Source organism: Glycine soja, chromosome 18 (assembly GCF_004193775.1).
Source record: "Glycine soja cultivar W05 chromosome 18, ASM419377v2, whole genome shotgun sequence".
NCBI classification, from domain to species: domain Eukaryota; kingdom Viridiplantae; phylum Streptophyta; class Magnoliopsida; order Fabales; family Fabaceae; genus Glycine; species Glycine soja.
The window spans coordinates 26,527,355-26,599,443 of record NC_041019.1 but is presented as its reverse complement, the minus strand read 5'-3'; positions in this window follow the sequence as shown (position 1 = coordinate 26,599,443).

Below are 72,089 nucleotides of genomic sequence, written 5' to 3'. Positions count from 1 at the left end.
AACATTAGCCCACCTCGGCAGGAAAATATTATACACGAATATTGATTGAAAAAAATGACAGTCGACGTTGGCCAGGAAAGATGACCGATCCCTGAGGTCTAATGAAGAAGCTTCGTCGGATGACGTCGATCGAACATTTCCTAATCGACATCACGCAAATCTCATTCAGGGATTGAATAGAAAACTCAATAACCGACATCGGTCATGAAATAGCCCCGACAGATTTTTTTTTTGAAAACGCTCGCTAGCCTATGATGGTTTTTTTTTTTTTACGACAGAGGAAGTTTTCTTGTTTTGGTGTTGCATAAAAAATTTACAATGTAGGCCGGCTAGGTTTTTTCGTGCGAGCTCAGCCGGCATTTTGTTTCGGCCGAAACTGGCAAGTTCCCATTTATTCTGCCAGGAAAACATTAGCCCACATCGGCAGAAAAATATTATTCACCGATATTGATCGAAAAAAATGACAGTTGACGTCGGTCAGGAAAGATGACCGATGATATGAACCCTCATGGCACAAGGGCTGACTTAGGATCGTCTAGGATTAAACCTTGATGGAAAATGCGAAAATTGATTAAGGAAATGATGGAAAATAAGGTGGTTAATTTGTGGGTCTTAATAAGGTGGTTCTTGGCATAAAATGAATGAATGGGATGGTAAAACGTAGGTTAAGTGGTGGCTGGACAGAAATATAGAAATGGCAATAACTGAAGCTACAGGGATCCAAATGAGGTGATTCCAAAACGAGGTGAAAGGTCTCGTTTTGAAATTCAATTTAGCCTCAAGAATCACTTAATTTGAGTGCGTAAAATGGGAGTTATGGCCACTAGATAATTCTGGGCAGAGGTGGATTTTCTGGAATTGTGGTTTGAAAGAACAAGGGTGAAGATGAAAGGAAGGAAAGACTCACTCTTTCCAGCGAGGGCAACACACAAAGGTTGTGAAAGTCCTTTGATACAGCCAGGGTGTTCTTGAATCACTCAAGAATTTAGGAGAATCACTCTCACTAAGATAAAAGAGATAAACTCTAATTTTCTGAATAAAACTCAACTTGTGTTTATTGATAAAATGGTTCAGCTTATATAGAAGCTTTACAGCAGATTTTAGTAATGACCCACTAACCTAGAATTAAAATAACTTAATGCCATTAACCTAGGGAATTAAAAAAAACTTAATGGCTGAGTGTAACTGAAATTGTGGCAACCAAAAGTCCCCAACAGCCAACAAGTCAGCCACCATTTGGTCTCCCAAAAGGCTGATGCCTAGGTTGCCAATTGGGCCCTTATTACAACTTGAACTAAACCTAACTAAAGCCCTTTTAGTTGATTAACCCAAAACATATTTTTGGTCAGCCAACTTTACAAGGATTGGGCCATTATTTAGACAAACTAAACACTCTAAAATTGAGACAAGGTGGTGTCATTTAGTCCTCCTCCATTTGGGCCATGATACAACTCACAACCTTGGACTTTTCTCCTTGAAACTTGGGCTTGTATTCAAATAGTATGGACAGCACTTGTTGAAGAGCTTCCTTGGCTTTCCTTGCTCTAGCCCTTGCCATAGGTCCTCCAAGTCCTTCAAGTGGATCCTTGCCCTTGCTCTTGGTCATGTCCTCATCATTCTCTCCCTCTTGAGAAGGATTTGTCCTCAAATCGGATTCTCCATCTGCATCAAAAAGAGATAAATCAGAGACATTGAAGGTGGAACTAATATTATACTCACCGGGCAGCTCAACTTTGTAAGCATTGTCATTGATTCTTTCAAGCACTTGAAATGGTCCATCTCCCCTTGGTTGAAGCTTTGATTTCCTTTGTTCCGGAAACCTTTCTTTTCTCATGTGCACCCAAACCCAATCTCCGGGTTCGAAGACAACCTTCTTTCTCCCTTTGTTGGCTTGTTTAGCATAGCTTTTATTTTTCCTCTCAATTTGATCTTTGACTCTCTCATGAAGCTTCTTCACATAGTCCGCCTTTGCTTGACCTTCTTTATGCTTAAAAACAGAAACATTAGGCATAGGCAAAAGATCAAGAGGAGTTAGTGGGTTAAAACCATAAACAACTTCAAAAGGAGAACAATTAGTGGTGCTATGAACAGCTCTATTGTAAGCAAATTCAACATGGGGTAAACAAGCTTCCCAAGTTTTTAAGTTCTTCCTCAAAACTGTCCTAAGCAAAGTTCCCAAAGTCCTATTAACAACTTCCGTTTGCCCATCGGTTTGTGGGTGACAAGTGGTTGAAAATAACAATTTAGTGCCCAACTTGCTCCACAAAGTCCTCCAAAAATGGCTTAGGAACTTAGAGTCCCTATCACTAACAATGCTCCTTGGCAAACCATGGAGTCTCACAATCTCCTTGAAAAACAAATCAGCCACATGGGAAGCATCATCAATTTTTTTACATGGAATAAAATGAGCCATTTTAGAAAACCTATCAACAACCACAAAAATGGAATCTCTACCATTACTTGTTTTTGGCAGCCCCAAAACAAAATCCATGGATAAATCAATCCAAGGATACTCCAGAATTGGCAATGGAGTATACAATCCATGAGGCTTTACCTTAGACTTTGCCTTTTTACATACAATGCAATGTTCACAAAATTTCTGCACATCCTTTTTCATATGAGGCCAATAAAAATGTTCTTGTAATGTTTCTAGAGTCTTTTGGACCCCAAAATGCCCCATTAAACCTCCTTCATGTGCTTCACAAACAAGCAAATTTCTAGTAGAACATTTAGGCACACACAATTTGTTTTCTTTGAAAAGAAAGCCTTCATGTCTAAAGAAACCATTTTCTGAAAATTTTTCACAATTTTTAAAAATTTCTCCAAAAGTTTCATCATTTTCATACATGCTTTTCAAACATTCAAGACCAATCAATTTTGTTTCAAGCATAGAAAGTAATGCATGACGCCGAGAAAGAGCATCGGCTACAATATTACCTTTTCCCTTTTTATGTTTGATAACATAAGGGAATTGCTCTAGGAATTCCACCCACTTCGCATGCCTTTTGTTAAGCTTGCCTTGCCCCTTGATATATTTGAGGGACTCATGGTCACTATGAATGACAAATTCCTTGGGATAAAGGTAGTGTTGCCATGTTTTCAAAGCCCGTACTAAGGCATACAACTCCTTATCATAAGTTGAATAGTTAAGGGTGGGACCACTTAACTTTTCACTAAAATAAGCAATTGGATGGCCTTCTTGCATCAACACAGCCCCAATCCCAACATTTGAAGCATCACACTCAATTTCAAAAGATTTTTGAAAGTTTGGCAACGCAAGTATGGGGGCATTAGTTAGCTTTTGCTTAAGAACATTGAAAGCTTCTTCTTGTTTCTCTCCCCATTTGAAACCAACATTTTTCTTGAGCACTTCATTGAGAGGTGCTGCCAATGTGCTAAAATCCTTCACAAATCGTCTATAAAAACTTGCTAAGCCATGAAAACTCCTCACCTCGGTCACGGACTTAGGTGTAGGCCATTCTTGAATAGCCCTAACCTTCTCCTCATCAACTTGCACTCCTTGAACTCACAACAAAACCAAGAAACACAACATGGTTAGTACAAAAGATGCATTTTTCAAGATTGGCATACAATTGTTCTTCTCTAAGCACAGTCAAGACAGATTTTAAATGATCAATATGCAAATCAAGTGAAGTGCTATAGATAAGAATATCATCGAAGTACACCACAACGAACTTTCCTATGAACTCTCTCAAGATATGGTTCATTAGTCTCATGAAAGTGCTAGGAGCGTTAGTTAGGCCAAAAGGCATAACCAACAATTCATACAAACCATATTTTGTTTTAAAAGCAGTTTTCCATTCATCCCCTTCTCTAATCCTAATTTGATTGTATCCACTTTTTAAATCGATTTTAGAGAAGTAACATGCACCATGCAATTCATCAAGCAAATCATCAAGCCTAGGTATAGGATGCCTATATTTAATGGTGATGTTATTAAGGGCTCTACAATCGGAACACATGCGCCATGTCCCATCCTTTTTAGGGACCAAAATCACTGGGACAGCACAAGGACTCATACTATCTCTTACCCAACCTTTGCTAATGAGTTCATCCACTTGTCTTTGAATCTCTTTGGTTTCTTGTGGATTACTTCTATAGGCTGGCCTATTGGGCAAAGAAGCTCCCGAAATGAGATCGATTTGATGCTCAATTCCCCTCAAAGGTGGTAGTCCACTTGGCACATTTGGTGGAAACATGTCTTGAAAATCCTGCAAAAGAGTTTTAACACTAGAAGGCACTTCAAAATCATCAAAAGTGTTAGTGGTCAAAATCTGATTTTTGCAAAACAAGATATATAGTGACTGTTTAGCACGAAACAACCTTTTGACCTCACTTTTTGTGGCTAAATAGCTCTCCCTCACTTTAAGTGTTTCACTCTTCTTTTGTTCACTCTTTTTCCTCTCAAGTGTTTCCCTCTTTTTCTCACTCTCAAGTGTTTTGCTCACTTTTTCTTTTTCTCTTTTCTCTTGAAGAAGTTTTTCTCTCATTTTCTTTTGATCCTCACACACTTCTTGTGGACTCAATGGCTTGAGCACAATCTTTTTGTCTTGGTGCATGAAAGAGATCTTGTTGGTGTAACCGTCATGATTGGCTCTTTTTATCAAATTGCCATGGTCTCCCCAAAAGTAAGTGACTGGCCTCCATAGGAACAACATCACAAAGTACCTTATCATTGTATTTCCCAATGGAAACGTCCACTTCCACTTGCTGCCTCACTTGCACCTCCCCATCCTTACTAAGCCATTGAAGTTTGTATGGCCTAGGATGTGGTTTAGTAGCTAAATTTAGCTTTGACACTAATCTAGCACTAGCCACATTGGTGCAACTACCTCCATCAATGATCACCATGCACACCTTGCCATTGATTAAACATCTAGTGTGAAAGATGTTTTCTCTTTGGCTCTCCTCCTCATGCTTCAATTGACCACCAAGTAACCGCCTAATCATCAACAAATCTCCCTCCGGAGTCTCCTCTTCCTCTACGTACTCACTCTCCTCTTCCTCTTCAACATCAGATTCACTTATATATTCTCCATCTCTAAGAACCATGGACCTTTTGTTAGGGCACTCATAAGCATAGTGTCCTAGGCCTTGGCACTTGAAACACTTCACATCTCTACTCCTTTTAGAGGGTTCCTCTTGGGACTTTGAGCGAGTTTTTGATGGGATAGGTGTGGAACTACTAGAAGTAGCAGCCCCATCTTTCTTACCTTTATCTTTCCAACTAGAAGAACCAAAGTTGGTAAAACTCCTCTTAGCCACTCCTTTCCTTTTTAATTGTTGCTCTACTTGGATTGCTTTGTGAAGCAAATCATCCATTTCAACAAACTCCTGCAGCTCAACAATATCACGGATATCATTAGTCAAACCATTAAGAAATCGAGCCATAGTTACCTCCTCATCTTCTTCAATATTTGCTTGAATCATGAGCACATCCATTTCCTTGAAATACTCATCAACCCCCTTGTTGCCTTGGGTTAGTTTTTGGAGCTTGAATTTCAAGTCCCTTGAGTAACTAGCCGGCACATATCGCTTCCTCATGATCTTTTTCATCTCCGTCCATGTATCAACCATTGGCTCTTCATTTCTTGCTCTCTCCTTTTGTAGCTTGTTCCACCACACAAGGGCATAGTCGGAAAATTCCGTGGCGGCAAGCTTCACCTTTTTGTCCTCCTCATAGTTGTTGCATGAGAATACATGCTCTATTTTCATCTCCCACTCCAAGTAGGCCTCCGGATCATTCTTTCCTTTAAATGGAGGAATGTTGAGTTTAATACCATCAATTCGGTTTTGTCTAGGAACACCATCATTCCCTCTTCTCCTCCTTTCTTCTTCATTATGATCTCTATTCTCCATTTGATCCAACCTCTCATGGAGTGCATCATCTCGTTGTTTCATTAACCTCTCCAAATGTTGCATCAAAGCTTTCATTTGGAATTGCGAAAGCCCCACTCCATCATTAGGATTAGTACCAGACATCTCAAACAAACAAATCAAACGTAACAAGACAATTATAGTTGCTGTTTGAATACCTCACCCACTCAAGTGTATCACACAATTATGGCTTTTCTCTAATGAAACACTCTTGCCTTTTACCACTCTAATCCCCCTTGAGTTCTTAGGCAATTCAAGAGATTATGGCCACAACAAAGAACAATTCACCAATATGTGTAAGGTAAGGCTAGAGAGACAAGGAAAAGGTTAACCAAGAAAAAGGCTAACAATGTTTTTAGGCACAAATGAAGGAAATAGAATTCAGAATTTAGGAATTCAAGTAACAATCCTTCATGCAACCAATATATTACCTTAAAGAGATTTTTTTTTAAAGTTCTTCAAGCATGAACCATTCAGCCCAATTTTTTTTTTTTTAATTTTGCTTATACGAAATTCTGCTTCTTCTTTTTTTTTTTTTTACAACAAAGAGATCAAAAGGCTTAACTTTTGCAATGGTTCAGCCTAAAAATATGAATAAGAAGGTAATATAAATGGCAAAGAGAATAAAGAAGGATGTTACCCAATATTTCCAGCAAAGGAAGTGTTGATCCTAGAACCGGAGCTCTGATACCAAATGATATGAACCCTCATGGCACAAGGGCTGACTTAGGATCGTCTAGGATTAAACCTTGATGGAAAATGCGGAAATTGATTAAGGAAAGGATGGAAAATAAGGTGGTTAATTTCGTGGGTCTTAATAAGGTGGTTCTTGGCATAAAATGAATGAATGGGATGGTAATAACTGAAGCTACAGGGATCCAAATGAGGTGATTCCAAAACGAGGTGAAAGGTCTCGTTTTGAAATTCAATTTAGCCTCAAGAATCACTTAATTTGAGTGCGTAAAATGGGAGTTATGGCCACTAGATAATTCTGGGCAGAGGTGGATTTTCTAGAATTATGGTTTGAAAGAACAAGGGTGAAGATGAAAGGAAGGAAAGACTCACTCTTTCCAGCGAGGGCAACACACAAAGGTTGTGAAAGTCCTTTGATACAGCCAGGGTGTTCTTGAATCACTCAAGAATTTAGGAGAATCACTCTCACTAAGATAAAAGAGATAAACTCTAATTTTCTGAATAAAACTCAACTTGTGTTTATTGATAAAATGGTTCAGCTTATATAGAAGCTTTACAGCATATTTTAGTAATGACCCACTAACCTAGAATTAAAATAACTTAATGCCATTAACCTAGGGAATTAAAAAAAACTTAATGGCTGAGTGTAACTGAAATTGTGGCAACCAAAAGTCACCCCCAACAGCCAACAAGCCAGCCACCATTTGGTCTCCCAAAATGCTGATGCCTAGGTTGCCAATTGGGCCCTTATTACAACTTGAACTAAACCTAACTAAAGCCCTTTTAGTTGATTAACCCAAAACATATTTTTGGTCAGCCAACTTTACAAGGATTGGGCCATTATTTAGACAAACTAAACACTCTAAAATTGAGACAAGGTGGTGTCATTTAGTCCTCCTCCATTGGGGCCATGATTCAACTCACAACCTTGGACTTTTCTCCTTGAAACTTGGGCTTGTATTCAAATAGTATGGACAGCACTTGTTGAAGAGCTTCCTTGGCTTTCCTTGCTCTAGCCCTTGTCATAGGTCCTCCAAGTCCTTCAAGTGGATCCTTGCCCTTGCTCTTGGTCATCTCCTCATCAACCGATCCCTGAGGTCTAATGAAGAAGCTTCGCCGGATGATGCCGATCGATCATTTCCCAATCGACATCATCCACTAATTATTCAGGGATTGAATAGAATAAACAATGGCCGGTGTCGGTCGCTATATGGCCCCGACTGATATCCTTCAGCCGACATTGCGCAATTTCTTTTAGAAAAGCTGGCCGCTAATGTTTTTTTACGGTAGAGGAAGTTTTTTGTTTTTGGGTTCCCTAAAAAATTTACGATGTAGGTCGGCTAGGTTTCTCCCTGCGAGCTCAACCCAGGTTGTGTTTCGGACGACACTGGCATGTTCTCATTTATTAGGCCAAGAAAACGTTAGCCCACCCCAGCACAAAAAAAACATCATCAACGGAAATTGATAAAAAAAAATGATAGGTGACGTCGGCGTGGAGAGATGACCGATCGAGGTCTAAAAAGGAAGCATCACCGGATGACGCCAATCGAACATTTCCTAATCGACATCATGCAAATCTCATTCAGGGATTGAATAGAAAACTCAACAGCTGACATCGGTCGTGAAATAGCCACGACTGATTTTTTTTTAAAACGCTCGCTGGCCTGTGATGGTTTTTTTTACGGCAGAGGAAGTTTTCTTGTTTTTGGTGTGGCTTAAAAAATTTACAATGTAGGCTGGGTAGGTTTTTTCGTGCGAGCTCAACCGACGTTATGTTTCGGCGGAAACTTGCATGTTCCCATTTATTTGGCCAGGAAAACGTTAGCCCACCTCGGCAGAAAAATATTATTCACCGATATTGATCGAAAAAAATGACAGTCGACGTCGGTCAGGAAAGATGATCGATCCCTGAGGTCTAATGAAGAAGCTTCGCCGGATGATGCCGATCGAACATTTCCCAATCGACATCAACCAATATTTATTCAGGGATTGAATAGAATAAATAATGGCCGGTGTCGGTCGCTATATGGCCCCGACTGATATCCTTCAGCCGACATTGAGCAATTTCATTTAGAAAAGCAGGCCGATAATGTTTTTTTACGGTAGAGGAAGTTTTTTGTTTTGCTGTTGCCTACAAAATTTACAATGTAGGTCGGCTAGGTTTTTCCGTGCGAGCTCAACCGAGGTTGTGTTTCGGCCGACACTGGCATGTTCTCATTTAGTCGGCCAAGAAAACGTTAGCCCACCCCGGCACAAAAAAAAACATCATATCGAAAAAAATGATAGCTGACGTCTGCGTGGAGAGATGACCGATCGAGGTCTAAAAAGGAAGCATCACCGGATGACGCCGATCGAACATTTCCTAATTGACATCATGCAAATCTTAGGGATTGAATAGAAAACTCAACAGCCGACATCGGTCGTGAAATAGCCACGACTGATTTTTTTTTAAAACGCTCGCTGGCCTGTGATGGTTTTTTTTTTACGGCAGAGGAAGTTTTCTTGTTTTTGGTGTGGCTTAAAAAATTTACAATGTAGGCCGGCTAGGCTTTAACGTGCGAACTCAACCGACGTTTTGTTTCAGACGAAACTAGCATGTTCCCACTTATTCGACCAGGAAAACATTAGCCCACCTCGGCAGGAAAATATTATTCACCAATATTGATCGAAAAAAATGACAGTCGACGTCGGCCAAGAAAGATGACCGATCCCTGAGGTCTAATGAAGAAGCTTCGCCGGATGATGCCGATCGAACATTTCCCAATCGACATCATCCAATATTTATTCAGGGATTGAATAGAATAAACAATGGCCGGTGTCGGTTGCTATATGGCCCCGACTGATATCCTTCGGCCGACATTGCGCAATTTCTTTTAGAAAAGCTGGCCGATAATGTTTTTTTACGGTAGAGGAAGTTTTTTGTTTTGATGTTGCCTACAAAATTTACAATGTAGGTCGGCTAGGTTTTTCCGTGCGAGCTCAACCGAGGTTGTGTTTCGGCCGACACTGGCATGTTCTCATTTAGTTGGCCAAGAAAACATTAGCCCACCCCGGCACAAAAAAAATTATCATTCACGGAAATTGATCGAAAAAAATGATAGCTGACGTCGGCGTGGAGAGATGACCGATCGAGGTCTAAAAAGGAAGCATCACCGGATGACGCCGATCGAACATTTCCTAATCGACATCATGCAAATCTCATTCAGGGATTGAATAGAAAACTCAATAGCCGACATCGGTCGTGAAATAGCCCCGACAGATTTTTTTATTAAACGCTCGCTGGCCGATGATGGTTTTTTTTTACGGCACTGGAAGTTTTCTTGTTTTGGTGTTGCATAAAAACTTTACAATGTAGGCCGGCTAGGTTTTTTCTTGTGAGCTCAACCGACGTTTTGTTTCGGCCGAAACTGGTATGTTCCCATTTATTTGACCAGGAAAACATTAGCCCACCTCGGCAGGAAAATATTATACACCAATATTGATTGAAAAAAATGACAGTCGACGTCGGCCAGGAAAGAGGACTGATCCCTGAGGTCTAATGAAGAAGCTTCGCCGGATGACGTCGATCGAACATTTCCTAATCGACATCATGCAAATCTCATTCAGGGATTGAATAGAAAACTCAATAACCGACATCGGTCATGAAATAGCCCCGACAGATTTTTTTTTGAAAACGCTCGCTGGCCGATGATGGTTTTTTTTTTACGACAGAGGAAGTTTTCTTGTTTTGGTGTTGCATAAAAAATTTACAATGTAGGCCGGCTAGGTTTTTTCGTGCGAGCTCAGCCGGCGTTTTGTTTCGGCCGAAACTGGCAAGTTCCCATTTATTCTGCCAGGAAAACATTAGCCCACATCGGCAGAAAAATACTATTCACCGATATTGATCGAAAAAAATGACAGTCGACGTCGGTCAGGAAAGATGACCGATCCCTGAGGTCTAATGAAGAAGCTTCGCCGGATGATGCCGATCGATCATTTCCCAATCGACATCATCCACTAATTATTCAGGGATTGAATAGAATAAACAATGGCCGGTGTCGGTCGCTATATGGCCCCGACTGATATCCTTCAGCCGACATTGCGCAATTTCTTTTAGAAAAGCTGGCCGATAATGTTTTTTTACGGTAGAGGAAGTTTTTTGTTTTTGGATTCCCTAAAAAATTTACGATGTAGGTCGGCTAGGTTTTTCCCTGCGAGCTCAACCCAGGTTGTGTTTCGGACGACACTGGCATGTTCTCATTTATTAGGCCAAGAAAACGTTAGCCCACTCCGGCACAAAAAAACATCATCAACGGAAATTGATAAAAAAAAATGATAGGTGACGTCGGCGTGGAGAGATGACCGATCGAGGTCTAAAAAGGAAGCATCACCGGATGACGCCGATCGAACATTTCCTAATCGACATCATGCAAATCTCATTCAGGGATTGAATAGAAAACTCAACAGCCGACATCGATCGTGAAATAGCCACGACTGATTTTTTTTTTAAAACGCTCGCTGGCCTGTGATGGTTTTTTTTACGGCAGAGGAAGTTTTCTTGTTTTTGGTATGGCTTAAAAAATTTACAATGTAGGCCGGCTAGGTTTTTTCGTGCGAGCTCAACCGACGTTATGTTTCGGTGGAACCTTGCATGTTCCCATTTATTTGGCCAGTAAAACGTTAGCCCACCTTGGCAGAAAAATATTATTCACCGATATTGATCGAAAAAAATGACAGTCGACGTCGGCCAGGAAGGATTACCGATCCCTGAGGTCTAATGAAGAAGCTTCGTCGGATGATGCCGATCGAACAAGTGGAGAAGGACGAAGGCCCAAGTGGAGAAGGACAAAGCCCCCGAGTGGAGAAGGATGAAGGCCCAAGTGGAGAAGGATGAAGGCCCAGAGGCAGAGACACTATCAAGACTATTAATTGTTGCTGAAGGCCCAAGTTAAATAAGTTTTTAGTTATAATTTATTTTTATTGTAATTTTGGCCCAAATTGTTTAGAAGGCCCATGTCTATTTTTATCTTTTCGTTCAACTACACTATAAGTATTGGTTTTTGTTTTGAATAAAAAAAACTTTTGGCATTTGATAAAATTTGGTGAGAGTTTCTCTCTGGGTTCCTTGTTGAACCAATTATCAGACTTATCAAGGTAATCCTTGTGGCGTCTACCCAGACTTATCTTCCTTCATCGGAAGTGGCGTCTGCCCTGACTTATCTTCCTTCACTGGAAGTGGTGTCAACCAAAAACTCTACAGCCTGTATCAAGTGATCCGCGCCCCGTAAGGTTCACATCACCAATCGACATCATCCAATATTTATTCAGGGATTGAATAGAATAAACAATGGCCGGTTTCGGTCGCTATATGGCCCCGACTGATATCCTTCAGCCGACATTGCGCAATTTCATTTAGAAAAGCAGGCCGATAATGTTTTTTTACGGTAGAGGAAGCTTTTTGTTTTGCTGTTGCCTACAAAATTTACAATGTAGGTCGGCTAGGTTTTTCTGTGCGAGCTCAACCGATGTTGTGTTTCGGCCGACACTGGCATGTTCTCATTTAGTCGGCCAAGAAAACGTTAGCCCACCCCGGCACAAAAAAAACATCATTCACAGAAATTGATCGAAAAAAATGATAGCTGACGTCGGCGTGGAGAGATGACCGATCGAGGTCTAAAAAGGAAGCATCACTGGATGACGCCGATCGAACATTTCCTAATCAACATCATGCAAATCTCATTCAGGGATTGAATAGAAAACTCAACAGCCGACATCGGTCGTGAAATAGCCACGACTGAATTTTTTTTTAAAACGCTCGCTGGCCTGTGATGGTTTATTTTACAGCAGAGGAAGTTTTCTTGTTTTGGGTGTGGCTTAAAAAATTTACAATGTAGGCCGGCTAGGTTTTTTCGTGCGAGCTCTATCGACGTTATGTTTCGGCCGAAACTGGCATGTTTCCATTTATTTGGCCAGGAAAACGTTAGCCCACCTCGGCAGAAAAATATTATTCACCGATATTTATCGAAAAAAATGACAGTCGACGTCGGCCAGGAAAGATGACGGATCCCTGAGGTGATGAGGACATGACCAAGAGCAAGGGCAAGGATCCACTTGAAGGACTTGGAGGACCTATGACAAGGGCTAGAGCAAGGAAAGCCAAGGAAGCTCTTCAACAAGTGCTGTCCATACTATTTGAATACAAGCCCAAGTTTCAAGGAGAAAAGTCCATGGTTGTGAGTTGTATCATGGCCCAAATGGAGGAGGACTAAATGACACCACTTTGTTTCAATTTTAGAGTGTTTAGTTTGTCTAAATAATGGCCCAATCCTTGTAAAGTTGGCTGACCAAAAATATGTTTTGGGTTAATCAACTAAAAGGGCTTTAGTTAGGTTTAGTTCAAGTTGTAATAAGGGCCCAATTGGCAACCTAGGCATCAGCCTTTTGGGAGACCAAATGGTGGCTGACTTGTTGGCTGTTGGGGGTGACTTTTGGTTGCCACAATTTCAGTTACACTCAGCCATTAAGTTTTTTTTTAATTCCCTAGGTTAATGGCATTAAGTTATTTTAATTCTAGGTTAGTGGGTCATTACTAAAATCTGCTGTAAAGCTTCTATATAAGCTGAACCATTTTATCAATAAACACAAGTTGAGTTTTATTCAGAAAATTAGAGTTTATCTCTTTTATCTTAGTGAGATTGATTCTCGTAAATTCTTGAGTGATTCAAGAACACCTTGGCTGTATCAAAGGACTTTCACAATCTTTGTGTGTTGCCCTCGCTGGAAAGAGTGATTCTTTCATTCCTTTCATCTTCACCTGATGAGGACATGACCAAGAGCAAGGGCAAGGATCCACTTGAAGGACTTGGAGGGCCTACGACAAGGGCTAGAGCAAGGAAAGCCGAAGAAGCTCTTCAACAAGTGCTGTCCATACTATTTGAATACAAGCCCAAGTTTCAAGGAGAAAAGTCCAAGGTTGTGAGTTGTATCATGGCCCAAATGGAGGAGGACTAAATGGCACCACTTTTTCTCAATTTTAGAGTGTTTAGTTTGTCTAAATAATGGCCCAATCCTTGTAAAGTTGGCTGACCAAAAATATGTTTTGGGTTAATCAACTAAAAGGGCTTTAGTAGGTTTAATTCAAGTTGTAATAAGGGCCCAATTGGCAACCTAGGCATCAGCCTTTTGGGAGACCAAATGGTGGCTGACTTGTTGGCTGTTGGGGGTGACTTTTGGTTGCCACAATTTCAGTTACACTCAGCCATTAAGTATTTTTTTTCCCTAGATTAATGGCATTAAGTTATTTTAATTCTAGGTTAGTGGGTCATTAATAAAATCTGCTGTAAAGCTTCTATATAAGCTGAACCATTTTATCAATAAAGACAAGTTGAGTTTTATTCAGAAAATTAGAGTTTATCTCTTTTATCTTAGTGAGAGTGATTCTCCTAAATTCTTGAGTGATTCAAGAACACCCTGGCTGAATCAAAGGACTTTCACAACCTTTGTGTGTTGCCCTCGCTGGAAAGAGTGATTCTTTCCTTCCTTTCATCTTCACCCTTGTTCTTTCAAACCACAATTCCAGAAAATCCACCTCTGCCCAGAATTATCTCGTGGCCATAACTCCCATTTTACGCACTCAAATTAAGTGATTCTTGAGCCTAAATTGACTTTCAAAACGATACCTTTCACCTCGTTTTGGAATCACCTCATTTGGAGCCCTGTAGCTTCAGTTATTGCCATTTCTATATTTCTGTCCAGCCACCACTTAACCTACATTTTACCATCCCATTCATCCATTTTATGCCAAGAACCTCCTTATTAAGACCAACGAAATTAACCACCTTATTTTCCATCCTTTCCTTAATCAATTTCCACATTTTCCATCAAGGTTTAATCCTAGACGATCCTAAGTCAGCCCTTGTGCCATGAGGGTTCATATCATTTGGTATCAGAGCTCCGGTTCTAGGATCAACACTTCCTTTGCTAGAAAATATTGGGTAACATCCTCCTTTATTCTCTTTGCCATTTATATTACCTTCTTATTCATATATTTTTTTTTTAGGCTGAACCATTGCAAAAGTTAAGCCTTTTGATCTCTTTGTTATAAAAAATAAAAAAAAAAGAAGCAGAATTTCGTATAAGAAAAATTAAAAAAAGAAAAAAAAAATTTGGCTGAATGGTTCATGCTTGAAGAACTTTAAAAAAAATCTCTTTAAGGTAATATATTGGTTGCATGAAGGATTGTTACTTGAATTCCTAAATTCTGAATTTTATTTCCTTCATTTGTGCCTAAAAACATTGTTAGCCTTTTTCTTGGTTAACCTTTTCCTTGTCTCTCTAGCCTTACCTTACACATATTGGTGAATTGTTCTTTGTTGTGGCCATAATCTCTTGAATTGCCTAAGAACTCAAGGGGAATTAGAGTGGTAAAAGGCAAGAGTGTTTCATTAGAGAAAAGCCATAATTGTGTGATACACTTGAGTGGGTGAGGTATTCAAACAGCAACTATAATTGTCTTGTTACGTTTGATTTGTTTGTTTGAGATGTCAGGTACTAATCCTAATGATGGAGTGGGGCTTTCGCAATTCCAAATGCAAGCTTTGATGCAACATTTGGAGAGGTTAATGAAACAACGAGATGATGCGCTCCATGAGAGGTTGGATCAAATGGAGAATAGAGATCATAATGAAGAAGAAAGGAGGAGAAGAGGGAATGATGGTGTTCCTAGACAAAACCGAATTGATGGTATTAAACTCAACATTCCTCCATTTAAAGGAAAGAATGATCCGGAGGCCTACTTGGAGTGGGAGATGAAAATAGAGCATGTTTTCTCATGCAACAACTATGAGGAGGACCAGAAGGTGAAGCTTGCCGCCACGGAGTTTTCCGACTATGCTCTTGTGTGGTGGAAGTGATTATGCAAGTTGAAGTGGACGTTTCCATTGGGAAATACAATGATAAGGTACTTTGTGATGTTGTTCCTATGGAGGCCAGTCACTTACTTTTGGGGAGACCATGGCAATTTGATAAAAGAGCCAATCATGACGGTTACACCAACAAGATCTCTTTCATTACTTTTGGTGTTGCATAAAAAATGTACAATGTAGGTCGGCTAGGTTTTTTTGTGCGAGCTCAACCGACATTTTGTTTCGGCCGAAACTGGCATGTTCCCATTTATTTGGCCAGGAAAACATTAGCCCACCTCGGCAAAAAAATATTTGCTATCCGACTTCATGCATATTTCATTCAGGGAATGAACTGAAAACTCAATAGCCGACATCGGTCGTGAAATAGCCACGACTGATACATTCAGCCGACATTGCGCAATTTTTTTTAAAAAACGCTCGCTGGCAGATAATGTTTTTTATACGGCAGTGGAAGTTTTCGTGTTTTGGTGTTGCATAAAAAATGAACAATGTAGGTCGGCTAGGTTTTTTTGTGCGAGCTCAACCGACGTTTTGTTTCGGCTGAAACTGGTATGCTCCCATTTATTCGGCCAGGAAAACATTAGCCCACCTCGGCAAAAAAATATTTGCTAACCGACTTCATGCATATTTCATTCAGGGATTGAATAGAAAACTCAATATCTGACAAAGGTCGTGAAATAGCCCCGACTGATATTTTTCAGCCGACATTGCGCAATTTTTTTTAAAAACGCTCTCTGGCAGACAATGTTTTTTTACAGCCGAGGAAGTTTTCTTATTTTGGTGTTGCATAAAAAATTTACAATGTAGGTCGGCTAGGTTTTTTTGTGCGAGCTCAACCGACGTTTGGTTACGGCCGAAACTGGCATATTCCCAATTATTCGGCCAGGAAAACATTAGCCCTACTCGGCAAAAAAATATTATTCACCGATATTGATAAAAAAAAATGACAGTCAACGTCGGCCAGGAAAGATGAACGATCGGGGTCTAAAAAAGATGCATCATCGGACGAAGCTGATCAAACATTTCCTAACCGACATCATGCAAATTTCGTTCACGGAATGAATTGAAAACTCAATAGCCGACATCGGTCGTGAAATAGCCGCGACTGATATTTTTCAGCCGACATTGCACAATTTTTATTTGAAAACGCTCGCTGACAGATAATGTTTTTTTTACGGCAGTGGAAGTTATCATGTTTTGGTGTTGCATAAAAAATGTACAATGTAGGTCGACTAGGTTTTTTTGTACGGCAGAGGAAGTTTTCTTCTTTTGGTGTTGCATAAAAAATGTACAATGTAGGTCGGCTAGGTTTTTTTGTGCGAGCTCAACCGACGTTTGGTAAGGGCCGAAACTGGCATGTTCCCATTTATTCGGCCAGGAAAACATTAGCCCTACTCGGCAAAAAAATATTATTCACCGATATTGATAAAAAAAAAATGGCAGTCGACGTCGGCCAGGAAAGATGAACGATCGGGGTCTAAAGAAGATGCATCATCAGACGAAGCTGATAAAACATTTCCTAACCGACATCATGCAAATTTCGTTCACGGAATGAATTGAAAGCTCAATAGCCGACATCGGTCGTGAAATAGCCGTGACTGAAATTTTTCAGCCGACATTCCACAATTTTTATTTGAAAACGCTCGCTGACAGATAATGTTTTTTTTACGGCAATGGAAGTTATCATGTTTTGGTGTTGCATAAAAATTGAACAATGTAGGTCGGCTAGGTTTTTTTGTGCGAGCTCAGCCGACGTTTGGTTACCGCAGAAACTGGCATGTTATCAATTATTCGGCCAGGAAAACATTAGCCCTACTCGGCAAAAAAATATTATTCACCGATATTGATAAAAAAAAATGGCAGTCGACGTCGGCCAGGAAAGATGAACGATCGGGGTCTAAAAAAGATGCATCATCGGACGAAGCTGATAAAGCATTTCCTAACCGACATCATGCAAATTTCGTTCACGGAATGAATAGAAAACTCAATAGCCGACATCGGTCGTGAAATAGCCGTGACTGAAATTTTTCAGCCGACATTCCACAATTTTTATTTGAAAACGCTCGCTGACAGATAATGTTTTTTTTACGGCAATGGAAGTTATCATGTTTTGGTGTTGCATAAAAATTGAACAATGTAGGTCGGCTAGGTTTTTTTGTGCGAGCTCAGCCGACGTTTGGTTACCGCAGAAACTGGCATGTTATCAATTATTCGGCCAGGAAAACATTAGCCCTACTCGGCAAAAAAATATTATTCACCGATATTGATAAAAAAAAATGGCAGTCGACGTCGGCCAGGAAAGATGAACGATCGGGGTCTAAAAAAGATGCATCATCGGACGAAGCTGATAAAGCATTTCCTAACCGACATCATGCAAATTTCGTTCACGGAATGAATAGAAAACTCAATAGCCGACATCGGTCGTGAAATAGCCGCGACTGATATTTTTCAGCCGACATTGCACAATTTTTTTTGAAAACGCTCGCAAACAGCTAATGTTTTTTTTACGGCAGTGGAAGTTATCATGTTTTGGTGATGCATAAAAAATGTACAATGTAGGTCGGCTAGGTTTTTTTGTGCGAGCTCAACCGACATTTTGTTTCGGTCGAAACTGGCATGTTCCCATTTATTCGGCCAGGAAAACATTAGCCCACCTCGGCAAAAAAAATATTTGCTATCTGACTTCATGCGTATTTCATTCAGGGAATGAATTGAAAACTCAATAGCCGACATCGGTTGTGAAATAGCCCCGACTGATATTTTTCAGCCAACACTGCGCAATTTTTTTTAAATACGCTCGCTGGCAGATAATGTTTTTTATACGGCAGTGGAAGTTTTCGTGTTTTGGTGTTGCATAAAAAATGAACAATGTAGGTCGGCTAGGTTTTTTTGTGCGAGCTCAGCCGACGTTTGGTTACGGCAGAAACTGGCATGTTCCCAATTATTCGGCCGGGAAAACATTAGCCCTACTCGGCAAAAAAATATTATTCACCGATATTGATAAAAAAAAAAATGGCAGTCGACGTCGGCCAGGAAAGATGAACGATCGGGGTGTAAAAAAGATGCATCATCGGACGATGCTGATAAAACATTTCCTAACCGACATCATGCAAATTTCGTTCACGGAATGAACTGAAAACTCAATAGCCGACATCGGTCGTGAAATAGCCCCGACTGATATTTTTCTGCCGACATTGCGCAATTTTTTTTTAAATACGCTCGCTGGCAGCTAATGTTTTTTCTACGGCAGTGGAAGTTTTCGTGTTTTGGTTTTTCATAAAAAAATGTACAATGTAGGTCGGCTAGGTTTTTTTGTGCGAGCTCAACCGACGTTTTGTTTCGGCCGAAACTGGTATGTTCCCATTTATTCGGCCAGGAAAACATTAGCCCACCTCGGCAAAAAAATATTTGCTAACCGACTTCATGCATATTTCATTCAGGGATTGAATAGAAAACTCAATAGCTGACAACGGTGGTGAAATAGAACCGACTGATATTTTTCAGCAGACATTGCGCAATTTTTTTTTAAAAACGCTCGCTGGCAGACAATGTTTTTTTACGGCCGAGGAACTTTTCTTGTTTTGGTGTTGCATAAAAAATTTACAATGTAGGTCGGCTAGGTTTTTTTGTGCGAGCTCAGCCGACGTTTGGTTACGGCAGAAACTGGCATGTTCCCAATTATTCGGCCAGGAAAACATTAGCCCTACTCGGCAAAAAAATATTATTCACCGATATTGATAAAAAAAAATGGCAGTCGACGTCGGCCAGGAAAGATGAACGATCGGGGTCTAAAAAAGATGCATCATCGGACGAAGCTGATCGAACATTTCCTAACCGACATCATGCAAATTTCGTTCACGGAATGAATTGAAAACTCAATAGCCGACATCGGTCGTGAAATAGCCGCGACTGATATTTTTCAGCCGACATTGCACAGTTTTTATTTGAAAACGCTCGCTGACAGATAATGTTTTTTTTACGGCAGTGGAAGTTATCATGTTTTGGTGTTGCATAAAAAATGTACAATGTAGGTCGGCTAGGTTTTTTTGTGCGAGCTCAATCGACATTTTGTTTCGGCCGAAACTACCACGTTCCCATTCATTCGGCCAGGAAAACATTAGCCCACCTCGGCAAAAAAATATTTGCTATCGGACTTCATGCATATTTCATTCAGGAAATGAATTGAAAACTCAATAGCCGACATCGGTCGTGAAATAGCCCCGACTGATATTTTTCAGCCGACATTGTGCAATTTTTTTTTAAAAACGCTCGCTGGCAGATAATGTTTTTTATGCGGCAGTGGAAGTTTTCGTGTTTTGGTTTTTCATAAAAAATGTACAATGTAGGTCGGCTAGGTTTTTTGGTGCGAGCTGAACCGACACTTTGTTTCGGCCGAAACTGGCATGTTCCCATTTATTCGGCCAGGAAAACATTAACCCACCTCGGCAAAAAAATATTTGCTATCCGACTTCATGCATATTTCATTCAGGGAATGAATTGAAAACTCAATAGCCGACATCGGTCGTGAAATAGCCCCGACTGATATTTTTCAGCAGACATTGCGAAATTTTTTTTTAAATACGCTCGCTGGCAGATAATGTTTTTTATACGGCAGTGGAAGTTTTCGTGTTTTGGTTTTTCATAAAACATGTACAATGTAGGTCAGCTTGGTTTTTTTGTGCGAGCTCAACCGACGTTTTGTTTCGGCCGAAACTGGTATGTTCCCATTTATTCGGCCAGGAAAACATTAGCCCACCTCGGCAAAAACATATTTGCTAACCGACTTCATGCATATTTCATTCAGGGATTGAATAGAAACTCAATAGCTGACAACGGTGGTGAAATAGAACCGACTGATATTTTTCAGCCGACATTGCGCAATTTTTTTTTAAAAACGCTCGCTGGCAGACAATGTTTTTTTAAGGCCGAGGAAGTTTTCTTGTTTTGGTGTTGCATAAAAAATTTACAATGTAGGTCGGCTAGGTTTTTTTGTGTGAGCTCAGCCGACGTTTGGTTACGGCAGAAACTGGCATGTTCCCAATTATTCGGCCAGGAAAACATTAGCCCTACTCGGCAAAAAAATATTATTCACCGATATTGATAAAAAAAAAATGACAGTCGACGTCGGCCAGGAAAGATGAACGATCGGGGTCTAAAAAAGATGCATCACCGGACGAAGCTGATAAAACATTTCCTAACCGACATCATGCAAATTTCGTTCACGGAATGAATTGAAAACTCAATAGCCGACATCGGTCGTGAAATAGCCGCGACTGATATTTTTCAGCCGACATTGCACAATTTTTATTTGATAACACTCGCTGACAGATAATGTTTCTTTTACGGCAGTGGAAGTTATCCTGTTTTGGTGTTGCATAAAAAATGTACAATGTAGGTCGGCTAGGTTTTTTTGTGCGAGCTCAACCGACATTTTGTTTCGGCCGAAACTGGCATGTTCCTATTTATTCAGCCAGGAAAATATTAGCCCACCTCGGCAAAAAAATATTTGCTATCCGACTTCATGCATATTTCATTCAGGGAATGAATTGAAAACTCAATAGCGGATATCGGTCGTGAAATAGCCCCGACTGATATTTTTCAGCCGACATTGCGCAATTTTTTTTTAAAAATGCTCGCTGGCAGATAATGTTTTTTATGCGGCAGTGGAAGTTTTCGTGTTTTGGTTTTTCATAAAAAATGTACAATGTAGGTCGGCTAAGTTTTTTTGTGCGAGCTCAACCAACGTTTTGTTTCGGCCGAAACTAGCATGTTCCTATTTATTCGGCCAGGAAAGCATCAGCCCACCTCGGCAAAAAAATATTTGCTATCCGACTTCATGCATATTTCATTCAGGGAATGAATTGAAAACTCAATAGCCGACATCGGTCGTGAAATAGCCCCGACTGATATTTTTCAGCCGACATTGCACAATTTTTTTTTAAAAACGCTCGCTGGCAGATAATGTTTTTTATACGGCAGTGGAAGTTTTTGTGTTTTGGTTTTTCATAAAAAATTTACAATGTAGGTCGGCTAGGTTTTTTTGTGCGAGTTCAACCGACGTTTTGTTTCGGCCGAAACTGGCATGTTCCTATTTATTCGGCCAGGAAAACATCAGCCCACCTCAGCAAAAAAATATTATTCACCGATATTGATAAAAAAAATGGCAGTCGACGTCGGCCAGGAAAGATGAACGATCGGGGTCTAAAAAAGATGCATCATCGGACGAAGCAGATAAAACATTTCCTAACCGACATCATGCAAATTTTGTTCACGGAATGAATTGAAAACTCAATAGCCGACATTGCGCAATTTTTTTTAAAAAACGCTCGCTGGCAGACAATGTTTTTTTACGGCCGAGGAAGTTTTCTTGTTTTGGTGTTGCATAAAAAATGTACAATGTAGGTCGACTAGGTTTTTTTGTACGGCAGAGGAAGTTTTCTTCTTTTGGTGTTGCATAAAAAATGTACAATGTAGGTCGGCTAGGTTTTTTTGTGCGAGCTCAACCGACGTTTGGTAAGGGCCGAAACTGGCATGTTCCCATTTATTCGGCCAGGAAAACATTAGCCCTACTCGGCAAAAAAATATTATTCACCGATATTGATAAAAAAAAAATGGCAGTCGACGTCGGCCAGGAAAGATGAACGATCGGGGTCTAAAGAAGATGCATCATCGGACGAAGCTGATAAAACATTTCCTAACCGACATCATGCAAATTTCGTACACGGAATGAATTGAAAGCTCAATAGCCGACATCGGTCGTGAAATAGCCGCGACTGATATTTTTCAGCCGACATTCCACAATTTTTATTTGAAATCGCTCGCTGACAGATAATGTTTTTTTTACGGCAGTGGAAGTTATCATGTTTTGGTGTTGCATAAAAATTGAACAATGTAGGTCGGGTAGGTTTTTTTGTGCGAGCTCAGCCGACGTTTTGTTACGGCAGAAACTGGCATGTTATCAATTATTCGGCCAGGAAAACATTAGCCCTACTCGGCAAAAAAATATTATTCACCGATATTGATAAAAAAAAAATGGCAGTCGACGTCGGCCAGGAAAGATGAACGATCGGGGTCTAAAAAAGATGCATCATCGGACGAAGCTGATAAAACATTTCCTAACCGACATCATGCAAATTTCGTTCACGGAATGAATTGAAAACTCAATAGCCGACATCGGTCGTGAAATAGCCGCGACTGATATTTTTCAGCCGACATTGCACAATTTTTGTTTGCAAACGCTCGCTGAGAGATAATGTTTTTTTTACGGCAGTGGAAGTTATCATGTTTTGGTGTTGCATAAAAAATGTACAATGTAGGTCGGCTTGGTTTTTTTGTGCGAGCTGAACCGACACTTTGTTTCGGCCGAAACTGGCATGTTCCCATTTATTCGACCAGGAAAACATTAGCCCACCTCGGCAAAAAAATATTTGCTATCCGACTTCATGCATATTTCATTCAGGGAATGAATTGAAAACTCAATAGCCGACATCGGTCGTGAAATAGCCACGACTGATATTTTTCAGCCGACATTGCACAATTTTTTTTTAAAAACGCTCGCTGGCAGATAATGTTTTTTATACGGCAGTGGAAGTTTTTGTGTTTTGGTTTTTCATAAAAAATGTAAAATGTAGGTCGGCTAGATTTTTTTGTGCGAGCTCAACTAACGTTTTGTTTTGGCCGAAACTGGTATGTTCCCATTTATTCGGCTAGGAAAACATTAGCCCACCTCGGCAAAAAAATATTTGCTAACCGACTTCATGCATATTTAATTCAGGGATTGAATAGAAAACTCAATAGCTGACAACGGTCGTGAAATAGGCGGGACTGATATTTTTCAGCCGACATTGCGCAATTTTTTTTAAAAAACGCTCGCTGGCAGACAATGTTTTTTTACGGCCGAGGAAGTTTTCTTGTTTTGGTGTTGGATAAAAAATTTACAATGTAGGTCGGCTAGGTTTTTTTGTGCAAGCTCAGCCGACGTTTGGTTACGGCAGAAACTGGCATGTTCCCAAGTATTCGGCCAGGAAAACATTAGCCCTACTTGGCAAAAAAATATTATTCACCGATATTGATAAAAAAAAATGGCAGTCGACGTCGGCCAGGAAAGATGAACGATCGGGGTCTAAAAAAGATGCATCATCGGACGAAGCTGATCGAACATTTCCTAACCGACATCATGCAAATTTCGTTCACGGAATGAATTGAAAACTCAATAGCCGACATCGGTCGTGAAATAGTCGCGACTGATATTTTTCAGCCGACATTGCACAATTTTTATTTGAAAATGCTCGCTGACAGATAATGTTTTTTTTACGGCAGTGGAAGTTATCATGTTTTGGTGTTTCATAAAAAATGTTCAATGTACGTCGGCGAGGTTTTTTTGTGCGGCAGAGGAAGTTTTCTTCTTTTGGTGTTGCATTAAAATTGTACAATGTAGGTCGGCTAGGTTTTTTTCTGCGAGCTCAACCGACATTTTGTTTCGGCCGAAACTGGCATGTTCCCATTTATTCCGCCAGGAAAACATTAGCCCACCTCGGCAAAAAAATATTTGCTATCCGACTTCATGCATATTTCATTCAGAGAATGAATTGAAAACTCAATAGCTGACTACGGTCGTGAAATAGGCCCGACAGATATTTTTCAGCCGACATTGCGCAATTTTTTTTAAAAAACGCTCGCTGGCAGACAATGTTTTTTTACGGCCGAGGAAGTTTTCTTGTTTTGGTGTTGCATAAAAAATGAACAATGTAGGTCGGCTAGGTTTTTTTGTGCGAGCTCAGCCGACGTTTGGTTACGGCAGAAACTGGCATGTTCCCAATTATTCGACCAGGAAAACATTAGCCCTACTCGGCAAAAAAATATTATTCACCGATATTGATAAAAAAAAATGGCCGTCGACGTCGGCCAGGAAAGATGAACGATCGGGGTCTAAAAAAGATGCATCATCGGACGAAGCTGATAAAACATTTCCTAACCGACATCATGCAAATTTCGTTCACGGAATGAATTGAAAACTCAATAGCCGACATCGGTCGTGAAATAGCCGCGACTGATATTTTTCAGCCGACATTGCACAATTTTTATTTGAAAACGCTCGCTGACAGATAATGTTTTTTTTACGGCAGTGGAAGTTATCATGTTTTGGTGTTGCATAAAAAATGTACAATGTAGGTCGGCTTGGTTTTTTTGTGCGAGCTGAACCGACACTTTGTTTCGGCCGAAACTGGCATGTTCCCATTTATTCGGCCAGGAAAACATTAGCCCACCTCGGCAAAAAAATATTTGCTATCCGACTTCATGCATATTGCATTCAGGGAATGAATTGAAAACTCAATAGCCGACATCGGTCGTGAAATAACCCCGACTGATATTTTTCAGCCGACATTGCACAATTTTTTTTTAAAAACGCTCGCTGGCAGATAATGTTTTTTATACGGCAGTGGAAGTTTTTGTGTTTTGGTTTTTCATAAAAAATGTACAATGTAGGTCGGCTAGGTTATTTTGTGCGAGCTCAACCGACGTTTTGTTTCGGCCGAAACTGCTATGTTCCAATTTATTCGGCCAGGAAAACATTAGCCCACCTCGGCAAAAAAATATTTGCTAACCGACTTCATGCATATTTCATTCAGGGATTGAATAGAAAACTCAATAGCTGACAACGGTCGTGAAATAGGCCCGACTGATATTTTTCAGCCGACATTGCGCAATTTTTATTTAAAAACGCTCGCTGGCAGATAATGTTTTTTATACGGCAGTGGAAGTTTTTGTGTTTTGGTGTTTCATTAAAAATGTACAATGTAGGTCGGCTAGGATTTTTTGTGCGAGCTCAGCCGCCGTTTGGTTACGGCAGAAACTGGCATGTTCCCAATTATTCGGCCAGGAAAACATTAGCCCTACTCGGCAAAAAAAATATTATTCACCGATATTGATAAAAAAAAAATGGCAGTCGACTTCGGCCAGGAAAGATGAACGATCGGGGTCTAAAAAAGATGCATCATCGGACCAAGCTGATAAAGCATTTCCTAACCGACATCATGCAAATTTCGTTCACGGAATGAATTGAAAACTGAATAGCCGGCATCGGTCGTGAAATAGCCGCGACTGATATTTTTCAGCCGACATTGCACAATTTTTATTTGAAAACGCTCGCTGACAGATAATGTTTTTTTTACGGCAGTGGAAGTTATCATGATTTGGTGTTGCATAAAAATTGAACAATGTAGGTCGGCTAGGTTTTTTTGTGCGAACTCAACCGACATTTTGTTTCGGCTGAAACTGGCATGTTCCCATTTATTCGGCCAGGAAAACAATAGCCCACCTCGGCAAAAAAATAGTTGCTATCCGACTTCATGCATATTTCATTCAGGGAATGAATTGAAAACTCAATAGCCGACATCGGTCGTGAAATAGCCACGACTGATATTTTTCAGCCGACATTGCACAATTTTTTTTTAAATACGCTCGCTGGCAGATAATGTTTTTTATACGGCAGTGGAAGTTTTCGTGTTTTGGTGTTGCATAAAAAATGTACAATGTAGGTCGGCTACATTTTTTTGTGCGAGCTCAACCGACGTTTTGTTTCGGCCAAAACTGGTATGTTCCCATTTATTCGGCCAGGAAAACATTAGCCCACCTCGGCAATAAAATATTTGCTAACCGACTTCATGCATATTTCATTCAGGGATTGAATAGAAAACTCAATAGCTGACAACGGTCGTGAAATAGGCCCGACTGATATTTTTCAGCCGACATTGCGCAATTTTTTTTAAAAACGCTCGCTGGCAGACAATGTTTTTTTACGGCCGAGGAAGTTTTCTTGTTTTGGTGTTGCATAACAAATTTGCAATGTAGGTCGGCTAGGTTTTTTTGTGCGAGCTCAGCCGACGTTTGGTTACGGCAGAAACTGGCATGTTCCCAATTATTCGGCCAGGAAAACATTAGCCCTTCCCGGCAAAAAAATATTATTCACCGATATTGATAAAAAAAAAATGGCAGTCGACGTCGGCCAGGAAAGATGAACGATCGGGGTCTAAAAAAGATGCATCATCGGACCAAGCTGATAAAGCATTTCCTAACCGACATCATGCAAATTTCGTTCACGGAATGAATTGAAAACTCAATAGCCGACATCGGTCGTGAAATAGCCGCGACTGATATTTTTCAGCCGACATTGCACAATTTTTATTTGAAAACGCTCGCTGACAGATAATGTTTTTTTACGGCAGTGGAAGTTATCATGTTTTGGTGTTGCATAAAAATTGAACAATGTAGGTCGGCTAGGTTTTTTTGTGCGAGCTCAACCGACATTTTGTTTCGGCCGAAACTGGCATGTTCCCATTTATTCGGCCTGGAAAACAATAGCCCACCTCGGCAAAAAAATAGTTGCTATCCGACTTCATGCATATTTCATTCAGGGAATGAATTGAAAACTCAATAGCCGACATCGGTCGTGAAATAGCCCCGACTGAGATTTTTCATCCGACATTGCGCAATTTTTTTTTAAATACGCTCGTTGGCGGATAATGTTTTTTATATGGCAGTGGAAGTTTTCGTGTTTTGGTGTTGCATAAAAAATGTACAATGTAGGTCGGCTACGTTTTTTTGTGCGAGCTCAACGGACGTTTTGTTTCGGCCGAAACTGGTATGTTCCCATTTATTCGGCCAGGAAAACATTAGCCCACCTCGGCAAAAAAATATTTGCTAACCGACTTCATGCATATTTCATTCAGGGATTGAATAGAAAACTCAATAGCTGACAACGGTCGTGAAATAGGCCCGACTGATATTTTTCAGCCGACATTGCGCAATTTTTTTTTTAAAAACGCTCACTGGCAGACAATGTTCTTCTTCTGGTGTTGCATACAAAATGTACAATGTAGGTCGGCTAGGTTTTTTTGTGCGAGCTCAACCGACGTTTTGTTTCGGCCGAAACTGGTATGTTCCCATTTATTCGGCCAGGAAAACAATAGCCCACCTCGGCAAAAAAATATTTGCTAACCGACTTCATGCATATTTCATTCAGGGATTGAATAGAAAACTCAATAGCTGACAACGGTCGTGAAATAGGCCCGACTGATATTTTTCAGCCGACATTGCGCAATTTTTATTTAAAAACGCTCGCTGGCAGATAATGTTTTTTATACGGCAGTGGAAGTTTTTGTGTTTTGGTGTTTCATTAAAAATGTACAATGTAGGTCGGCTAGGATTTTTTGTGCGAGCTCAGCCGCCGTTTGGTTACGGCAGAAACTGGCATGTTCCCAATTATTCGGCCAGGAAAACATTAGCCCTACTCGGCAAAAAAAATATTATTCACCGATATTGATAAAAAAAAAATGGCAGTCGACTTCGGCCAGGAAAGATGAACGATCGGGGTCTAAAAAAGATGCATCATCGGACCAAGCTGATAAAGCATTTCCTAACCGACATCATGCAAATTTCGTTCACGGAATGAATTGAAAACTGAATAGCCGGCATCGGTCGTGAAATAGCCGCGACTGATATTTTTCAGCCGACATTGCACAATTTTTATTTGAAAACGCTCGCTGACAGATAATGTTTTTTTTACGGCAGTGGAAGTTATCATGATTTGGTGTTGCATAAAAATTGAACAATGTAGGTCGGCTAGGTTTTTTTGTGCGAACTCAACCGACATTTTGTTTCGGCTGAAACTGGCATGTTCCCATTTATTCGGCCAGGAAAACAATAGCCCACCTCGGCAAAAAAATAGTTGCTATCCGACTTCATGCATATTTCATTCAGGGAATGAATTGAAAACTCAATAGCCGACATCGGTCGTGAAATAGCCACGACTGATATTTTTCAGCCGACATTGCACAATTTTTTTTTAAATACGCTCGCTGGCAGATAATGTTTTTTATACGGCAGTGGAAGTTTTCGTGTTTTGGTGTTGCATAAAAAATGTACAATGTAGGTCGGCTACATTTTTTTGTGCGAGCTCAACCGACGTTTTGTTTCGGCCGAAACTGGTATGTTCCCATTTATTCGGCCAGGAAAACATTAGCCCACCTCGGCAATAAAATATTTGCTAACCGACTTCATGCATATTTCATTCAGGGATTGAATAGAAAACTCAATAGCTGACAACGGTCGTGAAATAGGCCCGACTGATATTTTTCAGCCGACATTGCGCAATTTTTTTTAAAAACGCTCGCTGGCAGACAATGTTTTTTTACGGCCGAGGAAGTTTTCTTGTTTTGGTGTTGCATAACAAATTTGCAATGTAGGTCGGCTAGGTTTTTTTGTGCGAGCTCAGCCGACGTTTGGTTACGGCAGAAACTGGCATGTTCCCAATTATTCGGCCAGGAAAACATTAGCCCTTCCCGGCAAAAAAATATTATTCACCGATATTGATAAAAAAAAAATGGCAGTCGACGTCGGCCAGGAAAGATGAACGATCGGGGTCTAAAAAAGATGCATCATCGGACCAAGCTGATAAAGCATTTCCTAACCGACATCATGCAAATTTCGTTCACGGAATGAATTGAAAACTCAATAGCCGACATCGGTCGTGAAATAGCCGCGACTGATATTTTTCAGCCGACATTGCACAATTTTTATTTGAAAACGCTCGCTGACAGATAATGTTTTTTTACGGCAGTGGAAGTTATCATGTTTTGGTGTTGCATAAAAATTGAACAATGTAGGTCGGCTAGGTTTTTTTGTGCGAGCTCAACCGACATTTTGTTTCGGCCGAAACTGGCATGTTCCCATTTATTCGGCCTGGAAAACAATAGCCCACCTCGGCAAAAAAATAGTTGCTATCCGACTTCATGCATATTTCATTCAGGGAATGAATTGAAAACTCAATAGCCGACATCGGTCGTGAAATAGCCCCGACTGAGATTTTTCATCCGACATTGCGCAATTTTTTTTTAAATACGCTCGTTGGCGGATAATGTTTTTTATATGGCAGTGGAAGTTTTCGTGTTTTGGTGTTGCATAAAAAATGTACAATGTAGGTCGGCTACGTTTTTTTGTGCGAGCTCAACGGACGTTTTGTTTCGGCCGAAACTGGTATGTTCCCATTTATTCGGCCAGGAAAACATTAGCCCACCTCGGCAAAAAAATATTTGCTAACCGACTTCATGCATATTTCATTCAGGGATTGAATAGAAAACTCAATAGCTGACAACGGTCGTGAAATAGGCCCGACTGATATTTTTCAGCCGACATTGCGCAATTTTTTTTTTAAAAACGCTCACTGGCAGACAATGTTCTTCTTCTGGTGTTGCATACAAAATGTACAATGTAGGTCGGCTAGGTTTTTTTGTGCGAGCTCAACCGACGTTTTGTTTCGGCCGAAACTGGTATGTTCCCATTTATTCGGCCAGGAAAACAATAGCCCACCTCGGCAAAAAAATATTTGCTAACCGACTTCATGCATATTTCATTCAGGGATTGAATAGAAAACTCAATAGCTGACAACGGTCGTGAAATAGGCCCGACTGATATTTTTCAGCCGACATTGCGCAATTTTTATTTAAAAACGCTCGCTGGCAGATAATGTTTTTTATACGGCAGTGGAAGTTTTTGTGTTTTGGTGTTTCATTAAAAATGTACAATGTAGGTCGGCTAGGATTTTTTGTGCGAGCTCAGCCGCCGTTTGGTTACGGCAGAAACTGGCATGTTCCCAATTATTCGGCCAGGAAAACATTAGCCCTACTCGGCAAAAAAAATATTATTCACCGATATTGATAAAAAAAAAATGGCAGTCGACTTCGGCCAGGAAAGATGAACGATCGGGGTCTAAAAAAGATGCATCATCGGACCAAGCTGATAAAGCATTTCCTAACCGACATCATGCAAATTTCGTTCACGGAATGAATTGAAAACTGAATAGCCGGCATCGGTCGTGAAATAGCCGCGACTGATATTTTTCAGCCGACATTGCACAATTTTTATTTGAAAACGCTCGCTGACAGATAATGTTTTTTTTACGGCAGTGGAAGTTATCATGATTTGGTGTTGCATAAAAATTGAACAATGTAGGTCGGCTAGGTTTTTTTGTGCGAACTCAACCGACATTTTGTTTCGGCTGAAACTGGCATGTTCCCATTTATTCGGCCAGGAAAACAATAGCCCACCTCGGCAAAAAAATAGTTGCTATCCGACTTCATGCATATTTCATTCAGGGAATGAATTGAAAACTCAATAGCCGACATCGGTCGTGAAATAGCCACGACTGATATTTTTCAGCCGACATTGCACAATTTTTTTTTAAATACGCTCGCTGGCAGATAATGTTTTTTATACGGCAGTGGAAGTTTTCGTGTTTTGGTGTTGCATAAAAAATGTACAATGTAGGTCGGCTACATTTTTTTGTGCGAGCTCAACCGACGTTTTGTTTCGGCCGAAACTGGTATGTTCCCATTTATTCGGCCAGGAAAACATTAGCCCACCTCGGCAATAAAATATTTGCTAACCGACTTCATGCATATTTCATTCAGGGATTGAATAGAAAACTCAATAGCTGACAACGGTCGTGAAATAGGCCCGACTGATATTTTTCAGCCGACATTGCGCAATTTTTTTTAAAAACGCTCGCTGGCAGACAATGTTTTTTTACGGCCGAGGAAGTTTTCTTGTTTTGGTGTTGCATAACAAATTTGCAATGTAGGTCGGCTAGGTTTTTTTGTGCGAGCTCAGCCGACGTTTGGTTACGGCAGAAACTGGCATGTTCCCAATTATTCGGCCAGGAAAACATTAGCCCTTCCCGGCAAAAAAATATTATTCACCGATATTGATAAAAAAAAAATGGCAGTCGACGTCGGCCAGGAAAGATGAACGATCGGGGTCTAAAAAAGATGCATCATCGGACCAAGCTGATAAAGCATTTCCTAACCGACATCATGCAAATTTCGTTCACGGAATGAATTGAAAACTCAATAGCCGACATCGGTCGTGAAATAGCCGCGACTGATATTTTTCAGCCGACATTGCACAATTTTTATTTGAAAACGCTCGCTGACAGATAATGTTTTTTTACGGCAGTGGAAGTTATCATGTTTTGGTGTTGCATAAAAATTGAACAATGTAGGTCGGCTAGGTTTTTTTGTGCGAGCTCAACCGACATTTTGTTTCGGCCGAAACTGGCATGTTCCCATTTATTCGGCCTGGAAAACAATAGCCCACCTCGGCAAAAAAATAGTTGCTATCCGACTTCATGCATATTTCATTCAGGGAATGAATTGAAAACTCAATAGCCGACATCGGTCGTGAAATAGCCCCGACTGAGATTTTTCATCCGACATTGCGCAATTTTTTTTTAAATACGCTCGTTGGCGGATAATGTTTTTTATATGGCAGTGGAAGTTTTCGTGTTTTGGTGTTGCATAAAAAATGTACAATGTAGGTCGGCTACGTTTTTTTGTGCGAGCTCAACGGACGTTTTGTTTCGGCCGAAACTGGTATGTTCCCATTTATTCGGCCAGGAAAACATTAGCCCACCTCGGCAAAAAAATATTTGCTAACCGACTTCATGCATATTTCATTCAGGGATTGAATAGAAAACTCAATAGCTGACAACGGTCGTGAAATAGGCCCGACTGATATTTTTCAGCCGACATTGCGCAATTTTTTTTTTAAAAACGCTCACTGGCAGACAATGTTCTTCTTCTGGTGTTGCATACAAAATGTACAATGTAGGTCGGCTAGGTTTTTTTGTGCGAGCTCAACCGACGTTTTGTTTCGGCCGAAACTGGTATGTTCCCATTTATTCGGCCAGGAAAACAATAGCCCACCTCGGCAAAAAAATATTTGCTAACCGACTTCATGCATATTTCATTCAGGGATTGAATAGAAAACTCAATAGCTGACAACGGTCGTGAAATAGGCCCGACTGATATTTTTCAGCCGACATTGCGCAATTTTTATTTAAAAACGCTCGCTGGCAGATAATGTTTTTTATACGGCAGTGGAAGTTTTTGTGTTTTGGTGTTTCATTAAAAATGTACAATGTAGGTCGGCTAGGATTTTTTGTGCGAGCTCAGCCGCCGTTTGGTTACGGCAGAAACTGGCATGTTCCCAATTATTCGGCCAGGAAAACATTAGCCCTACTCGGCAAAAAAAATATTATTCACCGATATTGATAAAAAAAAAATGGCAGTCGACTTCGGCCAGGAAAGATGAACGATCGGGGTCTAAAAAAGATGCATCATCGGACCAAGCTGATAAAGCATTTCCTAACCGACATCATGCAAATTTCGTTCACGGAATGAATTGAAAACTGAATAGCCGGCATCGGTCGTGAAATAGCCGCGACTGATATTTTTCAGCCGACATTGCACAATTTTTATTTGAAAACGCTCGCTGACAGATAATGTTTTTTTTACGGCAGTGGAAGTTATCATGATTTGGTGTTGCATAAAAATTGAACAATGTAGGTCGGCTAGGTTTTTTTGTGCGAACTCAACCGACATTTTGTTTCGGCTGAAACTGGCATGTTCCCATTTATTCGGCCAGGAAAACAATAGCCCACCTCGGCAAAAAAATAGTTGCTATCCGACTTCATGCATATTTCATTCAGGGAATGAATTGAAAACTCAATAGCCGACATCGGTCGTGAAATAGCCACGACTGATATTTTTCAGCCGACATTGCACAATTTTTTTTTAAATACGCTCGCTGGCAGATAATGTTTTTTATACGGCAGTGGAAGTTTTCGTGTTTTGGTGTTGCATAAAAAATGTACAATGTAGGTCGGCAACATTTTTTTGTGCGAGCTCAACCGACGTTTTGTTTCGGCCGAAACTGGTATGTTTCCCATTTATTCGGCAAGGAAAACATTAGCCCACCTCGGCAATAAAATATTTGCTAACCGACTTCATGCATATTTCATTCAGGGATTGAATAGAAAACTCAATAGCTGACAACGGTCGTGAAATAGGCCCGACTGATATTTTTCAGCCGACATTGCGCAATTTTTTTTAAAAACGCTCGCTGGCAGACAATGTTTTTTTACGGCCGAGGAAGTTTTCTTGTTTTGGTGTTGCAGAACAAATTTGCAATGTTGGTCGGCTAGGTTTTTTTGTGCGAGCTCAGCCGACGTTTGGTTACGGCAGAAACTGGCATGTTCCCAATTATTCGGCCAGGAAAACATTAGCCCTTCCCGGCAAAAAAATATTATTCACCGATATTGATAAAAAAAAAATGGCAGTCGACGTCGGCCAGGAAAGATGAACGATCGGGGTCTAAAAAAGATGCATCATCGGACGAAGCTGATAAAGCATTTCCTAACCGACATCATGCAAATTTCGTTCACGGAATGAATTGAAAACTCAATAGCCGACATCGGTCGTGAAATAGTCGCGACTGATATTTTTCAGCCGACATTGCACAATTTTTATTTGAAGACGCTCGCTGACAGATAATGTTTTTTTAACGGCAGTGGAAGTTATCATGTTTTGGTGATGCATAAAAAATGTACAATGTAGGTCGGCTAGGTTTTTTTGTGCGAGCTCAACCGACATTTTGTTTCGGTCGAAACTGGCATGTTCCCATTTATTCGGCCAGGAAAACATTAGCCCACCTCGGCAAAAAAAATATTTGCTATCCGACTTCATGCGTATTTCATTCAGGGAATGAATTGAAAACTCAATAGCCGACATCGGTCGTGAAATAGCCCCGACTGATATTTTTCAGCCGACATTGCGCAATTTTTTTTTAAATACGCTCGTTGGCGGATAATGTTTTTTATATGGCAGTGGAAGTTTTCGTGTTTTGGTGTTGCATAAAAAATGTACAATGTAGGTCGGCTACGTTTTTTTGTGCGAGCTCAACGGACGTTTTGTTTCGGCCGAAACTGGTATGTTCCCATTTATTCGGCCAGGAAAACATTAGCCCACCTCGGCAAAAAAATATTTGCTAACCGACTTCATGCATATTTCATTCAGGGATTGAATAGAAAACTCAATAGCTGACAACGGTCGTGAAATAGGCCCGACTGATATTTTTCAGCCGACATTGCGCAATTTTTTTTTTAAAAACGCTCACTGGCAGACAATGTTCTTCTTCTGGTGTTGCATACAAAATGTACAATGTAGGTCGGCTAGGTTTTTTTGTGCGAGCTCAACCGACGTTTTGTTTCGGCCGAAACTGGTATGTTCCCATTTATTCGGCCAGGAAAACAATAGCCCACCTCGGCAAAAAAATATTTGCTAACCGACTTCATGCATATTTCATTCAGGGATTGAATAGAAAACTCAATAGCTGACAACGGTCGTGAAATAGGCCCGACTGATATTTTTCAGCCGACATTGCGCAATTTTTATTTAAAAACGCTCGCTGGCAGATAATGTTTTTTATACGGCAGTGGAAGTTTTTGTGTTTTGGTGTTTCATTAAAAATGTACAATGTAGGTCGGCTAGGATTTTTTGTGCGAGCTCAGCCGCCGTTTGGTTACGGCAGAAACTGGCATGTTCCCAATTATTCGGCCAGGAAAACATTAGCCCTACTCGGCAAAAAAAATATTATTCACCGATATTGATAAAAAAAAAATGGCAGTCGACTTCGGCCAGGAAAGATGAACGATCGGGGTCTAAAAAAGATGCATCATCGGACCAAGCTGATAAAGCATTTCCTAACCGACATCATGCAAATTTCGTTCACGGAATGAATTGAAAACTGAATAGCCGGCATCGGTCGTGAAATAGCCGCGACTGATATTTTTCAGCCGACATTGCACAATTTTTATTTGAAAACGCTCGCTGACAGATAATGTTTTTTTTACGGCAGTGGAAGTTATCATGATTTGGTGTTGCATAAAAATTGAACAATGTAGGTCGGCTAGGTTTTTTTGTGCGAACTCAACCGACATTTTGTTTCGGCTGAAACTGGCATGTTCCCATTTATTCGGCCAGGAAAACAATAGCCCACCTCGGCAAAAAAATAGTTGCTATCCGACTTCATGCATATTTCATTCAGGGAATGAATTGAAAACTCAATAGCCGACATCGGTCGTGAAATAGCCACGACTGATATTTTTCAGCCGACATTGCACAATTTTTTTTTAAATACGCTCGCTGGCAGATAATGTTTTTTATACGGCAGTGGAAGTTTTCGTGTTTTGGTGTTGCATAAAAAATGTACAATGTAGGTCGGCAACATTTTTTTGTGCGAGCTCAACCGACGTTTTGTTTCGGCCGAAACTCGTATGTTCCCATTTATTCGGCCAGGAAAACATTAGCCCACCTCGGCAATAAAATATTTGCTAACCGACTTCATGCATATTTCATTCAGGGATTGAATAGAAAACTCAATAGCTGACAACGGTCGTGAAATAGGCCCGACTGATATTTTTCAGCCGACATTGCGCAATTTTTTTTAAAAACGCTCGCTGGCAGACAATGTTTTTTTACGGCCGAGGAAGTTTTCTTGTTTTGGTGTTGCAGAACAAATTTGCAATGTTGGTCGGCTAGGTTTTTTTGTGCGAGCTCAGCCGACGTTTGGTTACGGCAGAAACTGGCATGTTCCCAATTATTCGGCCAGGAAAACATTAGCCCTTCCCGGCAAAAAAATATTATTCACCGATATTGATAAAAAAAAAATGGCAGTCGACGTCGGCCAGGAAAGATGAACGATCGGGGTCTAAAAAAGATGCATCATCGGACGAAGCTGATAAAGCATTTCCTAACCGACATCATGCAAATTTCGTTCACGGAATGAATTGAAAACTCAATAGCCGACATCGGTCGTGAAATAGTCGCGACTGATATTTTTCAGCCGACATTGCACAATTTTTATTTGAAAACGCTCGCTGACAGATAATGTTTTTTTAACGGCAGTGGAAGTTATCATGTTTTGGTGATGCATAAAAAATGTACAATGTAGGTCGGCTAGGTTTTTTTGTGCGAGCTCAACCGACATTTTGTTTCGGTCGAAACTGGCATGTTCCCATTTATTCGGCCAGGAAAACATTAGCCCACCTCGGCAAAAAAAATATTTGCTATCCGACTTCATGCGTATTTCATTCAGGGAATGAATTGAAAACTCAATAGCCGACATCGGTTGTGAAATAGCCCCGACTGATATTTTTCAGCCGACATTGCGCAATTTTTTTTTAAATACGCTCGCTGGCAGATAATGTTTTTTATACGGCAGTGGAAGTTTTCGTGTTTTGGTGTTGCATAAAAAATGAACAATGTAGGTCGGCTAGGTTTTTTTGTGCGAGCTCAGCCGACGTTTGGTTACGGCAGAAACTGGCATGTTCCCAATTATTCGGCCGGGAAAACATTAGCCCTACTCGGCAAAAAAATATTATTCACCGATATTGATAAAAAAAAAATGCTAGTCGACGTCGGCCAGGAAAGATGAACGATCGGGGTCTAAAAAAGATGCATCACCGGACGAAGCTGATAAAACATTTCCTAACCGACATCATGCAAATTTCGTTCACGGAATGAATTGAAAACTCAATAGCCGACATCGGTCGTGAAATAGCCGCGACTGATATTTTTCAGCCGACATTGCACAATTTTTATTTGAAAACGCTCATTGACAGATAATGTTTTTTTTACGGCAGTGGAAGTTATCATGTTTTGGTGATGCATAAAAAATTTACAATGTAGGTCGGCTAGGTTTTTTTGTGCGAGCTCAACCGACATTTTGTTTCGGTCGAAACTGGCATGTTCCCATTTATTCGGCCAGGAAAACATTAGCCCACCTCGGCAAAAAAAATATTTGCTATCCGACTTCAGGCGTATTTCATTCAGGGAATGAATTGAAAACTCAATAGCCGACATCGGTTGTGAAATAGCCCCGACTGATATTTTTCAGCCGACATTGCGCAATTTTTTTTTAAATACGCTCGCTGGCAGATAATGTTTTTTATACGGCAGTGGAAGTTTTCGTGTTTTGGTGTTGCATAAAAAATGAACAATGTAGGTCGGCTAGGTTTTTTTGTGCGAGCTCAGCCGACGTTTGGTTACGGCAGAAACTGGCATGTTCCCAATTATTCGGCCAGGAAAACATTAGCCCTACTCGGCAAAAAAATATTATTCACCGATATTGATAAAAAAAAAATTGCAGTCGACGTCGGCAAGGAAAGATGAACGATCGGGGTCTAAAAAAGATGCATCATCGGACGATGCTGATAAAACATTTCCTAACCGACATCATGCAAATTTCGTTCACGGAATGAATTGAAAACTCAATAGCCGACATCGGTCGTGAAATAGCCGCGACTGATATTTTTAAGCCGACATTGCACAATTTTTATTTGAAAACGCTCGCTGACAGATAATGTTTCTTTTACGGCAGTGGAAGTTATCCTGTTTTGGTGTTGCATAAAAAATTTACAATGTAGGTCGGCTAGGTTTTTTTGTGGGAGCTCAACCGACATTTTGATTCGGCCGAAACTGGCATGTTCCTATTTATTCAGCCAGGAAAACATTAGCCCACCTCGGCAAAAAAATATTTTGATGAGAATCATGAAACTGGCCAAATACAGGCTAAAGGCCCAAGTGGAGAAGGACGAAGGCCCAAGTGGAGAAGGACAAAGCCCCCGAGTGGAGAAGGATGAAGGCCCAAGTGGAGAAGGATGAAGGCCCAGAGACAGAGACACTATCAAGACTATTAATTGTTGCTGAAGGCCCAAACTAATTTGAAGGCCCAAGTTAAATAAGTTTTTAGTTATAATTTTTATTTATTGTAATTTTGGCCCAAACTGTTTAGAAGGCCCATGTCTATTTTTATCTATTTGTTTAGATACACTATAAGTATTTGTTTTTGTTTTCAATAAAAAAAACTTTTGGCATTTGACAAAATTTGGGTGAGAGTTTCTCTCTAGGTTCCTGGTTGAACCAATTATCAGACTTATCAAGGTAATCCTTGTGGCGTCTACCCAGACTTATCTTCCTTAACCGGAAGTGGCGTCTACCCAGACTTATCTTCCTTAACCGGAAGTGGCGTCTGCCCAGACTTATCTTCCTTAACCGGAAGTGGCGTCTACCCTGACTTATCTTCCTTCACCGGAAGTGGCGTCATCCAAAAAAACTCTACAGCCTGTATCAAGTGACCCGCCCCGTAAGATTCACATCATCTGGTATCAGAGCTTTGGCTCTTGATACAGGTTCTATCCTATCCTATTATTTTCCTTTGTAATTTGTCCAGGTTCGTGTTTTGTTCTTGTTCTATTATTTGTTTTCTAGTTTGCGTCTTGTTGCATTCTTGTTTGTGTCTTTGTCACGTTCTTGTTCTTGTTTCTTGTGTCTTTCACACTGTGTCAAAAAAAAAATTGCAAAAAAAATTTGAAAAAAAAAGTGGGTGTTTGATCTTTGAACACGAAATTGAGGCATTTAGAGGTGTTTTTTTTGAAAGAAAATCGTGGAACAAATCCCCTTATCTAGATTCTCCTCTGAATTCTGAGCGTTTTGATATATAGTGGGCCTCAAACAGACAACCGTAGCAAAAGTTATGAGCATTTGAAGTTTAGTTGTCATATCTGTTATCTTATCTGTTATCCTATCTGTTATCTTATTTGTTATCATATCTGTTATCCAAATTAAATCTAATTTGTTATCCAAATCTGATCTATTATCCAAATCAAATCAAATCAAATTTTTTTATCCAAATCAGATTTGTTATCCAAATATAATCTGTTATCCAAATCAAATCCAATCTGCTGCTATCCAAATCAAGTCCAAGTTGTTATCCCAAATCAAATCTGTTACTCTGATAATTATATTGTCTTTTCTTTTATTATATATTACCTTGTGTGTCTAATTCGATCCATCCAGGAACTTAAGAGGGAGTGAGTGGTAAAAGGCAAGAGTGAAAACATCACACAAAAGCCTATATTGAGAGCATCAAACACGAGTGAACTACCATCAAAGAGAGAAACACGTGAGTAGAGTGTGGTGAGGTCCTGAATTTTTTTTTAATTTACTGCAAAATTCTTTGTTCCTTAATCATGGCAAGAGCTGGTGACAATGGTGGTGTATATCATCAACTGGACGAATCTCAACGCTTATTTCTGGACGCGTGGACTACACAAATGCAACGTTTGTTGAACCGTAACAAAGAAAAGCCCTACAGACGAATAGCCAAATCTTCCTCATTTACTCTTAAACCTCTATCCCCTAGAGAAGTGTGTGATGACCAAATCAGAGTGGGAGAAAAGAGAGAACAAGAGAAAGAAAATAGTGAGGCACCACAAAGGAATATGAAAAAGAAGAGTGATACACCCGAGGAAAAGAGTGATACACATGAGAGAAAATTTAATTATTATGCAGAGGCGAGTGAAGTGAGGAAAGTGTTACCTGCTCATGAACCACTCAATCTACAGTATTGCAAAGACAGTAAAATTTCTACTGATAATTCTAATGAGTTTACTATTTCTATTCCTCCTAGTGTTCAACCATTATTGCAGGAATTTAAAAATGTCTTTCCTAAGGAGATTCCTCATGGACTACCACCTTCAAGAGGCATAGAACATCAAGTTGATCTCCTCCCCGGAGCTTCATTGCCTAACAGGCCAACTTACAAAAGCAATCCCCAAGACACTCAACGTAAGGATGCACATGCCAAAGTTGAGTATGTGAAAAGATTGTATGACCAAGTAAAGGTGCAAATTGCAAAGAAGAACGAAAGCTATGTCAAGCAAGCCCACAAGGAAAGGAAGGAAGTGGTACTTGAACACGGTGATGATCCTGAACATTTGAGGACAAATGTTTTCCAAGAAGGAGGGAATGATGAGAATCATGAAACTGGCCAAATACAGGCTAAAGGCCCAAGTGGAGAAGGACGAAGGCCCAAGTGGAGAAGGACAAAGCCCCCGAGTGGAGAAGGATGAAGGCCCAAGTGGAGAAGGATGAAGGCCCAGAGACAGAGACACTATCAAGACTATTAATTGTTGCTGAAGGCCCAAACTAATTTGAAGGCCCAAGTTAAATAAGTTTTTAGTTATAATTTTTATTTATTGTAATTTTGGCCCAAACTGTTTAGAAGGCCCATGTCTATTTTTATCTATTTGTTTAGATACACTATAAGTATTTGTTTTTGTTTTCAATAAAAAAAACTTTTGGCATTTTGATAAAATTTGGTGAGAGTTTATCTCCGGGTTCCTTGTTGAACCAATTATCAGACTTATCAAGGTAATCCTTGTGGCGTCTACCTTGACTTATCTTCCTTCACTGGAAGTGGCGTCTACCCGGACTTATCTTCCTTCACCGGAAGTGGCGTCTACCCAAACTTATCTTCCTTCATTGGAAGTGGCGTCTACCCTGACTTATCTTCCTTCACCGGAAGTGGCGTCATCCAAACCTTTGTAGCCTGTATCAAACGATCCGCTCCTACTCAGGTTCACATCATATTTGCTATCCGACTTCATGCATATTTCATTCAGGGAATGAATTGAAAACTCAATAGCGGACATCGGTCGTGAAATAGCCCCGACTGATATTTTTCAGCCGACATTGCGCAATTTTTTTTTTAAAATGCTCGCTGGCAGATAATGTTTTTTATGCGGCAGTGGAAGTTTTCGTGTTTTGGTTTTTCATAAAAAATGTACAATGTAGGTCGGCTAGGTTTTTTTGTGCGAGCTCAACCGACGTTTTATTCAGAAAATTAGAGTTTATCTCTTTTATCTTAGTGAGAGTGATTCTCCTAAATTCTTGAGTGATTCAAGAACACCCTGGCTGTATCAAAGGACTTTCACAACCTTTGTGTGTTGCCCTCGCTGGAAAGAGTGATTATTTCCTTCCTTTCATCTTCACCCTTGTTCTTTCAAACCACAATTCCAGAAAATCCACCTCTGCCCAGAATTATCTCGTGGCCATAACTCCCATTTTACGCACTCAAATTAAGTGATTCTTGAGCCTAAATTGACTTTCAAAACGAGACCTTTCACCTCGTTTTGGAATCACCTCATTTGGAGCCCTGTAGCTTCAGTTATTGCCATTTCTATATTTCTGTCCAGCCACCACTTAACCTACATTTTACCATCCCATTCATCCATTTTATGTCAAGAACCACCTTATTAAGACCCACGAAATTAACCACCTTATTTTCCATCCTTTCCTTAATCAATTTCCGCATTTTCCATCAAGGTTTAATCCTAGACGATCCTAAGTCAGCCCTTGTGCCATGTGGGTTCATATCATAGCCACATTGGTGCAACTACCTCCATCAATGATCACCATGCACACCTTGCCATTGATTAAACATCTAGTGTGAAAGATGTTTTCTCTTTGGCTCTCCTCCTCATGCTTCAATTGACCACCAAGTAACCGCCTAATCATCAACAAATCTCCCTCCGGAGTCTCCTCTTCCTCTACGCACTCACTCTCCTCTTCCTCTTCAACATCAGATTCACTTATATATTCTCCATCTCTAAGAACCATGGACCTTTTGTTAGGGCACTCATAAGCATAGTGTCCTAGGCCTTGGCACTTGAAACACTTCACATCTCTACTCCTTTTAGAGGGTTCCTCTTGGGACTTTGAGCGAGTTTTTGATGGGATAGGTGTGGAACTACTAGAAGTAGCAGCCCCATCTTTCTTACCTTTGTCTTTCCAACTAGAAGAACCAAAGTTGGTAAAACTCCTCTTAGCCACTCCCTTCCTTTTTAATTGTTGCTCCACTTGGATTGCTTTGTGAAGCAAATCATCCATTTCAACAAACTCCTGCAGCTCAACAATATCACGGATATCATTAGTCAAACCATTAAGAAATCGAGCCATAGTTACCTCCTCATCTTCTTCAATATTTGCTTGAATCATGAGCACATCCATTTCCTTGAAATACTCCTCAACCCCCTTGTTGCCTTGGGTTAGTTTTTGGAGCTTGAATTTCAAGTCCCTTGAGTAACTAGCCGGCACATACCGCTTCCTCATGATCTTTTTCATCTCCGTCCATGTATCAACCATTGGCTCTTCATTTCTTGCTCTCTCCTTTTGTAGCTTGTTCCACCACACAAGAGCATAGTCGGAAAACTCCGTGGCGGCAAGCTTCACCTTCTGGTCCTCCTCATAGTTGTTGCATGAGAAAACATGCTCTATTTTCATCTCCCACTCCAAGTAGGCCTCCGGATCATTCTTTCCTTTAAATGGAGGAATGTTGAGTTTAATACCATCAATTCGGTTTTGTCTAGGAACACCATCATTCCCTCTTCTCCTCCTTTCTTCTTCATTATGATCTCTATTCTCCATTTGATCCAACCTCTCATGGAGCGCATCATCTCGTTGTTTCATTAACCTCTCCAAATGTTGCATCAAAGCTTGCATTTGGAATTGCGAAAGCCCCACTCCATCATTAGGATTAGTACCTGACATCTCAAACAAACAAATCAAACGTAACAAGACAATTATAGTTGCTGTTTGAATACCTCACCCACTCAAGTGTATCACACAATTATGGCTTTTCTCTAATGAAACACTCTGATAAGAATCTTACGGGGCGGATCGTTTGATACAGGCTACGAGGGTTTGGATGACGCCACTTCCGGTGAAGGAAGATAAGTCAGGGTAGACGCCACTTCCAGTGAAGAAAGATAAGTCTGGGTAGACGCCACTTCCAGTGAAGGAAGATAAGTCTGGGTAGACGCCACAAGGTTTACCTTGATAAGTCTGATAATTGGTTCAACAAGGAACCCAGAGAGAAACTCTCACCAAATTTTATGAAAATGCCAAAAGTTTTTTTTATTCAAAACAAAAACCAATACTTATAGTGTATCTGAACTAAAAGATAAAAATAGACATGGGCCTTCTAAATAGTTTGGGCCAAAATTACAATAAATAAAAATTATAACTAAAAAACATATTTAACTTGGGCCTTCAGCAATAATTAATAGTCTTGATAGTGTCTCTGCCTCTGGGCCTTCATCCTTCTCCACTTGGGCCTTCATCCTTCTCCACTCGGGGGCTTTGTCCTTCTCCACTTGGGCCTTTAGCCTGTATTTGGCCAGTTTCATGATTCTCATCATTCCCTCCTTCTTGGAAAACATTTGTCCTCAAATGTTCAGGATCATCACCGGGTTCAAGTACCACTTCCTTCCTTTTCTTGTGGGCTTGCTTGACATAGCTTTCATTCTTCTTTGCAATTTGCACCTTCACTTGGTCATACAATCTTTTCACATACTCAACTTTGGCATGTGCATCCTTACGTTGAGTCTCTTGGGGATTGCTTTTGTAAGTTGGCCTGTTAGGCAATGAAGCTCCGGGGAGGACATCAACTTGATGTTCTATGCCTCTTGAAGGTGGTAGTCCATGAGGAATCTCCTTAGGAAAGACATTTTTAAATTCCTGCAATAATGGTTGAACACTAGGAGAAATAGAAATAGTAAACTCATTAGAATTATCAGTAGAAATTTTACTGTCTTTGCAATATTGTAGATTGAGTGGTTCATGAGCAGGTAACACTTTCCTCACTTCACTCGCCTCTGCAAAATAATTAAATTTTCTCTCATGTGTATCACTCTCTCTCTTATGTGTATCACTCTTTTCCTCGGGTGTATCACTCTTCTTTTTCATATTCCTTTGTGGTGCCTCACTATTTTCTTTCTCTTGTTCTCTCTTTTCTCTCATTCTGATTTGGTCATCACACACTTCTCTAGGGGATAGAGGTTTAAGAGTAAACGAGGAAGATTTGGCTATTCGTCTGTAGGGCTTTTCTTTGTTACGGTTCAACAAATGTTGCATTTGTGTAGTCCACGCGTCCAGAAATAAGCGTTGAGATTCGTCCAGTTGATGATATACACCACCATTGTCACCAGCTCTTGCCATGATTAAGGAACAAAGAATTTTGCAGTAAATTAAAAAAAAATTCAGGACCTCACCACACTCTACTCACGTGTTTCTCTCTTTAATGGTAGTTCACTCGTGTTTGATGCTCTCAATATAGGCTTTTGTGTGATGTTTTCACTCTTGCCTTTTACCACTCACTCCCTCTTAAGTTCCTGGATGGATCGAATTAGACACACAAGGTAATATAAAATAAAAGGAAAGACAATATAATTATCAGAGTAACAGATTTGATTTGGGATAATAACTTGGACTTGATTTGGATAGCAGATTGGATTTGATTTGGATAACAGATTAGATTTGGATAACAAATCTGATTTGGATAAAAAATTTGATTTGATTTGATTTGGATAATAGATCAGATTTGGATAACAAATTAGATTTAATTTGGATAACAGATATGATAACAAATAAGATAACAGATAGGATAATAGATAAGATAACAGATATGACAATTAAACTTCAAATGCTCATAACTTTTGTTACGGTTGTCCGTTTGAGGCCCACTATATATCAAAACGCTCAGAATTCAGAGGAGAATCTAGATAAGGGGATTTGGTACACGATTTTCTGCCAAAAAAAAAGCCTCTAACTGCCTCAATTTCGTGTTCAAAGATCAAACACCCACTTTTTTTTCTTCTTTTCTTCTCTTTTTTTTTAAAAAATAAAATAAAATAAAAATTCTGCAACTTTTTTTTTTTTTACTTGAAACAGAACTCAAACAGCATTTTTTTTAAAACAAAGTCTGAAAGATACAAGAAACAAGAACAAAAACAAAAAACGTGACAAGAACAAGAACGAAACAAAGACACAAACAAGAACGCAACAAGACGCAAACAAGAACGAAACAAGGACAAATCACCAAAAAAAAGAAAAAAAAAGGATAGGATAGGATAGAACCTGTATCAAGAGCCGAAGCTCTGATACCAGATGATAAGAATCTTACGGGGCGGATCGTTTGATACAGGCTACGAGGGTTTGGATGACGCCACTTCCGGTGAAGGAAGATAAGTCAGGGTAGACGCCACTTCCAGTGAAGAAAGATAAGTCTGGGTAGACGCCACTTCCAGTGAAGGAAGATAAGTCAGGGTAGACGCCACTTCCAGTGAAGGAAGATAAGTCTGGGTAGACGCCACAAGGTTTACCTTGATAAGTCTGATAATTGGTTCAACAAGGAACCCAGAGAGAAACTCTCACCAAATTTTATGAAAATGCCAAAAGTTTTTTTTATTCAAAACAAAAACCAATACTTATAGTGTATCTGAACTAAAAGATAAAAATAGACATGGGCCTTCTAAATAGTTTGGGCCAAAATTACAATAAATAAAAATTATAACTAAAAAACATATTTAACTTGGGCCTTCAGCAATAATTAATAGTCTTGATAGTGTCTCTGCCTCTGGGCCTTCATCCTTCTCCACTCGGGGGCTTTGTCCTTCTCCACTTGGGCCTTTAGCCTGTATTTGGCCAGTTTCATGATTCTCATCACACTCTTGCCTTTTACCACTCTAATTCCCCTTGAGTTCTTAGGCAATTCAAGAGATTATGGCCACAACAAAGAACAATTCACCAATATGTGTAAGGTAAGGCTAGACAAGGAAAAGGTTAACCAAGAAAAAGGCTAACAATGTTTTTAGGCACAAATGAAGGAAATAAAATTCAGAATTTAGGAATTCAAGTAACAATCCTTCATGCAACCAATATATTACCTTAAAGAGTTTTTTTTTTTAAGTTCTTCAAGCATGAACCATTCAGCCCAATTTTATTTTTTTTTTTAATTTTGCTTATACGAAATTCTGCTTCTTTTTTTTTTTTTTATAACAAAGAGATCAAAAGGCTTAACTTTTGCAATGGTTCAGCCTAAAAAAAATATATATGAATAAGAAGGTAATATAAATGGCAAAGAGAATAAAGAAGGATGTTACCCAATATTTCCAGCAAAGGAAGTGTTGATCCTAGAACCGGAGCTCTGATTACCAAATGATATGAACCCTCATGGCACAAGGGCTGACTTAGGATCGTCTAGGATTAAACCTTGATGGAAAATGCGGACAACGGTCGTGAAATAGGCCCGACTGATATTTTTCAGCCGACATTGCGCAATTTTTTTTAAAAAACGCTCGCTGGCAGACAATGTTTTTTATACGGCAGTGGAAGTTATCCTGTTTTGGTGTTGCATAAAAAATTTACAATGTAGGTCGGCTAGGTTTTTTTGTGCGAGCTCAACCGACGTTTGGTTACGGCAGAAACTGGCATGTTCCCAATTATTCGGCCAGGAAAACATTAGCCCTACTCGGCAAAAAAATATTATTCACCGATATTGATAAAAAAAAATTGGCAGTCGACGTCGGCCAGGAAAGATGAACGATGGGGGTCTAAAAAAGATGCATCATCGGACGAAGCTGATAAAACATTTCCTAACCGACATCATGCAAATTTCGTTCACGGAATGAATTGAAAACTCAATAGCCGACATCGGTCGTGAAATAGCCGCGACTGATATTTTTCAGCCGACATTGCACAATTTTTATTTGAAAACTCTCGCTGACAGATAATGTTTTTTTTACGGCAGTGGAAGTTATCATGTTTTGGTGTTGCATAAAAAATGTACAATGTAGGTCGGCTAGTTTTTTTGTGCGAGCTCAACCGACATTTTGTTTCGGCCGAAACTGGCATGTTCCCATTTATTCGGCCAGGAAAACATTAGCCCACCTCGGCAAAAAAATATTTGCTATCCAACTTCATGCATATTTCATTCAGGGAATGAATTGAAAACTCAATAGCCGACATCGGTCGTGAAATAGCCCCGACTGATATTTTTCAGCAGACATTGCGCAATTTTTTTTTAAATACGCTCGCTGGCAGATAATGTTTTTTATACGGCAGTGGAAGTTTTCGTGTTTCATAAAAAATGTACAATGTAGGTCGGCTAGGTTTTTTTGTGCGAGCTCAATCGACGTTTTGTTTCGGCCGAAACTGATATGTTCCCATTTATTCGGCCAGGAAAACATTAGCCCACCTCGGCAAAAAAATATTTGCTAACCGACTTCATGCATATTTCATTCAGGGATTGAATAGAAAACTCAATAGCTGACAACGGTTGGTGAAATAGAACCGACTGATATTTTTCAGCCGACATTGCGCAATTTTTTTTAAAAACGCTCGCTGGCAGACAATGTTTTTTTACCGCCGAGGAAGTTTTCTTGTTTTGGTGTTGCATAAAAAATTTACAATGTAGGTCGGCTAGGTTTTTTTGTGCGAGCTCAGCCGACGTTTGGTTACGGCAGAAACTGGCATGTTCCCAATTATTCGGCCAGGAAAACATTAGCCCTACTCGGCAAAAAAATATTATTCACCGATATTGATAAAAAAAATGGCAGTCGATGTCGGCCAAGAAAGATGAACGATCGGGGTCTAAAAAGGATGCATCATCGGACGAAGCAGATAAAACATTTCCTAACCGACATCATGCAAATTCCGTTCACGGAATGAATTGAAAACTCAATAGCCGACATCGGTCGTGAAATAGCCGCGACTGATATTTTTCAGCCGACATTGCACAATTTTTATTTGAAAACTCTCGCTGACAGATAATGTTTTTTTTACGGCAGTGGAAGTTATCATGTTTTGGTGTTGCATAAAAAATGTACAATGTAGGTCGGCTAGGTTTTTTTGTGCGAGCTGAACCGACACTTTGTTTCGGCCGAAACTGGCATGTTCCCATTTATTCGGCCAGGAAAACATTAGCCCACCTCGGCAAAAAAATATTTGCTAACCGACTTCATGCATATTTCATTCAGGGATTGAATAGAAAACTCAATAGCTGACAACGGTCGTGAAATAGGCCCGACTGATATTTTTCAGCAGACATTGCGCAATTTTTTTTTTAAAAACGCTCGCTGGCAGAAAATGTATTTTATACGGCAGTGGAAGTTATCCTGTTTTGGTGTTGCATAAAAAATGTACAATGTAGGTCGGCTAGGTTTTTTTGTGCGAGCTCAACCGACATTTTGTTTCGGCCGAAACTAGCATGTTCCCATTTATTCGGCCAGGAAAACATTAGCCCACCTCGGCAAAAAAATATTTGCTATCGGACTTCATGCATATTTCATTCAGGGAATGAATTGAAAACTCAATAGCCGACATCGGTCGTGAAATAGCCCGGACTGATATTTTTCAGCCGACATTGCGCAATTTTTTTTTAAAAACGCTCGCTGGCAGATAATGTTTTTTATACGGCAGTGGAAGTTTTCGTTTTTTGGTGTTGTATAAAAAATGTACAATGTAGGTCGGCTAGGTTTTTTTGTGCGAGCTGAACCGACACTTTGTTTCGGCCGAAACTGGCATGTTCCCATTTATTCGGCCAGGAAAACATTAGCCCACCTCGGCAAAAAAATATTTGCTAACCGACTTCATGCATATTTCATTCAGGGATTGAATAGAAAACTCAATAGCTGACAACGGTCGTGAAATAGGCCCGACTGATATTTTTCAGCCGACATTGCGCAATTTTTTTTTAAAAACGCTCGCTGGCAGACAATGTTTTTTTTCGGCCGAGGAAGTTTTCTTGTTTTGGTGTTGCATAAAAAATTTAAAATGTAGGTCGGCTAGGTTTTTTTGTGCGAGCTCAACCGACGTTTGGTTAGGGCAGAAACTGGCATGTTCCCAATTATTCGGCCAGGAAAACATTAGCCCTACTCGGCAAAAAAATATTATTCACCGATATTGATAATAAAAAATGGCAGTCGACGTCGGCCAGGAAAGATGAACGATCGGGGTCTAAAAAAGATGCATCATCGGACGAAGCTGATGAAACATTTCCTAACCGACATCATGCAAATTTCGTTCACGGAATGAATTGAAGACTCAATAGGCGACATCGGTCGTGAAATAGCCGCGACTGATATTTTTCAGCCGACATTGCACAATTTTTATTTGAAATTGCTCGCTGACAGATAATGTTTTTTTTACGGCAGTGGAAGTTATCATGTTTTGGTGTTGTATAAAAAATGTACAATGTAGGTCGGCTAGGTTTTTTTGTGCGAGCTCAACCGACATTTTGTTTCGGCCGAAACTGGCATGTTCCTATTTATTCGGCCAGGAAAACATTAGCCCACCTCGGCAAAAAAATATTTGCTATCGGACTTCATGCATATTTCATTCACGGAATGAATTGAAAACTCAATAGCCGACATCGGTCGTGAAATAGCCGCGACTGATATTTTTAAGCCGACATTGCACAATTTTTATTTGAAAACGCTCGCTGACAGATATTGTTTCTTTTACGGCAGTGGAAGTTATCCTGTTTTGGTGTTGCATAAAAAATGTACAATGTAGGTCGGCTAGGTTTTTTTGTGTGAGCTCAACCGACATTTTCTTTCGGCCGAAGCTGGCATGTTCCTATTTATTCGGCCAGGAAAACATTAGCCCACCTCGGCAAAAAAATATTTGCTATCGGACTTCATGCATATTTCATTCAGGGAATGAATTGACAACTCAATAGCCGACATCGGTCGTGAAATAGCCCCGACTGATATTTTTCAGCCGACATTGCGCAATTTTTTTTGAAAAACGCTCGCTGGCAGATAATGTTTTTTATACGGCAGTGGAAGTTTTCGTGTTTTGGTTTTTCATATAAAATGCACAATATAGGTCGGCTAGGTTTTTTTGTGCGAGCTCAACCGACGTTTGGTTACGGCCGAAACTGGCATGTTCCCAATTATTCGGCCAGGAAAACATTAGCCCTACCCGGCAAAAAAATATTATTCACCGATATTGATAAAAAAAATGACAGTCGACGTCGGCCAGGAAAGATGAACGATCGGGGTCTAACAAAGATGCATCATCGGACGAAGCTGATAAAACATTTTGATGAGAATCATGAAACTGGCCAAATACAGGCTAAAGGCCCAAGTGGAGAAGAACGAAGGCCCAAGTGGAGAAGGACAAAGCCCCCGAGTGGAGAAGGATGAAGGCCCAGAGGCAGAGACACTATCAAGACTATTAATTGTTGCTGAAGGCAGAAACATTTTGATAAAATTTGGTGAGAGTTTCTCTCTGGGTTCCTTGTGGAACCAATTATCAGACTTATCAAGGTAATCCTTGTGGCGTCTACCCAGACTTATCTTCCTTCATTGGAAGTGGCGTCTACCCAGACTTATCTTCCTTAACCGGAAGTGGCGTCTACCCTGACTTATCTTCCTTCACTGGAAGTGGCGTCACCCAAAACCTTCGTGGCCTGTATCAAACGATCCGCTCCTACTCAGGTTCACATCACATTTCCTAACCGACATCATGCAAATTTCGTTCACGGAATGAATTGAAAACTCAATAGCCGACATCGGTCGTGAAATAGCCGCGACTGATATTTTTCAGCCGACATTGCACAATTTTTATTTGAAAACGCTCGCTGACAGATAATGTTTTTTTTACGGCAGTGGAAGTTATCATATTTTGGTGTTGCATAAAAAATGTACAATGTAGGTCGGCTAGGTTTTTTTGTGCGAGCTCAACCGACAATTTGTTTCGGCCGAAACTGGCATGTTCCCATTTATTCGGCCAGCAAAACATTAGCCCACCTCGGCAAAAAAATATTTGCTATCCGACTTCATGCATATTTCATTCAGGGAATGAATTGAAAACTCAATAGCCGACATCGGTCGTGAAATAGCCCCGACTGATATTTTTCAGCCGACATTGCGCAATTTTTTTTTAAAAACGCTCGCTGGCAGATAATGTTTTTTATACGGCAGTGGAAGTTTTCGTGTTTTGGTTTTTCATAAAAAATGTACAATGTAGGTCGGCTAGGTTTTTTTGTGCGAGCTAAACCGACGTTTTGTTTCGGCCGAAACTGGTATGTTCCCATTTATTCGGCCAGGATAACATTACCCCACCTCGGCAAAAAAATATTTGCTATCGGACTTCATGCAGATTTCATTCAGGGAATGAATTGAAAACTCAATAGCCGACACCGGTCGTGAAATAGCCCGGACTGATAATTTTCAGCCGACATTGCGCAATTTTTTTTTAAAAACGCTCGCTGGCAGATAATGTTTTTTATACGGCAGTGGAAGTTTTCGTGTTTTGGTTTTTCATAAAAAATGTACAATGTAGGTCGGCTAGGTTTTTTTGTGCGAGCTCAACCGACATTTTGTTTCGGCCGAAACTGGCATGTTCCTATTTATTCGGCCAGGAAAACATTAGCCCACCTCGGCAAAAAAATATTTGCTAACCGACTTCATGCATATTTCATTCAGGGATTGAATAGAAAACTCAATAGCCGACATCGGTCGTGAAATAGCCGCAAGTGATATTTTTCAGCCGACATTGCACAATTTTTATTTGAAAACGCTTGCTGACAGATAATTTTTTTTTACGGCAGTGGAAGTTATCATGTTTTGGTGTTGCATAAAAAATGTACAATGTAGTTCGGCAAGGTTATTTTGTGCGGCAGAGGAAGTTTTCTTCTTTTGGTGTTGCATAAAAACTGAAAAATGTAGGTCGGCTAGGTTTTTTTGTGCGAGCTCAACCGACGTTTTGTTACGGCCGAAACTGGCATGTTCCCAATTATTCGGCCAGCAAAACATTAGCCCTACTCGGCAAAAAAATATTATCCACCGATATTGATAAAAAAAAAATGACAGTCGACGTCGGCCAGGAAAGATGAACGATCGGGGTCTAAAAAAGATGCATCATCGGACGAAGCTGATCGAACATTTCCTAACCGTCATCATGCAAATTTCGTTCATGGAATGAATTGAAAACTCAATAGCCGACATCGGTCGTGAAATAGCCGCGACTGATATTTTTAAGCCGACATTGCACAATTTTTATTTGAAAACGCTCGCTGACAGATAATGTTTTTTTTATGGCAGTGGAAGTTATCATGTTTTGGTGTTACATAAAAAATGTACAATGTAGGTCGGCTAGGTTTTTTTGTGCGAGCTCAACCGACATTTTGTTTCGGCCGAAACTGGCATGTTCCCATTTATTCGGCCAGGAAAACATTAGTCCACCTCGGTAAAAAAATATTTGCTAACCGACTTCATGCATATTTCATTCAGGGATTGAATAGAAAACTCAACAGCTGACAACGGTCATGAAATAGGCCCGACTGATATTTTTCAGCCGACATTGCGCAATTTTTTTTAAAAAACGCTCGCTGGCAGACATTGTTTTTTTACGGCCGAGGAAGTTTTCTTGTTTTGGTGTTGCAAAAAAAATTTACAATGTAGGTCGGCTAGGTTTTATTGTGCGAGCTCAACCGACGTTTGGTTACGGCCGAAACTGGCATGTTCCCAATTATTCGGCCAGGAAAACATTAGCCCTACTCGGCAAAAAAATTATTATTCACCGATAATGATAAAAAAAAATGACAGTCGACGTCGGCCAGGAAAGATGAACGATCGGGGTCTAAAAAAGATGCATCATCGGACGAAGCTGATCGAACATTTCCTAACCGACATCATGCAAATTTAGTTCACGGAATGAATTGAAAACTCAATAGCCGACATCGGTCGTGAAATAGCCCCGACTGATATTTTTCAGCCGACATTGCACAATTTTTTTTTAAAAACGCTCGTTGGCAGATAATGTTTTTTATACGGCAGTGGAAGTTTTCGTGTTTTGGTGTTTCATAAAAAATGTACAATGTAGGTCGGCTAGGTTTTTTTGTGCGAGCTCAACCGACATTTTGTTTCGGCCGAAACTGGCATGTTCCTATTTATTCGGCCAGGAAAACATTAGCCAACCTCGGAAAAATAATATTTGCTATCCGACTTCATGCATATTTCATTCAGGGAATGAATTGAAAACTCAATAGCCGACATCGGTCGTGAAATAGCCCCGACTGATATTTTTCAGCCGACATTGCGCAATTTTTTTTTAAAAACGCTCGCTGGCAGATAATGTTTTTTATACGGCAGTGGAAGTTTTCGTGTTTTGGTGTTTCATAAAAAATGTACAATGTAGGTCGGCTAGGTTTTTTTGTGCGAGCTCAACCGACGTTTTGTTTCGGCCGAAACTGGTATGTTCCCATTTATTTGGCAAGGAAAACATTAGCCCACCTCGGCAAAAAAATATTTGCTAACCGACTTCGTGCATATTTCATTTTGGGATTGAATAGAAAACTCAATAGCTGACAACGGTCGTGAAATAGGCCCGACTGATATTTTTCAGCCGACATTGCGCAATTTGTTTTGAAAAACGCTCGCTGGCAGACAATGTTTTTTTTACGGCCGAGGAAGTTTTCTTGTTTTGGTGTTGCATAAAAAATTTACAATGTAGGTCGGCTAGGTTTTTTTCTGCGAGCTCAACCGACGTTTGGTTACGGCCGAAACTGGCAAGTTCCTAATTATTCGGCCAGGAAAACATTAGCCCTACTCGGCAAAAAAATATTATTCACCGATATTGATAAAAAAAAAAAATGACAGTCGACGTCGGCCAGGAAAGATGAACGATCGGGGTCTAAAAAAGATGCATCATCGGACGAAGCTGATAAAACATTTCCTAACCGACATCATGCAAATTCCGTTCACGGAATGAATTGAAAACTCAATAGCCGACATCGGTCGTGAAATAGCCGCGACTGATATTTTTCAGCCGACATTGCACAATTTTTATTTGAAAACGCTCGCTGACAGATAATGTTTTTTTTACGGCAGTGGAAGTTATCCTGTTTTGGTGTTGCATAAAATATGTACAATGTAGGTCGGCTAGGTTTTTTTGAGCGAGCTCAACCGACATTTTGTTTCGGCCGAAACTGGTATGTTCCTATTTATTCGGCCAGGAAAACATTAGCCCACCTCGGCAAAAAAATATTTGCTATCGGACTTCATGCATATTTCATTCAGGGAATGAATTGAACACTCAATAGCCGACATCGGTCGTGAAATAGCCCCGACTGATATTTTTCAGCCGACATTGCGCAATTTTTTTTTAAAAACGCTCGCTGGCAGATAATGTTTTTTATACGGCAGTGGAAGTTTTCGTGTTTTGGTGTTTCATAAAATATGTACAATGTAGGTCGGCTAGGTTTTTTTGTGCGAGCTCAACCGACGTTTTGTTTCGGCCGAAACTGGTATGTTCCTATTTATTCGGCCAGGAAAACATTAGCCCACCTCGGCAAAAATATATTTGCTATCGGACTTCATGCATATTTCATTCAGGGAATGAATTGAAAACTCATTAGCCGACATCGGTCGTGAAATAGCCCCGACTGATATTTTTCAGCCGACATTGCGCAATTTTTTTTTAAAAACGCTCGCTGGCAGATAATGTTTTTTATACGGCAGTGGAAGTTATCATGTTTTGGTGTTGCATAAAAAATGTACAATTTAGGTCGGCTAGGTTTTTTTGTGCGAGCTCAACCGACATTTTGTTTCGGCCGAAACTGGCATGTTCCCATTTATTCGGCCAGCAAAACATTAGCCCACCTCGGCAAAAAAATATTTGCTATCCGACTTCATGCATATTTCATTCAGGGAATGAATTGAAAACTCAATAGCCGACATCGGTCGTGAAATAGCCCCGACTGATATTTTTCAGCCGACATTGCGCAATTTTTTTTTAAAAACGCTCGCTGGCAGATAATGTTTTTTATACGGCAGTGGAAGTTTTCGTGTTTTGGTTTTTCATAAAAAATGTACAATGTAGGTCGGCTAGGTTTTTTTGTGCGAGCTAAACCGACGTTTTGTTTCGGCCGAAACTGGTATGTTCCCATTTATTCAGCCAGGATAACATTACCCCACCTCGGCAAAAAAATATTTGCTATCGGACTTCATGCAGATTTCATTCAGGGAATGAATTGAAAACTCAATAGCCGACACCGGTCGTGAAATAGCCCCGACTGATAATTTTCAGCCGACATTGCGCAATTTTTTTTTAAAAACGCTCACTGGCAGATAATGTTTTTTATACGGCAGTGGAAGTTTTCGTTTTTTGGTGTTGCATAAAAAATGTACAATGTAGGTCGGCTAGGTTTTTTTGTGCGAGCTCAACCGACGTTTGGTTACGGCCGAAACTGGCAAGTTCCCAATTATTCGGCCAGGAAAACATTAGCCCTACTCGGCAAAAAAATATTATTCACCGATATTGATATAAAAAAATGGCAGTCGACGTCGGCCAGGAAAGATGAACGATCGGGGTCTAAAAAAGATGCATCATCGGACGAAGCTGATAAAACATTTCCTAACCGACATCATGCAAATTTCGTTCACGGAATGAATTGAAAACTCAATAGCCGACATCGGTCGTGAAATAGCCGCGACTGATATTTTTCAGCCGACATTGCACAATTTTTATTTGAAAACGCTCGCTGACAGATAATGTTTTTTTTTACGGCAGTGGAAGTTATCATGTTTTGGTGTTGCATAAAAAATGTACAATGTAGGTCGGCTAGGTTTTTTTATGCGAGCTCAACCGACATTTTGTTTCGGCCGAAACTGGCATGTTCCCATTTATTCGGCCAGGAAAACATTAGCCCACCTCGGCAAAATAATATTTGCTATCGGACTTCATGCATATTTCATTCAGGGAATGAATTGAAAACTCATTAGCCGACATCGGTTGTGAAATAGCCCCGACTGATATTTTTCAGCCGACATTGCGCAATTTTTTTTTAAAAACGCTCGCTGGCAGATAATGTTTTTTATACGGCAGTGGAAGTTTTCGTGTTTTTGTGTTTCATAGAAAATGTACGATGTAGGTCGGCTAGGTTTTTTTGTGCGAGCTCAACCGATGTTTTGGTTCTGCCGAAAGTGGTATGTTCCCATTTATTCGGCCAGGAAAACATTAGCCCACCTCGGCAAAAAAATATTTGCTAACCGACTTCGTGCATATTTCATTCAGGGATTGAATAGAAAACTCAATAGCTGACAACGGTCGTGAAATAGGCCAGACTGATATTTTTCAGCCGACATTGCGCAATTTTTTTTTAAAAACGCTCGCTGGCAGACAATGTTATTTTACGGCCGAGGAAGTTTTCTTGTTTTGGTGTTGCATAAAAAATTTACAATGTAGGTCGGCTAGGTTTTTTTGTGCGAGCTCAACCGACGTTTGGTTACGGCCGAAACTGGCAGGTTCCCAATTATTCGGCCAGGAAAACATTAGCCCTACTCGGCAAAAAAATATTATTCACCGATATTGATAAAAAAAAAATGACAGTCGACGTCGGCCAGGAAAGATGAACGATCGGGGTCTAAAAAAGATGCATCATCGGACGAAGCTGATAAAACATTTCCTAACCGACATCATGCAAATTTCGTTCACGGAATGAATTGAAAACTCAATAGCCGACATCGGTCGTGAAATAGCCGCGACTGATATTTTTCAGCCGACATTGCACAATTTTTATTTGAAAACGCTCGCTGACAGATAATGTTTTTTTTTACGGCAGTGGAAGTTATCATGTTTTGGTGTTGCATAAAAAATGTACAATGTAGGTCGGCTAGGTTTTTTTATGCGAGCTCAACCGACATTTTGTTTCGGCCGAAACTGGCATGTTCCCATTTATTCGGCCAGGAAAACATTAGCCCACCTCGGCAAAATAATATTTGCTATCGGACTTCATGCATATTTCATTCAGGGAATGAATTGAAAACTCATTAGCCGACATCGGTCGTGAAATAGCCCCGACTGATATTTTTCAGCCGACATTGCGCAATTTTTTTTTAAAAACGCTCGCTGGCAGACAATGTTTTTTTACGGCCGAGGAAGTTTTCTTGTTTTGGTGTTGCATAAAAAATTTACAATGTAGGTCGGCTACGTTTTTTTGTGCGAGCTCAACCGACGTTTGGTTACGGCCGAAACTGGCAGGTTCCCAATTATTCGGCCAGGAAAACATTAGCCCTACTCGGCAAAAAAATATTATTCACCGATATTGATAAAAAAAAAAATGACAGTCGACGTCGGCCAGGAAAGATGAACGATCGGGGTCTAAAAAAGATGCATCATCGGACGAAGCTGATAAAACATTTCCTAACCGACATCATGCAAATTCCGTTCACGGAATGAATTGAAAACTCAATAGCCGACATAGGTCGTGAAATAGCCGCGACTGATATTTTTCAGCCGACATTGCACAATTTTTATTTGAAAACGCTCGCTGACAGATAATGTTTTTTTTACGGCAGTGGAAGTTATCATGTTTTGGTGTTGCATAAAAAATGTACAATGTAGGTCGGCTAGGTTTTTTTGTGCGAGCTCAACCGACATTTTATTTCGGCCGAAACTGGCATTTTCCCATTTATTTGGCCAGGGAAACATTAGCCCACCTCGGCAAAAAAATATTTGCTATCCGACTTCATGCATATTTCATTCAGGGAATGAATTGAAAACTCAATAGCCGACATCGGTCGTGAAATAGCCGCGACTGATATTTTTCAGCCGACATTGCACAATTTTTATTTGAAAACGCTCGCTGACAGATAATGTTTTTTATACGGCAGTGGAAGTTTTCGTGTTTTGGTGTTGCATAAAAAATGTACAATCTAGGTCGGCTAGGTTTTTTTGTGCGAGCTTAACCGACGTTTTGTTTCGGCCGAAACTGGTATGTTCCCATTTATTCGGCCAGGAAAACATTAGCCCACCTCAGCAAAAAAATATTTGCTAACCGACTTCATACATATTTCATTCAGGGATTGAATAGAAAACTCAATAGCTGACAACGGTCGTGAAATAGGCCCGACTGATATTTTTCAGCCGACATTGCGCAATTTTTTTTTAAAAACGCTCGCTGGCAGACAATGTTTTTTTTCGGCCGAGGAAGTTTTCTTGTTTTGGTGTTGAATAAAAAATTTAAAATGTAGGTCGGCTAGGTTTTTTTGTGCGAGCTCAACCGACGTTTTGTTACGGCCGAAACTGGCATGTTCCCAATTATTCGGCCAGGAAAACATTAGCCCTACTCGGCAAAAAAATATTATCCACCGATATTGATAAAAAAAAATGACAGTCGACGTCGGCCAGGAAAGATGAACGATCGGGGTCTAAAAAAGATGCATCATCGGACGAAGCTGATCGAACATTTCCTAACCGTCATCATGCAAATTTAGTTCACGGAATGAATTGAAAACTCAATAGCCGACATCGGTCGTGAAATAGCCGCAACTGATAATTTTCAGCCGACATTTCACAATTTTTATTTGAAAACGCTCGCTGACAGACAATGATTTTTTTACGGCAGTGGAAGTTATCATGTTTTGGTGTTGCATAAAAAATGTAAAATGTAGGTCCGCTAGGTTCTTTTGTGCGAGCTCAACCGACATTTTGTTTCTGCCGAAACTGGGATGTTCCCATTTATTCGGCCAGGAAAACATTAGCCCACCTCGGCAAAAAAAATATTTGCTATCCGAATTCATGCATATTTCATTCAGGGAATGAATTGAAAACTCAATAGCCGACATCAGTCGTGAAATAGCCCTGACAGATATTTTTCAGCCGACGTTGCACAATTTTTATTTGAAAACGCTCACTAACAGATAATGTTTTTTTTACGGCAGTGGAAGTTATCATGTTTTGGTGTTGCATAAAAAATGTAAAATGTAGGTCGGCTAGGTTCTTTTGTGCGAGCTCAACCGACATTTTGTTTCGGCCGAAACTGGGATGTTCCCATTTATTCCGCCAGGAAAACATTAGCCCACCTCGGCAAAAAAATATTTGCTATCCGACTTCATGCATATTTCATTCAGGGAATGAATTGAAAACTCAATAGCCGACATCGGTCGTGAAATAGCCGCGACTGATATTTTTCAGCCGACATTGCACAATTTTTATTTGAAAACGCTCGCTGACAGATAATGTTTTTTATACGGCAGTGGAAGTTTTCGTGTTTTGGTGTTGCATAAAAAATGTACAATCTAGGTCGGCTAGGTTTTTTTGTGCGAGTTCAACCGACGTTTTGTTTCGGCCGAAACTGGTATGTTCCTATTTATTCGGCCAGGAAAACATTAGCCCACCTCGGCAAAAAAATATTTGCTATCGGACTTCATGCATATTTCATTCAGGGAATGAATTGAAAACTCAATAGCCGACATCGGTCGTGAAATAGCCCCGACTGATATTTTTCAGCCGACATTGCGCAATTTTTTTTTAAAAACGCTCGCTGGCAGATAATGTTTTTTATACGGCAGTGGAAGTTTTTGTGCTTTGGTGTTTCATTAAAAATGTACAATGTAGGTCGGCTAGGTTTTTTTGTGCGAGCTCAACCGACGTTTTGTTTCGGCCGAAACTGGTATGTTCCCATTTATTTGGCAAGGAAAACATTAGCCCACCTCGGCAAAAAAATATTTGCTAACCGACTTCATGCATATTTCATTTTGGGATTGAATAGAAAACTCAATAGCTGACAACGGTCGTGAAATAGGCCCGACTGATATTTTTCAGCCGACATTGCGCAATTTTTTTTTAAAAACGCTCGCTGGTAGATAATATTTTTTATATGGCCGTGGAAGTTTTCGTGTTTTGTTGTTGCATAAAAAATGTACAATGTAGGTCGGCTAGGTTTTTTTTTGCGAGCTCAACCGACGTTTGGTTACGGCCGAAACTGGCATGTTCCCAATTATTCGGCCAGGAAAACATTAGCCCTATTCGGCAAAAAAATTATTATTCACCGATAATGATAACAAAAATGACAGTCGACGTCGGCCAGGAAAGATGAACGATCGGGGTCTAAAAAAGATGCATCATCGGACGAAGCTGATCGAACATTTCCGAACCGACATCATGCAAATTTCGTTCACGGAATGAATAGAAAGCTCAATAGCCGACATCGGTCGTGAAATAGCCGCGACTGATATTTTTAGCCGACATTGCACAATTTTTATTTGAAAACGCTCGCCGACAGATAATGTTTTTTTTACGGCAGTGGAAGTTATCATGTTTTGGTGTTGCATAAAAAATGTACAATGTAGGTCGGCTAGGTTTTTTTGTGCGAGCTCAACCGACATTTTGTTTTGGCCGAAACTGGCATGTTCCCATTTATTCGGCCAGGAAAACCTTAGTCCACCTCGGCAAAAAAATATTTGCTAACCGACTTCATGCATATTTCATTCAGGGATTGAATAGAAAACCCAATAGCTAACAACGGTCGTGAAAGAGGCCCGACTGATATTTTTCAGACGACATTGCGCAATTTTTTTTAAAAAACGCTCGCTGGTAGATAATATTTTTTATATGGCCGTGGAAGTTTTCGTGTTTTGTTGTTGCATAAAAAATGTACAATGTAGGTCGGCTAGGTTTTTTTTTGTGAGCTCAACCGACATTTTGTTTCGGCCGAAACTGGCATGTTCCCATTTATTCGGCCAGGAAAACCTTAGCCCACCTCGGCAAAGAAATATTTGCTATCCGACTTCATGCATATTTCATTCAGGGAATGAATTGAAAACTCAATAGCCGACATCGGTCGTGAAATAGCCCCGACTGATATTTTTCAGCCGACATTGCGCAACTTTTTTTTTAAAAACGCTCGGTGGCAGATAATGTTTTTTTTACGGCAGTGGAAGTTTTCGTGTTTTGGTGTTTCATAAAAAATGTACAATGTAGGTCGGCAAGGTTTTTTTTTGCGAGCTCAACCGACGTTTGGTTACGGCCGAAACTGGCATGTTCCCAATTATTCGGCCAGGAAAACATTAGCCCTACTCGGCAAAAAAATTATTGTTCACCGATAATGATAAGAAAAATGACAGTCGACGTCGGCCAGGAAAGATGAATAATCGGGGTCTAAAAAAGATGCATCATCGGGCGAAGCTGATCGAACATTTCCGAACCGACATCATGCAAATTTCGTTCACGGAATGAATAGAAAACTCAATAGCCGACATCGGTCGTCAAATAGCCCCGACTGATATTTTTCAGCCGACATTGCGCAATTTTTTTTAAAAAACGCTCGCTGGTAGATAATATTTTTTATACGGCCGTGGAAGTTTTCGTGTTTTGTTGTTGCATAAAAAATGTACAATGTAGGTCGGCTAGGTTTTTTTGTGCGAGCTCAACCGACATTTTGTTTTGGCCGAAACTGGCATGTGGTTTCGGCCAGGAAAACCTTAGTCCACCTCGGCAAAAAAATATTTGCTAACCGACTTCATGCATATTTCATTCAGGGATTGAATAGAAAACTCAATAGCTAACAACGGTCGTGAAAGAGGCCCGACTGATATTTTTCAGCCGACATTGCGCAATTTTTTTTTAAAAACGCTCGCTGGTAGATAATATTTTTTATACGGCCGTGGAAGTTTTCGTGTTTTGTTGTTGCATAAAAAATGTACAATGTAGGTCGGCTTGGTTTTTTTTTGCGAGCTCAACCGACATTTTGTTTTGGCCGAAACTGGCATGTTCCCATTTATTCGGCCAGGAAAACATTAGCCCACCTCGGCAAAAAAATATTTGCTATCCGACTTCATGCATATTTCATTCAGGGAATGAATTGAAAACTCAATAGCCGACATCGGTCGTGAAATAGCCCCGACTGATATTTTTCAGTCGACATTGCGCAATTTTTTTTTTAAAAACGCTCGCTGGCAGATAATGTTTTTTATACGGCAGTGGAAGTTTTCGTGTTTTGGTGTTGCCTAAAAATTGTACAATGTAGGTCGGCTAGGTTTTTTTGTGCGAGCTCAACCGACCTTTTGTTTCGGCCGAAACTGGTATGTTCCCATTTATTTGGCCAGGAAAACATTAGCCCACCTCGGCAAAAAAATATTTGCTAACCGATTTCATGCATATTTAATTCAGGGATTGAATAGAAAACTCAATAGCTGACAACGGTCGTGAAATAGGCCCGACTGATATTTTTCAACCGACATTGCGCAATTTTTTTTAAAAAACGCTCGCTGGCAGACAATGTTTTTTTACGGCCGAGGAAGTTTTTCTTGTTTTGGTGTTGCATAAAAAATTTACAATGTAGGTCAGCTAGGTTTTTTTGTGCGAGCTCAACCGACGTTTGGTTACGGCCGAAACTGGCATGTTCCCAATTATTCGGCCAGGAAAACATTAGCCCTACTCGGCAAAAAAATTATTATTCACCGATAATGATAAAATAAAATGACAGTCGACGTCGGCCAGGAAAGATGAACGATCGGGGTCTAAAAAAGATGCATCATCGGACGAAGCTGATCGAACATTTCCTAACCGACACCATGCAAATTTAGTTCACGGAATGAATTGAAAACTCAATAGCCGACATCGGTCGTGAAATAGCCGCAACTGATAATTTTCAGCCGACATTTCACAATTTTTATTTGAAAACGCTCGCTGACAGACAATGATTTTTTTACGGCAGTGGAAGTTATCATGTTTTGGTGTTGCATAAAAAATGTAAAATGTAGGTCGGCTAGGTTCTTTTGTGCGAGCTCAACCGACATTTTGTTTCTGCCGAAACTGGGATGTTCCCATTTATTCGGCCAGGAAAACATTAGCCCACCTCGGCAAAAAAAATATTTGCTATCCGAATTCATGCATATTTCATTCAGGGAATGAATTGAAAACTCAATAGCCGACATCAGTCGTGAAATAGCCCTGACAGATATTTTTCAGCCGACGTTGCACAATTTTTATTTGAAAACGCTCACTAACAGATAATGTTTTTTTTACGGCAGTGGAAGTTATCATGTTTTGGTGTTGCATAAAAAATGTAAAATGTAGGTCGGCTAGGTTCTTTTGTGCGAGCTCAACCGACATTTTGTTTCGGCCGAAACTGGGATGTTCCCATTTATTCGGCCAGGAAAACATTAGCCCACCTCGGCAAAAAAATATTTGCTATCCGACTTCATGCATATTTCATTCAGGGAATGAATTGAAAACTCAATAGCCGACATCGGTGACTGTATTTTTCCGCCGACATGGCACAGTTTTTTTTTTAAAAACGCTTGCTAACAGATAATGTTTTTTTTACGGCAGTGGAAGTTATCATGTTTTGGTGTTGCATAAAAAATGTACAATGTAGGTCGGCTAGGTTTTTTTGTGCGAGCTCAACCGACATTTTGTTTCGGCCGAAACTGGCATGTTCCCATTTATTCGGCCAGGAAAACCTTAGTCCACCTCGGCAAAAAAATATTTGCTAACCGACTTCATGCATATTTCATTCAGGGATTGTTTAGAAAACTCAATAGGTAACAACGGTCGTGAAAGAGGCCCGACTGATATTTTTCAGCCGACATTGCGCAATTTTTTTTTAAAAATGCTCGCTGGTAGATAATATTTTTTATATGGCCGTGGAAGTTTTCGTGTTTTGTTGTTGCATAAAAAATTTACAATGTAGGTCAGCTAGGTTTTTTTTTGCGAGCTCAACCGACGTTTGGTTACGGCCGAAACTGGCATGTTCCCAATTATTCGGCCAGGAAAACATTAGCCCTATTCGGCAAAAAAATTATTATTCACTGATAATGATAACAAAAATGACAGTCGACGTCGGCCAGGAAAGATGAACGATCGGGGTCTAAAAAAGATGCATCATCGGACGAAGCTGATCGAACATTTCCGAACCGACATCATGCAAATTTCGTTCACGGAATGAATAGAAAACTCAATAGCCGACATCGGTCGTGAAATAGCCGCGACTGATATTTTTAGCCGACATTGCACAATTTTTATTTGAAAACGCTCGCTGACAGATAATGTTTTTTTTACGGCAGTGGAAGATATCATGTTTTGGTGTTGCATAAAAAATGTACAATGTAGGTCGGCTAGGTTTTTTTGTGCGAGCTCAACCGACATTTTGTTTTGGCCGAAACTGGCATGTTCCCATTTATTCGGCCAGGAAAACCTTAGTCCACCTCGGCAAAAAAATATTTGCTATCGGACTTCATGCATATTTCATTCAGGGAATGAATTGAAAACTCATTAGCCGACATCGGTCGTGAAATAGCCCCGACTGATATTTTTCAGCCGACATTGCGCAATTTTTTTTTAAAAACGCTCGCTGGCAGATAATGTTTTTTATACGGCAGTGGAAGTTTTCGTGTTTTTGTGTTTCATAAAAAATGTACGATGTAGGTCGGCTAGGTTTTTTTGTGCGAGCTCAACCGATGTTTTGGTTCTGCCGAAAGTGGTATGTTCCCATTTATTCGGCCAGGAAAACATTAGCCCACCTCGGCAAAAAAATATTTGCTAACCGACTTCGTGCATATTTCATTCAGGGATTGAATAGAAAACTCAATAGCTGACAACGGTCGTGAAATAGGCCAGACTGATATTTTTCAGCCGACATTGCGCAATTTTTTTTAAAAACGCTCGCTGGCAGACAATGTTTTTTTACGGCCGAGGAAGTTTTCTTGTTTTGGTGTTGCATAAAAAATTTACAATGTAGGTCGGCTAGGTTTTTTTGTGCGAGCTCAACCGACGTTTGGTTACGGCCGAAACTTGCAGGTTCCCAATTATTCGGCCAGGAAAACATTAGCCCTACTCGGCAAAAAAATATTATTCACCGATATTGATAAAAAAAAAAATGACAGTCGACGTCGGCCAGGAAAGATGAACGATCGGGGTCTAAAAAAGATGCATCATCGGACGAAGCTGATAAAACATTTCCTAACCGACATCATGCAAATTCCGTTCACGGAATGAATTGAAAACTCAATAGCCGACATCGGTCGTGAAATAGCCGCGACTGATATTTTTCAGCCGACATTGCACAATTTTTATTTGAAAACGCTCGCTGACAGATAATGTTTTTTGTACGGCAGTGGAAGTTATCATGTTTTGGTGTTGCATAATAAATGTACAATGTAGGTCGGCTAGGTTTTTTTGTGCGAGCTCAACCGACATTTTGTTTCGGCCGAAACTGGCATGTTCCTATTTATTCGGCCAGGAAAACATTAGCCAACCTCGGCAAAATAATATTTGCTATCCGACTTCATGCATATTTCATTCAGGGAATGAATTGAAAACTCAATAGCCGACATCGGTCGTGAAATAGCCCCGACTGATACTTTGCAGGCGACATTGCGCAATTTTTTTAAAAAAACGCTCGCTGGCAGACAATGTTTTTTTACGGCCGAGGAAGTTTTCTTGTTTTGGTGTTGCATAAAAAATTTACAATGTAGGTCGGCTAGGTTTTTTTGTGCGAGCTCAACCGACGTTTGGTTACGGCCGAAACTGGCATGTTCCCAATTATTCGGCCAGGAAAACATTAGCCCTACTCGGCAAAAAAATATTATTCACCGATATTGATAAAAAAAATGACAGTTGACGTCGGCCAGGAAAGATGAACGATCGGGGTCTAAAAAAGATGCATCATCGGACGAAGCTGATAAAACATTTCCTTACCGACATCATGCAAATTTCGTTCACGGAATGAATTGAAAACTCAATAGCCGACATCGGTCGTGAAATTGCCGCGACTGATATTTTTAAGCCGACATTGCACAATTTTTATTTGAAAACACTCGCTGACAGAAAATGTTTCTTTTACGGCAGTGGAAGTTATCCTGTTTTGGTGTTGCATAAAATATGTACAATGTAGGTCGGCTAGGTTTTTTTGAGCGAGCTCAACCGACATTTTGTTTCGGCCGAAACTGGTATGTTCCTATTTATTCGGCCAGGAAAACATTAGCCCACCTCGGCAAAAAAATATTTGCTATCGGACTTCATGCATATTTCATTCAGGGAATGAATTGAACACTCAATAGCCGACATCGGTCGTGAAATAGCCCCGACTGATATTTTTCAGCCGACATTGCGCAATTTTTTTTTAAAAACGCTTGCTGGCAGATAATGTTTTTTATACGGCAGTGGAAGTTTTCGTGTTTTGGTGTTTCATAAAAAATGTACAATGTAGGTCGGCTAGGTTTTTTGTGCGAGCTCAACCGACGTTTTGTTTCGGCCGAAACTGGTATGTTCCTATTTATTCGGCCAGGAAAACATTAGCCCACCTCGGCAAAAATATATTTGCTATCGGACTTCATGCATATTTCATTCAGGGAATGAATTGAAAACTCATTAGCCGACATCGGTCGTGAAATAGCCCCGACTGATATTTTTCAGCCGACATTGCGCAATTTTTTTTTAAAAACGCTCGCTGGCAGATAATGTTTTTTATACGGCAGTGGAAGTTATCATGTTTTGGTGTTGCATAAAAAATGTACAATGTAGGTCGGCTAGGTTTTTTTGTGCGAGCTCAACCGACATTTTGTTTCGGCCGAAACTGGCATGTTCCCATTTATTCGGCCAGGAAAACATTAGCCCACCTCGGCAAAATAATATTTGCTATCGGACTTCATGCATATTTCATTCAGGGAATGAATTGAAAACTCATTAGCCGACATCGGTCGTGAAATAGCCCCGACTGATATTTTTCAGCCGACATTGCGCAATTTTTTTTTAAAAACGCTCGCTGGCAGATAATGTTTTTTATACGGCAGTGGAAGTTTTCGTGTTTTTGTGTTTCATAAAAAATGTACGATGTAGGTCGGCTAGGTTTTTTTGTGCGAGCTCAACCGATGTTTTGGTTCTGCCGAAAGTGGTATGTTCCCATTTATTCGGCCAGGAAAACATTAGCCCACCTCGGCAAAAAAATATTTGCTAACCGACTTCGTGCATATTTCATTCAGGGATTGAATAGAAAACTCAATAGCTGACAACGGTCGTGAAATAGGCCCGACTGATATTTTTCAGCCGACATTGCGCAATTTTTTTTTAAAAACGCTCGCTGGCAGACAATGTTTTTTTACGGCCGAGGAAGTTTTCTTGTTTTGGTGTTGCATAAAAAATTTACAATGTAGGTCGGCTAGGTTTTTTTGTGCGAGCTCAACCGACGTTTGGTTACGGCCGAAACTGGCAAGTTCCAAATTATTCGGCCAGGAAAACATTAGCCCTACTCGGCAAAAAAATATTATTCACCGATATTGATAAAAAAAAATGGCAGTCGACGTCGGCCAGGAAAGATGAACGATCGGGGTCTAAAAAAGATGCATCATCGGACGAAGCTGATAAAACATTTCCTAACCGACATCATGCAAATTTCGTTCACGGAATGAATTGAAAACTCAATAGCCGACATCGGTCGTGAAATAGCCGCGACTGATATTTTTCAGCCGACATTGCACAATTTTTATTTGAAAACGCTCGCTGACAGATAATGTTTTTTTTTACGGCAGTGGAAGTTATCATGTTTTGGTGTTGCATAAAAAATGTACAATGTAGGTCGGCTAGGTTTTTTTGTGCGAGCTCAACCGACATTTTGTTTCGGCCGAAACTGGCATGTTCCCATTTATTCGGCCAGGAAAACATTAGCCCACCTCGGCAAAATAATATTTGCTATCGGACTTCATGCATATTTCATCCAGGGAATGAATTGAAAACTCATTAGCCGACATCGGTCGTGAAATAGCTCCGACTGATATTTTTCAGCCGACATTGCGCAATTTTTTTTTAAAAACGCTCGCTGGCAGATAATGTTTTTTATACGGCAGTGGAAGTTTTCGTGTTTTAGTGTTTCATAAAAAATGTACGATGTAGGTCGGCTAGGTTTTTTTGTGCGAGCTCAACCGACATTCTGTTTCGGCCGAAACTGGCATGTTCCCATTTATTCGGCCAGGAAAACATTAGCCCACCTCGGCAAAATAATATTTGCTATCGGACTTCATGCATATTTCATTCAGGGAATGAATTGAAAACTCATTAGCCGACATCGGTCGTGAAATAGCCGCGACTGATATTTTTCAGCCGACATTGCACAATTTTTATTTGAAAACGCTCGCTGACAGATAATGTTTTTTTTTACGGCAGTGGAAGTTATCATGTTTTGGTGTTGCATAAAAAATGTACAATGTAGGTCGGCTAGGTTTTTTTGTGCGAGCTCAACCGACATTTTGTTTCGGCCGAAACTGGCATTTTCCCATTTATTTGGCCAGGAAAACATTAGCCCACCTCGGCAAAAAAATATTTGCTATCCGACTTCATGCATATTTCATTCAGGGAATGAATTGAAAACTCAATAGCCGACATCGGTCGTGAAATAGCCGCGGCTGATATTTTTCAGCCGACATTGCACAATTTTTATTTGAAAACGCTCGCTGACAGATAATGTTTTTTATACGGCAGTGGAAGTTTTCGTGTTTTGGTGTTGCATAAAAAATGTACAATCTAGGTCGGCTAGGTTTTTTTGTGCGAGCTTAACCGACGTTTTGTTTCGGCCGAAACTGGTATGTTCCCATTTATTCGGCCAGGAAAACATTAGCCCACCTCAGCAAAAAAATATTTGCTAACCGACTTCATACATATTTCATTCAGGGATTGAATAGAAAGCTCAATAGCTGACAACGGTCGTGAAATAGGCCCGACTGATATTTTTCAGCCGACATTGCGCAATTTTTTTTAAAAACGCTCGCTGGCAGACAATGTTTTTTTATGGCAGAGGAAGTTTTCTTGTTTTGGTGTTGCATAAAAAATTTACAATGTAGGTCGCCTAGGTTTTTTTGTGCGAGCTCAACCGACGTTTGGTTACGGCAGAAACTGGCATGTTCCCAATTATTCGGCCTGGAAAACATTAGCCCTACTCGGCAAAAAAATATTATTCACCGATATTGATAAAAAAAAAATGACAGTTGACGTCGGCCAGGAAAGATGAACGATCGGGGTCTAAAAAAGATGCATCATCGGACCAAGCTGATCGAACATTTCCTAACCGACATCATGCATATTTCGTTCACGGAAAGAATTGAAAACTCAATAGCCGACATAGGTCGTGAAATAGCCGCGACTGATATTTTTCAGCCGACATTGCACAATTTTTATTTGAAAACGCTCGCTGACAGATAATGTTTTTTTTACGGCAGTGGAAGTTATCATGTTTTGGTGTTGCATAAAAAATGTACAATGTAGGTCGGCTAGGTTTTTTTGTGCGAGCTCAACCGACATTTTATTTCGGCCGAAACTGGCATTTTCCCATTTATTTGGCCAGGAAAACATTAGCCCACCACGGCAAAAAAATATTTCCTATCCGACTTCATGCATATTTCATTCAGGGAATGAATTGAAAACTCAATAGCCGACATCGGTCGTGAAATAGCCGCGACTGATATTTTTCAGCCGACATTGCACAATTTTTATTTGAAAACGCTCGCTGACAGATAATGTTTTTTATACGGCAGTGGAAGTTTTCGTGTTTTGGTGTTGCATAAAAAATGTACAATCTAGGTCGGCTAGGTTTTTTTGTGCGAGCTCAACCGACGTTTTGTTTCGGCCGAAACTGGTATGTTCCTATTTATTCGGCCAGGAAAACATTAGCCCACCTCGGCAAAAAAATATTTGCTATCGGACTTCATGCATATTTCATTCAGGGAATGAATTGAAAACTCAATAGCCGACATCGGTCGTGAAATAGCCCCGACTGATATTTTTCAGCCGACATTGCGCAATTTTTTTTTAAAAACGCTCGCTGGCAGATAATGTTTTTTATACGGCAGTGGAAGTTTTTGTGTTTTGGTGTTTCATTAAAAATGTACAATGTAGGTCGGCTAGGTTTTTTTGTGCGAGCTCAACCAACGTTTTGTTTCTGCCGAAACTGGTATGTTCCCATTTATTTGGCAAGGAAAACATTAGCCCACCTCGGCAAAAAAATATTTGCTAACCGACTTCATGCATATTTCATTTTGGGATTGAATAGAAAACTCAATAGCTGACAACGGTCGTGAAATAGGCCCGACTGATATTTTTCAGCCGACATTGCGCAATTTTTTTTTAAAAACGCTCGCTGGCAGATAATGATTTTTATACGGCAGTGGAAGTTTTCGTGTTTTGGTTTTTCATAAAAAATGTACAATGTAGGTCGGCTAGGTTTTTTTGTGCGAGCTCAACCGACGTTTTGTTTCGGCCGAAACTGGTATGTTCCCATTTATTTGGCAAGGAAAACATTAGCCCACCTCGGCAAAAAAATATTTGCTAACCGACTTCATGCATATTTCATTTTGGGATTGAATAGAAAACTCAAAAGCTGACAACGGTCGTGAAATAGGCCCGACTGATATTTTTCAGCTGACATTGCGCAATTTTTTTTAAAAAACGCTCGCTGGCAGACAATGTTTTTTTACGGCCAGGGAAGTTTTCTTGTTTTGGTGTTGCATAAAAAATTTACAATGTAGGTCGGCTAGGTTTTTTTGTGCGAGCTCAACCGACGTTTGGTTACGGCAGAAACTGACATGTTCCCAATTATTCGGCCAGGAAAACATTAGCCCTACTCGGCAAAAAAATATTATTCACCGATATTGATAAAAAAAATGGCAGTCGACGTCGGCCAGGAAAGATGAATGATCGGGGTCTAAAAAAGATGCATCATCGGACGAAGCTGATAAAACATTTCCTAACCGACATCATGCAAATTTCGTTCACGGAATGAATTGAAAACTCAGTAGCCGACATCGGTCGTGAAATAGCCGCGACTGATATTTTTAAGCCGACATTGCACAATTTTTATTTGAAAACGCTCGCTGACAGATAATGTTTCTTTTACGGCAGTGGAAGTTATCATGTTTTGGTGTTGCATAAAAAATGTACAATGTAGGTCGGCAAGGTTTTTTTGTGCGGCAGAGGAAGTTTTTTTCTTTTGGTGTTGCATAAAAAATGTACAATGTAGGTCGGCTAGGTTTTTTTGTGCGAGCTCAACCGACGTTTGGTTACGGCCGAAACTGGCATGTTCCCAGTTATTCGGTTAGGAAAACATTAGCCCTACTCGGCAAAAAAATATTATTCACAGATATTGATAAAAAAAAAATGACAGTTGACATCGGCCAGGAAAGATGAACGATCGGGGTCTAAAAAAGATGCATCATCGGACCAAGCTGATCGAACATTTCCTAACCGACATCATGCATATTTCGTTCACGGAATGAATTGAAAACTCAATAGCCGACATCGGTCGTGAAATAGCCGCGACTGATATTTTTCAGCCGACATTGCACAATTTTTATTTGAAAACGCTCGCTGACAGATTATGTTTTTTTTACGGCAGTGGAAGTTATCATGTTTTGGTGTTGCATAAAAAATGTACAATGTAGGTCGGCTAGGTTTTTTTGTGCGAGCTCAACCGACATTTTGTTTCGGCCGAAACTGGCATGTTCCCATTTATTCGGCCAGGAAAACATTAGTCCACCTGGGCAAAAAAATATTTGCTAACCGACTTCATGCATATTACATTCAGGGATTGAATAGAAAACTCAACAGCTGACGACTGTCGTGAAATAGGCCCGACTGATATTTTTCAGCCGACATTGCGCAATTTTTTTTTAAAAACGCTCGCTGGCAGACAATGTTTTTTTACGGCCGAGGAAGTTTTCTTATTTTGGTGTTGCAAAAAAATTTTCAATGTAGGTCGGCTAGGTTTTATTGTGCGAGCTCAACCGACGATTGGTTACGGCCGAAACTGGCATGTTCCCAATTATTCGGCCAGGAAAACATTAGCCCTACTCGGCAAAAAAATTATTATTCACCGATAATGATAAAATAAAATGACAGTCGACGTCGGCCAGGAAAGATGAACGATCGGGGTCTAAAAAAGATGCATCATCGGACGAAGCTGATCGAACATTTCCTAACCGACACCATGCAAATTTAGTTCACGGAATGAATTGAAAACTCAATAGCCGACATCGGTCGTGAAATAGCCGCAACTGATAATTTTCAGCCGACATTTCACAATTTTTATTTGAAAACGCTCGCTGACAGACAATGTTTTTTTTACGGCAGTGGAAGTTATCAAGTTTTGGTGTTGCATAAAAAATGTAAAATGTAGGTCGGCTAGGTTCTTTTGTGCGAGCTCAACCGACATTTTGTTTCTGCCGAAACTGGGATGTTCCCATTTATTCGGCCAGGAAAACATTAGCCCACCTCGGCAAAAAAAATATTTGCTAACCGACTT